Here is a 60,948-nt window from a genome sequence, read left to right on the forward strand (position 1 = left end):
GGCTCAGGAGCCTTCTAACCTTGACCTTCTGGTGGACGGTCATGAAACGGGGGGTGGGGGGCTCCATCCTGCTCCATGCACCGGGTCCAGGCGGGGGTGCCTGGATCATACTCCCACCTCCTGAGGACACGGGATGTTTTCTGGCACGAGTGTGGGAGATGCTTTCTCACTCGTTTCTGAGTGCTCACCCTTGTAAAGATTTGCCAGTTTCAGATGAATATTTGAGGAACTCAGAAATTAAGATCAACATCCAAGCTCTAAGGACTCTCCTGGCAGGGATTTGGTCAAGCAGGACGGGAGACTCTGGGATTCAGGTTCACTCGGGGGTGAAAGTGAGTCCCGTGAGCTCTTTGGCTCAGGTGACCGGCAACCTCTATGACCTTTAACCTCCTCACATGGCATGGGCACAGGCTTTTACAGGATACAACACGCTACCATACTTATTCTCTCCCTTTGGTTCCAGAGAACAGTTCTGGAAAGTGGGCCGGGCAGGTGGTAACATCTTCACTTTGCTGAGAAGGAAATAGCTCAAAAAGGCTCCAGGCAAATGGCATTATTTTGTTCTTTTTTTATGGCTGAGTAATACTCCAGTGTATATTTGTACTGTATCTTTATCCATTCCTCTGCTGATGGACATTTAGGTTGCTTCCATGTCCTGGCTATTGTAAGTAGTGCTGCAATGAACATTGGGGTGAATATATGCTTTCAAATTATGACTTTCTCCAGATATACGCCCAAGAGTGGGATTTCTGGGTCATATGGTAGTTCTACTGTTAGTTTTTAAGGAACCTCCATACTATTCTCCATCAGTTCATTTCAGTTGCTCAGTCGTGTCCAGCTCTTTGCGACCCCATGGACTGCAGCACAGCAGGCCTCGCTGTCCATCACCAATTTCTGGAGTTTACTCAAACTCATGTCCAGTGAGTCAGTGATGCCATCCAACCATCTCATCCTCTGCCGTCCCCTTCTCCTCCCACCTTCAATCTTTCCCAGCATCAGGGTCTTTTTCAACGAGTCAGCTCTTCAGATGAAGAGGTGAAAGTACTGGAGTTTCAGCTTTAGCATCATTCCTTCCAATGAACACCCAGGACTGATCTCCTTTAGGATGGACTGGCTGGATCTCCTTGCAGTCCAAGGGACTGTCAAGAGTCTTCTCCAACACCACAGTTCAAAAGCATCAATTCTTTGGTGCTCAGCTTTCTTCACAGTCCAACTCTCACATCCATACATGACCACTGGAAAAAGCCTTGACTAGACAGACCTTTGTTGGCGAAGTAGTATCTCTGCTTTTTAATAAGCTGTCTAGGTCGGTCATAACTTTTATTCCAAAGAACAACTGTCTTTTAATTTCATGGCTGCAGTCACCATGTGCAGTGATTTTGGAGCCCCCCAAAAATCTGTATGCAGGTCAAAAAGCAACAGTTAGAACTCTTCTCCATAGTGGCTGTCCTAATTTACACTCCCACCAGCAGTGAAGGAGGGTTCTTTTCCCCACACCCTTTCCAGAATTTAGTTTGCAGATTTTTTTATGATGGCCATTTGCAGCAACATGGATGAATCTGAGATTGTCATACTGAGTGAAGTAAGCCAGACACAGGAAGACAAACATCATGTATCACTTACGTGTGTGTGTGCTCGGTCACTCAGTCGTATCAGACTGTTTGTGATCCCGTGGACTGCAACCCACCAGGCTCTCTGTCCATAGGGATTCTCCTGGCAAGAATCCTGGAGTGGGTTGCCATGCCCTCCTCCAGGGGATCTTCCCAACCCAGGATGGAAGCCAGGCATCCTGCATTGCAGGCAGTTTCTTCACCATCTGAGCCACCAGGGAAGCCCAAGAATACTGGATGGGTAGCTTATTCCTTCTCCAGGGGAACTTCCTGACCCAGGAATTGAACTGGGGTCTCTTGCTTTGCAGGTAGATTCTTTACCAACTGCACTACCTGGGAAGCCCTATATTGCTTATATGTGGAATCTAAAAAAAGGGGATACAAATGAACTTATTTACAAAACAGAAGTAGAGTCACAGCTGTAGAAAACAACCTTATGGTTACCAGGGAACAAGGGAGAGGGAGGAATAAATTGGGATTGGCATATACACAGGACTACATATAAAACAGAGAACTAATAAGAGCCTGCTGTGTAGCTCAGGGAACTCTACTCAGTACTCTCTACTGGCCCATATGCGAAAAGAATCTGTTCCTTAAAAAGTGAACATACGTACATGTGTAACTGATTCAGCTTGCTGCACACTTGGAACCAACACCACATTGTAAATCAATGATCTGCTGTCGATGTTGTTCTGTCACTCAGGCATGGACTGCAGCCTACCAGGCTCCTCTGTCCATGGAATGGTCCAGGCAAGAATACTGGAGTGGGTGGCTGTTTCCTTCTCCAGAGGATCTTCCTGGATCAGGAATCGAACTTGTGTCTCCTGCATTGGCAGGCAGATTCTTTACCACTGAGCCACCAGAGAAGCCCCCCTTTTCTTAAAAAAAAAAAAAGGCTCTATGTGACAGTCAAGCCTGGAGGTGTGGGGTCTCCTGCTGAGGCTGGAGTCTTTGCATCACCCCGTAGCGTGTGGGGTATCTCCTGATAGCCCAGGTCAGTTCAGCAGTGGGACTCACGAAAGCGTATGTCTGCGGTCTCTTCCCACCTTATTCGGGGAAATTCTTTAGGTTTATTAGTAACTCAGGGGGGCCGTCCCGGCACATTCCTCGATAGGCCAGGGCCACAGAACCCTGATGGGCATTTTTCCAGGCAGTTCCCTGCTCTGCTTCAATAAGACCAGAGCGAAACCAGATCTCCTGAGCATCCCAGGTTTCCCAGGGAAGCGATGGTTGCCATTTGCTAGGAGCTTCGGAGGCTCTGCTCCCTGGTCCCCACTCTGCTGCAGTGACGCCCTGAGGCTGTTTTCCTCTCTGCCATGCTCTGGCTTCTGACTTACGAGGAAGTGTTGCCCAAATCCCAAGACCTTCCCCTTCTCCCCTTCTCAGGCGTGGCTCAAGACAGCTCTCTGGCAAATGGCCCTAGTGAGGCTCGGACTTTCTGCTGGCCTTTTCATAGAAGAACAAAGAACTGTCATCTTCAATTTAGCAACACAAATCTCCACCCCTGAAAAGCACCTGTCAACAGCTAATCCTGCAGCCTTCCTTCAAATGGTGCAGGAGGAAATTTGCCAATATGGTTGTCTGGAATCCTGATCCTGGTTCACTTTGCCAGCTGAGCTGTCTTCCTGAGAGAATCACACTGGAATCCTGCTTGGACTCATCTCTGAGCAGCTGGACCAGCTGTAGCTCACACACTGCTCCATGCAGTAAACTCTCCGATGAGACCGTTCACCCCCTAGCCCCTCTCTAGGGCCTTGTTACAGAGGGGTGAGATTGTTAGGGGCGAAGAAATTCAATGTGTGCCTGTAGGAATCTAATGTCTTTTTAAAACCATGAATTGAGAAGTGTCACTAATGAGCACACTGGAAAAGCCACAGACCACCTCATTAAAGCTCAGAGCCGCGGCCCAGGTCGGGCAGAAATTCTCAGGGAAAGGCTACCTCATCCATTAATGAAGAACTTAAAAGGAAAAGTGTGATAGGTTTTCAGCAGACATTTTGATAGACAGAAAGCGTTCACCAGGGGCCTTAAAAATAACCCCAATTTCCGGTGGGATGTGGAGAGGATGAGAGAGGTGAGAAGGATGGAAGAGGCTTCTGATGATGGACCCCGGGCATCAGAGAGCTGCTAGTTTGGGATTTCTGGATTCAGATGATTCCAAACTGTTTCCCGTTTCTCGGCAAGGACCCTCCTGTCATGCTGGCGTTCGCTGACTCTTCTGGAGCCACCCCTCTGGAGTCGTCGTGAGGTTGAAAGAGAGACTTTGCACAAAGGTGGCACCCGAGAGTCTGGCACGCTGCCAGTGACTAGGCTGTTTGTTGCCTGGGAGATTCATGACATCCTCATTTAGGGAGGCGACGTGTCCCTTTCTGTGAATTAGGGAAGGAGCGGAGGGGCCAGGGAAGGGGGCTGCCCATGGCTCCCGCAGAAGGTCCCAGCCGCCTCAGCCTGGTGTGTCGGGGGCCAGGCCGACTGCAGCGACGGTGTGGACAAAGCCCAGCCCGCCGGCAGGTGGGCTGCCCACGGGGTCTGTTTCACGGCAGCCCGGCCCTCCTCCAAGCACCCCGGGGGTCCGGGTTGCGCTCAGGAAGCACTGCTGGCCCACCTGCATGGCTAATAGAACAGAGCCCCCGCCATCCTCTGTAAGGGGCCTCGTCAACCGCCAAGTGCCGGGAGCGAGCCTCCTCTACGCAGCAACAGCCTTAGCTCAGGCCCTCCAAGCGGGCCTCCCCATCTCACCCTCCTCCACCCTTCACACAGCCACCAAGAGGCCTGTTTAGAATCAGCTTCTGATTTGAGTCATGATACACTCTTCTTTGATGCGAAGAGCTGACTCATTTGAAAAGACCCTGGTGCTGGGAAAGATTGAGGGCAGGAGGAGAAGGGGACGACAGAGGATGAGATGGTTGGATGGCATCACCAACGCGATGGACATGAGTTTGAGTGAACTCCGGGAGTTGGTGATGGACAGGGAGGCCTGGCGTGCTGCGGTTCATGGGATCGCAGAGAGTCGGACACGACTGAACGACTGAATTGAACTGAACTGAACACTCCTCTTTGGGGCTTCCTTGGCGGCTCAGCAGTAAAGAATCCGGCTGCAATGCAGAAGACGAGTTTAGATCCCTGAGTCAGGGAGGCCCCCTGGAGGAGAGCACAGCAACCTCCTCTAGAATTCTCGCTTGCAGAATCCCATGGACGGAGGAGCCTGGCGGGCTGCGGTCCATGGGGTCACACAGAGTCAGACACGACTGAAGCGACTAAGCATGCACACACGCATGCTCCTCTTTGAAAATCTCTGCAGGCTCCCCTTTGACCTCCAAGGGTCAAGTGCACAGTCCTTAGCATGGCTGTCAGGGCCCCTTGACAATCACCCCACATAACACCCCCCCAGAAAGACACAGCCCTGGTCCTCTGCACTCATCATTCACGCAGGGCAGGCCCTTCCTGGCTCCAAAGTCATCCCGCTGCCTGGCAGGCTGTCCCCTACCCACCCTTCTCTGCCTGGAACTTCCTGTTTCATCACTTAAAACTCAGCTACAAGGTGAGCCCCATCTACGTGGCCTCCTCTGACGTTCTCAAGCAGAAGTTCGCGCGCTCCTTGGCCACCAGGAGCCTCCTGCCTGGTGAAGGCCAAGATGTTTCCTGTTATTCAAGGGCCAGCCCCTGCCCCCCAACCCCCAATTTCTGTGCGGGGCTTGGGTATCTCTGAATGGTGCAGCCTGGCCTTGAGAAACGTCACACACTTTCCATTTCAGCCTCCTTAGGAGACTTAGGGTAAACATTTACTCCAGAAATTGTCCTAGGCGTGGGAATTGTGTAACGGAAGATTAGAGGATATTAAATGCCATTAAAAGGTCTCCTCGTTTCTGAGATAACGACGCAGAGAATCACTGGGACCTAGAACCGCAATGTGCTCTGAGCTGTGGTGGCTTCCTGGGTGGTTAAAGAGTGGTTGAAGAACCTGCCTGCCAATGCAGGAAACATAAGAGACGTGGGTTCGATCCCTGGGTTGGGAAGATCCCCGGAGGAGGAAATGGCAACCCACTCCTGTAGTCTTGCCTGGGAAATCCTGTAAACAGAGGGTCTTGGCAGGCTACAGTCCATGGGGTCACACAGAGTTGGCATGACTGAGCACACACACACCCACACACACACACCCACACACTGAACTCTGGCAGGAGTTCTCAACTGGAGGCGGGAGTGGAAGCATCCTGGGCTTTGCTGACACAGACTGGATGCTGAATCCGATCCTCCCCCCGCTTTACCTGCTATGACCTGCCGTAGTCACTGAATATCAGTCACCCGAGTGCTGGGCAGTCACACTTCCTTTCTGAATCTCCACTTCCCCATCTGTGAAACGGAGCAGATGATGCTGGCCTCAGAGAAATTCCCTGAAGATCAAATGAGAATCTGCCTAAGAGGTTCTTGTGTTGTGCTTAGTCACTCAGTCGTGTTGGGGTCTCTTGAGACCCCAACTGTAGCCTGCCAGGCTCCTCTGTTCATGGGGATCCTCCAGGCAAGAATACTGGAGTGGGTTGCCATTCCCGGCTCCAGGGGATCTTCCTGACCCAGGGATTGAACCCAGGTCTCCCGAATTACAGGCAGATTCCCATCTGAGCCACCAGAGAAGCCCAAGAATACTGGAGGGGTAGCCTATCCCTTCTCCAGGGGATCTTCCGGACCCAGGAATCCAACCGGGGTCTCCTGCATTGCAGGCAGATTCTTTACCAGCTGAGCTACCAGGGTTCTTAGCACACACTGAAAACAAGTGAGCCCCACTCTCCTGCCACTTCCTCGAGTCAGCTAGAAATTCTCCCTGGGTCCCACAGGTGCCCATGGGAGGGAGTCCTCAGCTGTGGCACAGAGACTCTGAGGCCCGAGGGTGGGACGCCCTGGGGCAAAACGCAGCCCCTTCTCCTCTTCTTTCTACAGCTTAGGGAGAAGCTCAGACGCTGCATGGCAGGGGGTTCTGTAGCTCTCACTCACGTCTGTGACCGGGGGTTAGGGGCGGAGGTGGCCCTGGTGTGCCCGCTGACTTCATCGTGGGGTGCACACCGGTCTGGGATGGGATGAGGCGCTCTTCCAGGAAGTACACCAGGTGGCGCTGTGGAGTAACCAGAGGGCCGAGAAGGGCCGCGCAAGCCCAAACAGGCCGAGATTCTGGGGAGGGCGGGCGGGGGAGGGGAGGCGGACAGACAGCCCTTGGAGGCTCACCTGCCATCGGGAACAGGCGCCCCGCTCAGGAACACCCCTCCGACTCATCTGAGCACCAGCCAGAGCAGCTCTATCTATGTTCCTTGCAGGGTTGTTGACAAGATGGTTGACAGTGTGCCACGTTCAATTCTAGGTGCTTTGTGTGAACGTGTGTGTTCGTCGTTCAGTCGTGGTCTGACTCTGCGACCCCATGGACTGTAGCCCGCCAGCCTCCTCTGCCCATGGGATTCTCCAGGCAGGAATACTGGAGTGGGTGGCCATGCCCTCCCCCAGGGGATCTTCCCGACCCAGGGATCCAGTCCAGGTCTCCTGCATTACCGGCGGACTCTTTACCATCTGCACCACCAGGGCAGCTTCATGTGTGTTACCTGGTACTTCTCACAACCCTGGAGCTAGGCACACAAACCACCCCAACGAGGAACACTGCAGCTGAAGCGCAGAGAGGTGAGACGTTGCCCCAGGAGGCCTGGCCACAGGTGGGAGGCAGAGAGTGGAGCCCGGGTGGCCTGGCCTCCTTACACAAAGAGCTGACTTTGCTCTGACAGCTTAGATACCTTTCAAGTTACCTCCAGTGGCTTGAGGGTAAAGCAGCAGCCCTGGCCTGGAGAAGATACCTCAGGAGGCTGATGATTCCACTTCCTCGTGGATGACGGACCTTTAGGTTGCCATTTTCAAGAAGCCCAAACCCAGTGTGCCTGGCATGTGCTCTTGGCCTGTGGGGCTTGTGTTCACTTCTTCCCAAAATGTTTACCAGCCAGGCAGCTGGTGCCAGGGTTACAGACAGGCAAGTTCCCAGTCCTTGTGAACTTTATACTGGGGTTGGAAAAACAGCTAACAAGCAAATCCATAAATAAGAAAATTTCAGAAAGTAAAAGGAAAAAAAAAAGAAAAGAAAAGCAGGTTGGGATCTTCCTGGTGGCCCAGATGGTAAAGAATCTGCCTGCAATGCAGGAGACCCAAGTTCAATCATTTTGCCAACAAAGGTCTGTATAGTCAAAGCTATGGTTTTTCCACTACTCATGTACAGATATGAGAGTTGGACCATAAGGAAGGCTGAGTGCCAAAGAATTGATGCTTTCAGGTTGTGGTGCTGGAGGAGACTTTTGAGAATCCCTTGGACACCAAAGAGATCAAACCTGTCAATCTTAAAGGAAATCAACCCTGAATATTCATTGGAAGGACTGATGCTGAAGCTGAAGCTCCAACACTTTGGCCACCTGATGCGAATAGCTGACTCCTTGGAGAGACCGTGATGCTGGGAAAAATTGAGGGCAGGAGGAGAAGGGGACGACAGAGGATGAGGTGGTTGGATGGCAATGGACATGAAAGTGTGTTAGTTGCTCAGTCGTGTCGAACTCTTTGTGACCCCATGGACTGTAGCCCGCCAGGCTCCTCTGTCCATGGGATTTCCCAGGCAAGAATACTGGAGTGGGTTGCCATTTCCTGCACCAGGGGATCTCCTCAACCCAGGGATCGAACCCAGGTCTCCTGCACTGCAGGCGAATTCTTTACTCTGGGACATGAATTTGAGCACACTCCAGGAGTTGGTGATGGACAGGGAAGCCTGGAGTGCTGCAGTCCATGCGGTCGCAAAGAGTCAGACACAACCGAGCGACTGAACAACAGCAACAACAACACAGCAGGTTAGTGGGATAGAGATTGAACAGTGGCCGGAGGAGGGGGAGGGGAAACAGAGTGATCAGGTCAGTGCAGTAAGATCGCTCTGCGTGCAGTCTGCACCGCACATTTCCAAGTTCTGTGATCTCCTTCTGGAGAAGGAAAGGTCATCCGACTTGGACAGCACCCTTGTATAACCACCTCTCCTCTCATAACATCAGTTTAGGCACAGGTTAAACAAGGGAAGGCTTGTTTTCCAAGTGCCAGGGGTTCTGGAGCTCGGGCAGGCCATCTGCGCACCTCAATTGCTCACCTGGCCCCAGGTGTAAATGGCACAGAAACGCAGCCCCATTTGGGTTGGGGAGTTGGCCGGGTCAGAGGGCTCTGTGGTAGTTGTTGAAGTTGAACCTCAGTTTTGAGCGTTTTGCAGGAAGGAGCCTGTTCATGCTTACAGCTTGGCAGGAGTTCTCACTCTCAGCCAAATTTCCAGCTATGAGCAATAAAGATCCAGCCCCTGTGGGCTGCAGAACCAAAGAACTGAAGGACTATTGAGAGACTGCCCAGCCTCTGCCTTCAGACAGGAAGGGGTAAACCCTCCTGGTCCCAAGGCACTATTTCTCTTCTTGAATGTATCTAAGGGCAGAGGTCATAGAGGGACCCCAGATGCAATCACCCCCTGGCCCCAGTGTCCTTAGGATTACACTCCATCTCTGGTTACAGTGTTTTCATTCAGAAATGTGCTCTCCAAAAGGAACCTGAGCAAAGGTCATTAAAGTATTGGATTCCTTATCTGATATCCAGCGGCTATCTCGCCTGCAGACTGAGCTTCTGTTCTTGTGAAAATGGGAAGCATTTTGAGAACAGGAACCTCCCTGTCTTCACCGCTAAAAATGTATTATCTTGATTAAGGTAGTGAAGGACGTGCTCTGAAATACGTGGATGCGGACCAGAGCAGATGGACGGAATTAATCTGTGTTTGCCAGCTCTAGCCAGCGCACCGCAGGGACTTTGCAGGCCATGCCAAGCTCCTTGGGAATGGCACAATGGAGATGTGTCACTGGGAACAGGCTGAAGGGCTTGGGTGACCCAAATGACCCGAGCCAGTTCTGTGCCTTTGATGCTGAATACGTGTTTTGTTTTGCTTCGAAGGCAGGATCTTTTAAGGCGGTTTCATTTCCGAGATGTTGACAGCTACCATGGGCAGCTCCACTGCTAAGCACACAGAGGAACACAGGACGAATGAGTGGCGGGCCAGTTTTCTTTTTAACATACTTTTTTGTATCGGGGTATAGCCGATTAACAATGTTGTGATGGTTTCAGTTGAATAGCAAGAGGGCTGAGCCGTACATATCCATGTATCCACTCTTCCCCAAACTCCCATCCAGGCTGCCACATAACAGAGTTGCCTGTGCTATAGAGTAGGACCTTGTTGGTTATCCGTTTTAAATATAGCAGTGTGTACACGTCCACCAGTCATGGGCCAGTTTCGAAGTCAGAGAGCCCAGCTGTGCACTGGTTCTGGAACATTGCTTCTCCCTTGGCTGGTTCTCTCCTTACCGGGCCCTCGGAGCCTCCAGAAGCTTCCCCCACCCTCCATCTGTGAATCCATTGTATCCTTCAGTGCATTCACTAACGCCCACAAGTGCTTACCGAGGGCCTACTGTGTGCCAGGCGCTGCTTAGATGGCCATGCTAATCCAGGGATACGACAGTCTTTTGTGCATTGATTGGCTTCCTCAGTGCAGGGCTGGGGGGTTGGGTGGGCGGCTTCCTCAGGACTGTGAGCACATCTTCATTCCTGCGTCCCCGTCCCTGGAACGAAGCCGCTGCTCCGTAAACATCTGTGGAGCAAATGAGGAGAGAAATGGCAACAGTAAGAGGGGAGGTCCTAAAACAGAAATGAGCATTTATCTCTATTTTTGCGGGTGTCAGAACATTCTTAATAAACGCTGCTTCATCTGAGTCTTCACCACAGCCCCTCGAGATGCACTTGTCTTCAGGAGCAGCGGGAAGGCGGAGGCTCGGGAGGACCGTGAGCGTCTCAGCAGGAGGGGACTTTAGGTGTCAGATCCTGTGCTCTTTCTACCCCTCACGGGAGTGCTGGGGGGAGGGGAATATGGAGAGATCACTCCCCACGGAGAACTGCAGAGAAGGCTGGGCCCAAGGCTGCAGGGGCAGGGAGGAGGAAGCCCCCTGCCAAGGTTCGGCAGCTAGTCACTGAGTCCTTGGTCTGCCCTGCGGAGCTGGCGCTGAAGAGAATCAGAGACCACAGGTTTGGGAGGCACCTTGGAATGACCCAGCCAAGCAGCTCACAGCCTGGGAACCCTTACCATTCCCTGGGGCTGCTTCTAAAAGTGTCCTTCCCAGGCTCCATCCCCAGAAGATCTGGGGTGAATCTCTGTAAAACCCTTCCAGAGCCTTTGGGATGCTGGGACCCCCTTTAAGAGCCCAGTCTTCAGTTGTTTGCCTACTGGACACAGCCGTCGAGCTCAAAGCTGCTTGGGAGGCGACATGGCCGTGCTGAGTCAAAGGCTGGTTGGGGGTGGTCTGAACCGTGCCCAGAGCTCGCAGCCTCACCCCTGTCTCCCAGCTGCACGCCCCCACCCTTGGACACACCGGTCCCCTCTCCTCTGCCTGGACACCCAGGGGCAGGTTGCCTCTGAGTCTGTATGTTGATTCAGTCTCTCTTGAGCACCAAGCTCACCTCTGAACCTCCTGGAGGCGGAACTGAGGAATCTAGATGGGTTGGTACCGGATCCGTGGCTGGTGGGGCATTGGCGGGGGAGGATGCTGGCCCATCGTGCCCAGTCAGGACCGCATCCGGGAGCATTTCCAGCTAGTTCCCGGACTGTCCCCTCCACGGCCCCCCTCCAGACAGACGGCATTGGGGGCAAATGGGAGCTGGTTTCCTGCGCTCCCACACTGGCCTTTGCTGCCTCCACCCTCTTTCTAAAACCCAAATTAAAAAGGAGTTAGAAGACTGTGGCGGGGTGGTCACTCATGGCTTTGACCAGGCTCCTGGGCAGCTGAACAGGGAGACCTCCTTCCAAGACTACTCGTTGCAGATCAATAGGCATGTTTTCTGCCACTCTGGTGCCTAGGTGGTTTCAGACGACAGTCAAAGGAGACAAATGACAGGTATGACACTTACCACACGTGGTTTTTAAAAATCTACATGCCTCTTCCCACTAGGCTGAAAATTCTCTAAGAGCAAAGACCCGCCTGATCCACCTTTGCGCTCCGTGTCTGCTGCATCTACATGTCCAGTCTGTTGGCTCAATGAGAAGACACGCATTCAACCAAGATTTGAGTCATAAAAACCCAACACAAAGGTAGTTTAGGTCGGGACTCTCTCTCCATATAGAGAAAACTACAATGTTTCTGTCACCAAAAATGCATGTATCAACAAATATGAATATTAAGAATAAATTCTCTCTCAGACCTCCGCCATCAGTCCCCAGTTTCCTTGGCTGGAAGGAAGTACTGGAATAGTGGAACAGTGTCCCAGACTATGACAACAAATTAACTGCACCTTGAATTTTAATTTTAATATTAAAAATATTTTGAAAGACATGTAAAAGGTGTTAAGACTAATGAAAGACATGAAACATATGTTTAAAAAACTTTTAGGTTCTATTTTCAACAAAAGTAAATTTGAAAAAACAGCAACTTCCAAACAAAAGAAGCCGCAGTGAAACTGTTAGGTCCTTGTTATATAACCCTTCAAAAAGCAAAGCAGAAAAATGAAGGGTTTTTTTGTGTATATATAACTGCACCAACCTATCCTATTCATATCAGAGTGGCAGAAGTCTATCAGGGCTTCCCTGACAGCTCAGTTGGTAAAGAATCTGCCTGTAATGCCGGAGACCCCAGTTCGATTCCTGGGTCGGGAAGATCTGCTGGAGAAGGGAAAGGCTACCCACTCGATTATTCTTGCACTTTCCTGGTGGCTCAGCTGGTAAAGAATCAGCAGGTAAAGAATCCGCCTGCAATGCTGGAGACCCGGGTTTGATTCCTGGGTTGGGAAGATCCCCTGGAGAAGGGAATAGCTACCCACTCCAGTATTCTGGCCTGGAGAATTCCATGGGCTGTGTAGTCCATGGGGTCTCAAAGAGTCAGACACAACTGAGCAACTTTCACTTTCACATCCTATTCCTGCAAATCTGTCCTAAATAAATAATTCAAAAGCTGCAAAAAGCTACACAAAAGAAGATTCCAGCCTTGACTTCTGAATCAAAACCAAAAAAATCTGGCAAAGTGCAAATGTTTCCCCAAAAGGAAATACTTAATAATTTACAGTAGATCAACACGTTGAAATCTTATTCAATCTTATAATAATTATGAAGACTATAGAAATCTGGAAAAGGAATATAGTTCTGCTGGTTTTACTGGGTTTACAAATGTTAAAAATATGCCTGTGTGCCTATTGGCAAGAACATAATGTGCAAAATAATGTAATCTTTGAGAATCAGATAACATATACCAAAATATTAACAATGGTTATCTCTGACTGAAAGGATTATGGGTGATTTTCAGTTTTTCCCTTCAATCTTCTCTGTATTTTTCAAGTTTCCCATGTGCTTTGTTTTGGAGGGAGAGTATAATGGATTCTGGAGCCATTTCACTTTTCAGCCTGGAAAAGTCATTTATGATGATGATACACACCGAGGGTTAGCATTTACTTTACTACTATCTCTACAATAAAATCAAGTATCACTTCTTTAAAAGGTAAAGGGATTAGATACCCAGAAGCTGATTGCTTCTCACGACATCTGTGGCCACCTCTCTGGTCTCCAACGCGCGCCTGGATTGTGGATGTAACAGCTTCCACTTGATTTCCCGTCTTTCGCTCTCGTCTGGTCTCAGCGCAGTAGCCGGAGCGCTGATCTGAGTGTACACGTCAGGTCGACCCTCTCACGGCGCCCTGCAGGGGCTCCCGTTGTACCTGGAGGTACAGCACCTTAAAGGTCCCGGGGGCTCTGGCTCCCCACTCCTATCTCTGAAAGCTCTACCCACCCTTCCCTCTGGCCACACTGACTGCCCTTCCCTCCAGCAGGCTAGAAATGTTCCCTCCTTGGGACCTGGGCATCCCCTCTGCCCGGAGCAGGCTCCCGGTCCCTGGCGTCCTCACCCCCAACCCCCCTGCTCCCAGGAGCATGGTTGATTCATTTCAAGTTTTCTGCTGCTCAGGCATTGCTTTCTCTATGAGCTCTGCCTGGACCAACCACCTCCCTGTGTAAGATCGCATCCTCTACAACCTCCGTGCTCTCCAGATCCCCCTCACCCTGCTCTGCTTTTCTATTCTCCATCACCTGTATCCTTATCTATCATACTACTCGATATATTTTTTATTATATATATTGTTTCTTTTCTGTCTCAGGCATTAGAATGCAACCTCCCTCAAGGAAGGAAACTTGGGTTTGCTCTGTTTCCCTCATAGATTTAATACATGCCTGTCTTATCAGATCAGATCAGATCAGTCGCTCAGTCGTGTCCGACTCTTTGCGACCCCATGAATCGCAGCACGCCAGGCCTCCCTGTCCATCACTAACTCCCACAGTTCACTGAGACTCACATCCATTGAATCAGTGATGCCATCCAGCCATCTCATCCTCTGTTGTCCCCTTCTCCTCTTGCTCCCAATCCCTCCCAGCATCAGAGTCTTTTCCAATGAGTCAACTCTTCGCATGAGGTGGCCAAAGTACTGCAGTTTCAGCTTTAGCATCATTCCTTCCAAAGAAATCCCAGGGCTGTTCTACTTCAGAATGGACTGGTTGGATCTCCTTGCAGTTCAAGGGACTCTCAAGAGTCTTCTCCAACGCCACAGTTCAAAAGCATCAATTCTTTGGCACTCAGCCTTCCTCACAGTCCAACTCTCACATCCATACATGACCACAGGAAAAACCATAGCCTTGACTAGACGAACCTTTGTAGGTGCCTATAAATATATTTTGAACTACAGCTAGTTTAAATAAGATGAGTTCCTGTTAGGAACTTCATTAAGAAGGAAAAAAGCAGACTTTCCTAGTGGGACAGCATGTAAGAGTCTGCCTGCCAATGCAGGGGACGCAAGTTTTACACCTGGTCCAGGAAGATTCCACATGCCACAGAGCAGCTAAGCCCCTGGGCTACAACTACCCAAGCCTGCGTGCCTGGGGCCTGTGCTGGCAACAAGAGAAGCCGCTGCAGTGAGGAGCCTGCGCACTGCAGGGGAAGAGTGGCCCCCGCTCACTGCAACTGGAGAAGGGCCACGTGGTGACAAACACCCAGGGCAACCGGAAATAAACAATTAAAAAAAAAAAAGATGGACAAAATCGAGCTGAGGTCCAGGCCTGAGTTGGAGAGGCTAACAAAGTTCTACAGGGTCTGGATCCAGAGTCTTCGGGACATGGCCTATGGAAGCCGAGTCTGGGTTGACCCTGTGGTATCCCTGGGCTGGAGAAAAACCCTGACCAGAAGCCAACGTGCATAGGAAGGAAATGCATGAAGTTTTTCGGATAAAGTGTATAGAGAACTCAAAGCTATTAATTGTGTTAATTAAGAGATGCAACTAAAATGTTTGCTTCACTTAATGTACAGTTTAACTCAATTACCATCTAACTCTAGGGGTGTGATTACCAGCCAAGGTTAGTCTATAAGAAATCCTTGTTTCAGTAAAATAATACATTGTTTATCTAAACCTCTTCTGTGCCTCTCTCCCCTGCCTCTGTTCATTCCATTCATCCAAATTCAACATCCAATTTGGGGTGCATTTCCTCTCAAGAGGGCAGATAAAACCACTGTCTTTGGTGCAATTAACAAAGCTCCTTGTTTCATAATTTCCATGCCCACCTGTTCTTCTGTTCTTTGCAATGAGGAGATCTGTGCTGTAGGGCCTTGGGCCAGCTGATAGCTGCCCCTCTCTGACATCCACCCTCTAGCAGAGAGGTGGAACCGTGTATCTGCTCTGGCTGGTGGGTACCACCAACAGACGTCCTGGGTCTGCTCCGGCCCCAGCCCACTGTTAACAGGCGTGCCCAGCCAGCTGCAGGCAGACCATTAAAAAAATGAGCATCATGGCATCTGGTCCCATCATGTCATGGAACTAGATGGGGAAACAATGGAAACAGTGACAGACTTTGCTTTCTTGGGCTCCAAAATCACTGCAGATGGTGACTGCAGCCATGAAATTAAAAGACACTTGCTCCTTGAAAGAAAAGCTATGACCAACCTAGACAGCATATTAAAAAGCAGAGACATTACTTTGCCAACACTAGTCAAAGCTATGGTTTTTCCAGTAATCATGTACGGATGTGAGACTTGGACCATAAGAAGGCTGAGTACTGAGGAATTGATGCTTTTGAACCGTGGTGTTGGAGAAGACTCTTGAGAGTTCCTTGGACTGCAAGGAGATCCAACCAGTCCATCCTAAAGGAGATCAGTCCTGAATGTTCATTGGAAGGACTGATACTGAAATTCCAATACTTTGGCCACCTGATGCGAAGAGCCAACTTATTAGAAATGACCCTGATGTTGGGAAAGACTGAGGGCAGGAGGAGATGGGGGTGACAGAGGATGAGATGGTTAGATGGCAACACTGACTCAATGGACATGAGTTTGAGCAAGCTCTGGGAGTTGGTGAAGGACAGGAAACCCTGGTGTGCTGAAGTCCATGGGGTTGCAAAGAATCGGACACAACTGAGCAACTGAACAATAACAAAGTCCACTCAGGTAAATCACAACTTGTCAAACTATCTTGTCTTTTAAGAAAATGGATCATGTATCCAGAATCCGTCTATGACTACCACCCTGGCCCAAGCTACCACCATCTCGTCCTTGATTACTAACAACGCCCAGGAGTTGGTCTCTCACCTTCCACCCCGACCCCTACAGTCTGCTCAGCTCCATAGGACCGTGGGACTGAGGCTCACTTCACTGAACCTATCGGAAGCTGTCATATCAGCTGTTCACCTTCTTGAGATGAGATCTAAGTGTGTCCCAAAATACTTCCAGAGACCCGGGCTTGTGCATCAGCCGATCAGGGTGGCTGCTGTTTCCTTAAGCGTTTGAAGACAGGGGCACACAGAGGGGTGTCAGCCAGGGCTGCTGGAAACTGCCCTCATCAGGAAAGGAAAACGTCGCGTCGCCAGTGTGGACACAAAATAAAACACCCAGCTTCACGTTTGTAATGCGAGTGACTGTCCTGTGTGCTGATGAGTGAGTCACCAAGTCTGCTCCTCTTGGACAGCTAACTCCTCCGCAGCGGCCCCCCGCCCTCTCTGCTTCTCTGGTGGAGTTTGGTCGGTTCCGGTTTCAGGGCGAGGGTAAACATGCTCAAAGTCTTAACTTTATCGTGGGGTGTTGTCTTGATGGGACTGAGAAAACAGATATGCCTGTTGTTATTCTCAGAATGATTTCCAAACTAACGCTGAAGCAAAGTGATCTAGTTTTCTTTGCAATTCTGTTTAAGAGTCCTAAAAGTAGACCCACCGACTACATAAAAGGCTCATCTTAAGTATACCCTGAACCACAAAAGGGAATGTGGTTCCATAAAAGGGAATCGTGCACCCTTTTATCTCAACTTATGATGAAACCTTAGTTAAAAAATGTGTAAAGAGAAACTTTTTTTGCATCTTGGGGCAAGGTGGCTTTCTTTGCCATCAGACAAATGGTTGTAGGGTGTGAACAAAAGCAAAGTCTCGTGTGTGGGAGGCCTTGCTTTTGTCATTCCTGGTAGTGAGAGTGATCTAGTCTTGGAAGTTTTGCACTGGAATCAAGCCTTGTTGTATTTTCTTTTTATGGGGTGCTCAGGGGTGGCTGCTGGTCCATGGTCACGCTTACCTCGCCTCTTCAGCAAGACTGCCCTGGATTTGCGGCTGGGGGCTGGGTCCCTGGGTACTTTCAGGGCAGGGACTGTTGTGTCAGAACCACCTGCCATCTGTTGGCGAAAACTTTTTGGATTCTACGGGCTGAGTCACTTCTTTCTCCTGCTGTTCCTTCTGCTGCCAGGATGAATTTACCTACTGGACTTTATCAGGGGATGCGCTGGAGTGGCTTGGCATGCAATACTTTATCCTGTGCAAACTTCAGGTCCCTGATGAGTGATCATCCCAGGGCCAGTGCTAGAAGAGGTGGGGAGGAGGCTCCCCTGAGTTTCAACAAGACAGAGAGAAGACCAGACGCCATCCAGCCTGGCCCTTACTCCAGGGCCCTCCCAGATACCACAACAGCTGTCGCCTTCACCTGCCTGGAGTCCACTGTCTAAGGTGGTTCCACATTTTCTTGCCAATGCTGTCATGCTAGGGTGCCATCGTTGGCCAGCAAGCACGGCACAGGGCGAGCCTTGGGTGATTGTTGGTTAAATGAGTCACTCAAGTCTACCGCAGAAGGGGCCAACTTCAGACCTACCAGGGCCACCAAGAGTTGGGTCCTGGGCTCAGCTCAGCCCACGGGGCCAGGGCATCTGATGGGCAGTACCACCTACAGAGCCAAGAACTCTAAAATTCTGATACAGTCTGTTCTTGACAACCTCAAGAGGAGAGTGAGTACTGGAATGATCTGGGGGAGAAATTCAGAAGTCTCTTTCCATACAAACAAGCTTAATGCTTTGATAGGCTTCCCTGCTGGCGTAGTTGGTAAAGAATCTGCCTGCAATGCAAGAGACCCCCTGCAATGCAGGAGATCAGATTTGATCCCTGGGTTGGGAAGAGCCCCTGTGGAGAAGGAAATGGCAACCAACTCCATTATTCTTGCCTGGGAAATCCCATGGACAGAGGTGCTGCAGGCTACAGTTCATGGGGTTGCAAAGAGTTGGACACGACTTAGTGACTAAACCACCACAGTGCTCTGCTATGAGCTGAGATCAGCAGCTTTGGGAAGGGGAGACATCTGGAGTGCCTGGGAAAGAAGACGTGGAACTCATAGCAGAGCCAAGTGCTTTGCCAAGGAGAAAACTGCAGACCGCGTCCATGCAGCTGTCTGTCCACGAGCCAAGTGTGGTGGCTGAAGTCTTGGGCTGAACTAAGAAGACGCACTTCTCTGCCAACTCATTTTCATGTACATTGACTTTTATTGTTAGCACTGTCCTGTCTTGTCCCCTCTCACACACACACACAAAAAGCCTATTAAGGAGTTTCAAATCTAGCTTTATTAACAGATCCCCAAAAATACTAAAATATTTCTATGCTTTATGCTTTCCAATTTTTTCCCACCACCCCAAAATTCTAAGCTAGTAGCAGCAGCAAATCCCCAAGTGCACAACATTCTAACTCCTTCAAGCATGCTCCATTTCACTGCAGTTTTCTAAAGATTTCCTGCCTGGAGAAATTACCAAGTCCCAGGTGGGTGGGATTTTATTCTTACCACAGAGTAGGTGTCATTTCGTGGGAGGCTCTTCCTCTAGCCTCCGAAATCAGAGGCAGAGTTCTGTGCTCCAGTCCTGGGTGGGAGGCGAAACTCCTGGACTGTGAGTACCAGGCGTGAGTTACCTGGCCCCTGGCCCCTCTGCATGGTCAGTGGCCGGAGGATGTGGCCAGTGGCGGGGGCCTGACCAAGGCACTGCCCGCCCTGGCTGACCTTTGCAATCAGAGGAGTGGCTAACCAAAATGGCATTAAGAAATGTTGCAAAACATTCCAAAATAGCCTATTCTAGAATGATCTGGGTGGTGTGGGATGCAGTTTGGGACAAGGCAAGCCTTATTCAGAGAAATGATGCTGGTGTTAATCTCCAGGGCTGCGTTATCGCTTTGCTGGAAGTAACATTTCCAACTGCAGGCCTTATCTATGCATAAGATGCACCTGGTTTTGGTTTGTTTTGCTTTTTTGGCAGCACGTGGAATCTCAGTCCCCTGACCAGGGATTGAACCCACGCTCCCTGCATTGGAAGCCTGGAGTCTTATCTGCTGGACCACCAGAGAAGTCCTGACATGCACTTGCTGCTGTGCTTCTGGAAGTCCTGCCTTCTCTGTGTACCTAGCAAGTAGGGGTGCTTATCAGTACTCAGGGCTTCCTGACAGCAGGGCTCTGGGAGGACAAGTGTTCCCCGCTCTGAATGGTGATTTGGCCATAAAGGGGATCCAGATGCGACATGGGAGCCTTGCTGAGCTCACCACACGAGGAAGCTTTGGCAGATTTCCACGTCAGCACTTCAGAGCTGGAAAAACAAGGCTCGGGGGCCTGCCACACAGCTGCAGGCGTCATGCTGATCGACCAGACACTTACTTGGGCACGTGGTCTCAGCACAGGTGCGGCAAAGCGACGCCAAACCCAGGCGCCCTCTCCCTCCAGGGGATTCTAATTCGGAGAACGGGGCACCTGTGTTATCTCCAGGGCGTTTCTGTGCCTGAAGTTGGGAGACCCTGAAACTGGGGGATAAAACAGAATATCCACACCCAGATCAGCCAAGGGGGCCTTTCCTACAAACTTGTGCAGACTTGTGGGTTTTTGTGTCGTTTAAAAACAAACAATACCACCACTGACAAATGCCAAGGATGTCAGATGCTGCTGGCTTTTCTCAGTCTGGGGGAAGTTTTGTGCACAGAGAGCAGCTACCCAAAATTGTAAACCTGGTCAGACTCTGTTAAAAATATTAAGTGGCTCCTGGCTACTCGCTGCTTATGGAAGGGATTTATTTTCCAGCTCTTGGGCTCTCTCGGAAATGTTGATGTGCTGGGGGATCTGTATTAGCAAAAGACCTATTCTTTCCCCTGAAACCACCTCATACGAACGGTAATCCCCAAGAACCCAAGCCACCCAAGCCTGGCAGAGGGGCTGCTCCCCAAACAAGGTCAACTGCCTGCTTCTTAAAGATGCCTGCAAGAAACGCAAATGCCAGTGCAGTACTTCCTCAACCCTGGTTATTTAACAGACCAGAATCCTCTCTGGGAAGTGTTTAATCCTGCATCAAATACAGAAAGGCGAACCACTGGCTTCAAGCGAGTGCAAGTTCATTGTAAAGGCAACCAGGTGCTCCAGGAAGGACCTGAGCAGCAAAGGAGGCCTGGGCACAGCTCTTCAGGGAACAGCCTTGGTCACTTGCCAGTTCACTCCAGCGATGGAGAGAACTGAACAACAGGAAGAGAATCTTCTTAACGCATTTGCTGCGTGTGTAGATTTCATGGCTCCGAAGAAGATGCTTGGAGGGCGGGCATCCCAGGAGCCGAAGGTGCACCAGGTCCATATGGCACTTGGAAGCAAGCTGCTGGGGAGGCTGTGGCACCCATGCACGCGCCTCGCTGAGACACCCAGGACCCCGGTTCGATGGCTGCGGACTCAGGACCAACCTTCCCCCTCTTCCTGGGAGATGCCCAGCACCGACTTGTTGGGGATTCCACAGTCCTGCAGAGACTTGCTGAGGTCAGAGAAACGTCTCCTGGGCACGCCCATCGTTTCAATGCTGCAGTGTCGGTAGGCAGCCTTGTTCTTGTGTTCGGCCACGGCCACGACGGTCTGCAAGGCATCAGCTGGCCGGAAGTGGCGGACGAACCTTCGGCCTGAGGGTGAGCGGATGGCGAGCAGCAGTCTTGGCTCTTGATCTGATGGCTCTTCCAGGTCTCCGACCCTGGAGGAGGTCTGTCTCTCGGTCCGCACGAGGACTCTCCTCTCTGGGGAACAGGTTTGAGCCTGGGGATCTTTTTCACCCATCTTCATGGTGCAGGCCTCCTCCTGGGAAAGAGCCTGGGCGCTGCTGAGCTGCAGGGAGCCGGCCTTCTTAGCGACAGTCTCCAGGGCGCCCTCCTCCAGGGTCCTCCTGTTGATGGAAGGGAGGACTGGGTATTTATTGAGGGAAGAGGACACCCCAAAGGGCGCCTGCTGCAGCAGCTCCGGGATCTCGCCGGGGGCTCCCTGATCTGGGGATCCGGGGGTGCAGGCTCCGGGTTTATGGCTGCTCGGCGACTCGCAGGGAATTGCTGGAGGTAGAGAAGCTGGGGCACGGCCAGAACACCCCTCCATGCCCAGGCGCTTGTGCAGTCTTGGCCGAGTACGTCCCTTGGCAGACTTGGGCCTCGTGACATGCATGTTTAGTGAGTCTGGCTGCCAAGGGAAGCTGTCGGTCGCCGTGCTGCCAACAGGGCTACATTCAGGGGGGGCTATATTCACAGGGGCTTCTGTGGCCATGGCTTCTCAACAGCCCTAAGGAAGCAGGAGAAAAGAGGAGGCCATGGGTTAAATGTTCTGGGACTCTGGACCTGAGCCGTCCCACTCCCCAGGGGCCAGAATAACGACCAGCCACAGTGGGGGCAGGGGGAGGGGTGGTACAGAGCAGCTTCTCTCTAGAAGCTGCAATTCATTCATTCATTCATTCACTCCAGGCATTGGAAGGTATCAGCGAACCCAAGTCCCTGCAACTCAAAATATTACAGTGAGAAGAGACTGGTGGTAACCCCACAGCAAATAGATCTTTTGAAAGAGCAACAACTGCTATGACAAAAATAAAAGTACTGCACCAGAGAGAGCCTGGGCTTCCCTGGTAGCTCAGTGGTGAAGAATCCGCTCGGGATGCAGGAGACTGCCTACGACGCAGGAGCGCTTAGCTGCTCAGTCATGTCTGACTCTCCAACCCCATGGACTGTAGCTGGCCAGGCTCCTCTGTCCATGGGATTCTCCAGGCAAGAATACTGGAGTGGGTTGCCATGCCCTCCTCCAGGGGATCTTTCCAACCCAGGGATAGAACCCAGGTCTCCCACATTGCAGGTGGATTCTTGACTAGAAGTCTGAGCCACCAGGGGTTCCCTTTGTTCCAAAGAGGGCAAGGAATCCTGTTCGGTTGCCCAGCCAGGAAACCACGCTCAGCTTCACTTAAGACTTGAAAGCTAGACCCACAAGCGGTGTGCACTCCTTACAGAGGAGGGGCCCAGTCCTCACTGGGGAAGAGCCCCTCTCTGCCACCCCGGTTTTCCCTCCATCCTTTCCTCCCTCTTTTCCCATCTCCTCAGAGCTTCTTTTCATTCAACCTTGTGTGGCTCGGTGCACGTCACTTCATGCAATGACCCTCTGCTGCCCCCAGTCACCAGGCTAGGGGAGGAGAGGAGACCCCATTGCTGGTCCACTCACTGGCCAGAACTCAGGGAGGATTCGGCTTCCAGACCGGGGTCGGCAGTCCCTTTCCATAAATGGCTGGAGAGTAAATATTTTTGGCTCTGTGGGCCACAGTCTGTCGCAGCTACTCATCTCTGCCTGTGTAGTGTGAAAGCCACCATCGACAGTGTGGAAATGAACGGGTGTGGCTTTGCTCCAAGAGAACTGCCTTTATGGACACTGGCATTTGAATTTCGTATCGTTTTCATGTGGCACGGAAGAGTCTTCTCTTTTTCTCAACCATTAAACACGGTTGTTAGCTCGTGCTTAGCTGCTCAGTCGTGTCCGACTCTGTGCAACCCCATGGACTGCAGGCTCGTCGTGCTCCTCTGTCCATGGGGATTCTCCAGGTGAGAGTACTGGAGTAGGCTGCCATGCCCTCCTCCAGGGGATCTTCTCGACCCAGAATAAACTCAGGTCTCCCGTGTTGCAGGCAGATTTTTTACTGTCTGAGCCACCAGGGAAGCCCTGTTAGCTCATGAGCCACACAAAGTGTGGGGACTCTCTCTGGTGGTCCAGTGATTACGAATCCACCTTGCAACGCAGGGGACGTGGGTTTCATCCCTGCTTGGGGACCTAAGATTCCACATGCCATGGAGCAACTAAGCCTGCATGCTGCAACCAGAGTCTGTGCACCGCATCAAAGATCCCACATGATGCAACCGAGACCAGACACAGCTAGATAAGTAAACAAACAAACAAAACAGAAAGGAAGAGTGAAGCCCCAAGGCCATCAAGCCAGCCTGAGAAACAGAACCCAGGTCCGTAATACCCAGTTCTCAAGGACCAAGCTTGGCCTCTCCCCCACCACCGATCACGTTCTGTTTCTTTGGTAGCTGTTGACATTTCTGGTACATTGCTTTCTTCATCTATAGGAGTAGCTGCGTGACCTTGAAAACATTATGTAACTAGCTCTAAACCTTAGTCTCTTTGTCTGCAACAGGAGGACGGTAATATGAGGCAGAGTAGGCAAGGCTGTAAAAACCAGACTTGTAAAGGCTTCGGCTTTCTGCTTTTGGTTTCCTGTTTGTTTAGTGCTTTCAATTATTTAAGGTCTCAAAGTCTTACCAGCTGCCTCAGAGTTCTTCTCCAGGAGGTCCTGCGGTGGGTCCCCTCCCAGTCACCTCTCACTAGCTGGGTGACTCACGGGACGCATGTCTACCCCCTCACTGCTCAGAAATGCCAAAAGGTGGACTCCAACGAGCTACTGCATATGCAACTGTCTCCAAAAAAGTGTTCTCATGTGTCCCTTCTTCTCCCACATTTTATTTATTTATTTGTGGCCACACCACAAGGTGTGTGGGATCCTAGTTCTCTGAGCACAGATCGAACCTGGGCCCTCAGCAGTGAAAGCACATGTCCTAACCGCTGGACCACCAGGGAGTCCTCCCAGTCCCACACTTTAATCATATACTTACTTCTCGCTGACTTACTCCAAGCTGCCTTCATCACACAACCCTGAGTGATTCAACTCAAGCCTCTTAGTTCTGCACCCCAGTATTCCCATTCTGTGCATATTACTATCACTGCCTAATTTGAGGGTGTCTGGCCTTCCTCGCTACTAAAACCACAGCTAAAACAAACACGCAACATTCCTATGTATTCCTGAAGTCCTACTCAGCTCAAAGTCTGCTCTGTCTTAACTCCAAGGCCCTTGTGTGTACTCCACTCTGCTCACAGCCTGAGCCTTTCCACACTCCCAAGTTCCCACTTCGTCTTTCACACTCAATCTGGCTGCTGGGGAGTTTGGGAGCCTTCTCGGCATTAAAAAAAAGAAAAAAAAATGCCTGCCCAACTCCTTGTTAATTTAATCTATTTTCTGATCAACTGTGAAGAATGTGGGGTTTTTTCCCCTTCAATTTTAAAGCCTTTCGCTTGTAATTAAGCAGCTCTGCAGCTGAACTCAGGGCGGCACAGGAAGGTCAGAACTGCCCAACTGTTCTGCCAAAGAGAAGCTCAACTGGGAAGCTGACTCCCCCTCTCTGCCCACCCTCCCCCACTCAAGGAAGGGCTATTAATTCGCCACAGCTTCTACAGAATTATCACAGACTTGGCTTCTAACTCCCACACATGCCTGGGGAAGGTTTAACTGTCAGTAAGTTTGGTAACTTAGAAACCTCTTCCTTAACAACTTTGATGGGGAAAGTCATGTGTTCTCGCAGGCTCTCTGCTGGATTATTTTTAACAGTAAAACTTGACTGTGTGCATGCACTTTCTATACCTTTTGGTGCTATATAATTATCCATGTTCAGGGGGTGTCATAGTCAAGACACCCTGGTCATAAGATAACATGACTTTGAGCTATCTCAGAGGGAAAAAAATCCTCAATTATGACTAATTCCTCTAAGCCCACTCATGGTTATTTAGAGATTAACACCTCCTTCAGGTAAAAGCGTTCCATCGAACCTGCTTTCATAACCCTCTGCCTCCTCGCGAGTGCAGGGACCATCTGCTACGTGGAGGGAACACCAGCTCTCCCCAGCTTCCCCCGCAGGGAGAGGGGAGGTGGGGGAGACAGGTGTCTGGGGACCTGGGCCAGCGGTGCCTTTAGAGTCTCACCTTGGGTCTCACACTCTACCTGGGAGGCTTCTGCCACAGCCGTCGTCAACCCTGCTCAGCTCAGCTCACCACCTCTGGGCCTGGCACATTCTCAACCACAAAGTGATTTTTGACAGGATCTAGGCGTAGGCTTCCGTCAAGCTGCCAGCTGAATAGGCAAGTGGCCTGTTTACTTAAAACATAATAGCTGTACCCAGAGGCCTGCTAGGAGTCAGAAAACAAACGTTGATAACTGTTCCCAAGGAACCGCCAAAGGACAGGTGCCCATTTCTTAGGATTAATTACCAAATCAGCTGGAAAGAAGGAGAATTTTGACTGGAGAAGCTAAAGTCATATTCCTGCTTCCCAAAGGTTCCGACCTCCCCCTAGCAGGTCAAACCACCCTATATCACTCACAACCCAAATCTAAGCCTACGATAAATGCAATAAAATAATAAGCACCCACATACCATCTGCTGGTATATACCAAGAATACATACATTTGTTTTGAATTGGTCTTCTAAAAATGTTTATCAGTTAATACTCTCCCCTGCCAATTCCCACCCCTCCTTGTGAAGATTTCAGGATGAAAACACTCAGAAGAATCAGGAGAGGACAGTTGGCCTGAAAATGAGAACACTTTGGTACCATTCCCAGTTCTGCCCGGGACTAATGATTAGAATACACTGTCCTGTGCAGAGAGCCACGTTCAAAAGGGGGGAGTGGAGAAACAGGACCACAGGGCCACCAAGTGATCAAAGGTTTGGAAAAGGAATTGGGGATGATTCCAACAGCAGTGAGGAGCAGGGATCAGGGGTTGGTGGAGCGGAAGAGCTCAACTCTTTCCCAAGTACAGGCAGCTCCAGAAGGAAGCTAGCTTGGGCAGCAGGAGCAATGTGGGAGGAGGGGCAAGAAAGAGCCTCTAGAAAGTGCCAGTTGACTTGGGTGAAAGAGCACTGGTCTGGGGGAGGCTCAGAGCGGGTTCCGGCCTCTGCCCGTGTCACAGGACGTCCGCCTGTCCCTCAGTCTGCGTCCGGTCTGTACTGCCCAGCCAGGAGGACATGGCCCAACGGTTTCCAAGGCCCCTCGGCTTCAGCAGAGCCCGGGAACCGTCCCATTCCGGCAACGGTGAGCTCTGGCCAGCTGAGCTGGCTTTGCCCCTGGGGAGTAGCCCCTTCCCTCCTGGAACCCCAGCCTGTCTCCCGGGATTCGCCCCTGGGCCCTGCTCTGGGGAGGCCTTCCCCGGGGTCGGGGGATGGACGAGCCCTCCGGGGCTCGAGTCTGGCCCCTCCAGGCCCCCGGGGAGGCAGAAGACAGCCCCCGGGGCCCGCCCAGCGGCCCAGCCGGCCGCGCTCACCTCCCCGCGCGGCTCCATCTGCTGTAGGCGGCAGGGCCCAGCCCACGGGTAAACAGCCCGGGTCTCCCGGGCAACCACGCGGCTGGGCGGCCACGTGCTTCCGGTCTGACCGGCCAGAGCGGGTGGGGAGGGGCTGGGTGCGGTAGCGGTAGCGGTGAGGGGGTTGGGACCCGTGCCTGGCCTCCCCTGTCTCCTCTCCTCACGTGGCTTGCCTGGCTGCTCATCTCCTAGGGGGAGAGGGCACCAGGGGAGAGGAGCCCTGGCCTGGGGCTGGGAGCGGCCTCCTGCCTGCCTCAAACCCTTTTTGTGAGAAGTGGCTCAGGCCTTGACCCACCTCAGTGTCCCGGGTTTTCAGATGAAGCTGCTGAACTGGCTGATTCTTGGGAACCCGCGAATCCCAGCCGCTGTTGTAAGGGCATCTGTTTGGGTCTGGTACCCCTTGTCCGCCTGATGTATGTGCCTTATCTCAGTGTCGCCCTGCCAACACCTGCCTCTTGACCTCCTTTCCCCATCAGCCTGCCACTCCCAGGCCACATCCAAAACCCTCCTGTAACTACATCTGCAGCCGGCTGACCCTCCTGACCACTCCTTCAGCTTTGGTTAACTCCAGCCACTTCTACCATGCTTGTCTTCCAAGGCCTTCCAGAGGCCTGTTGATGGCCTTTTCTGCTTTCTCCCCATCACCCTGCGTCTTCCCTACCCTGTCGAATCCCAGCTCCGTTGCCTCAGCTGTTCCCTCGCCAGAGTCCGTGCCCCGTCCTGTGGTCTTTCCATCACTCCCACCAGATGAAATCCCAGCCAGTCCACCCACACCAAGGTCCTGAAGAAATCCTGACAGGCGGTGATGTCATGGACATTTGCGGTCTCCAACCTCAACTGGACCCTCAGCCTTAACACAGAAATCCTTCCAGCTCAGTTTTGACTCCTTTCTTCCCACGGGCTGTTTCAAACCTTGTCCTCTCTCCTGGAATCTCTCACCTCTCCCCATTCCTCCGCCTGCTCAGAAGGTAACCTTTCTCCCTCTTCAGAGAGAAAATAGAAGCCGTCAGATGGAAGCTTCCTCAGCTCTCTGCCCTCAGAGCCGCAGACTCGCCTACTTCTGTCTCCTTGCTTTTCTCTCTCCCTCTGGTTCCAGTGAGAGGGGACCCGTCCTCTGATTCTAAGACCAACGGCTGCTCCAGGGCTGCCCTGAAGCCTGCCCCCTGTCCGCGGGTCCCCACCGGTCCGCAGCTTCGCCACACTCCAGCCCTTCGCTTCTGCTGTATCCTTTGCCTGGAACGTTCTTCGCCACTCTCCACAACCCTTCATCCCCTTCCTTTGCCTCATGCCCACCTAGCCTTCAAATCCCAACTTAATAGATGAAAGTGTTCTTCCAAGATGGAACTAAGGGAGCCTCAGAAGGAATCCTCCCTGGACTCTTTAGTCTGCCAGGCCCTGTTCTAGACTCTTGAAATTCCAAAGGAATGACTAGCAACTGTATCATCCGAGGACTTGGTAGCTCAGACAGTAAAGAATCTGTTCGCAATGCAGGTGACCTGGGTTCGATCCCAGAGTTGGGAAGATCCCCTGGAGGAGGGCGTGGCAACCCACTCCAGTATTCTTGCCTGGGGAATTCCATGGACAGAAGAATGTGGTGGGTTACAAGCCACGGGGTCACAAGGAGTCGGATACAACTGAGCAACTAACACTTTCACACAGATTATTAGAAGATATTATTAGGAGACATTCAAGAGCCGTATATCATCAGAAGGAGGAGTTCAGATTCACTGTGCAGCCTGATGGCGATACATTTGCTGCTGTGGCTAGCTCGGATATGTGGACCCAGGACTCTAATGGAGCACGGCCCCGACCCTCCAGCAAGATGTTCACACTTGGCTGAGAAGACAAGTCGCACAGCCATAAGGAGTTACAAATCAGATCCTTCTCAGCACAGTCTGAGTCAAGGCTGGAAGAGCAGTGCAGGCCGGACGTGATTATGAGCCAAGTGACTGGCAGGGACCGGAAGTTCTCTGGGAGCCTGGGGAAGGTGGGGGGTTGTTTCAGTAGAGGTGTCTCGTCCCATCTCAGAAAAGAAGCACCTGATCTGTGGGAGCAGCTGGAGAGGGGCCTGGGCTGGGTAGGCTTCCTGTGCGGGTCACCCCCTCACCCGCCCTGCACACGCAGGGAGGCATCTAAGGACCCACGAGGGTGCAGAAGGTGGAGGTTTCTGGAGCCGATGGTTCTGCAGCTCTGTGCTGCTGGCTTGCTTCTTGTAAATGATTCTGTCAGAAAATATCTAAGCCAGGCTCTTCAGCCCTTCAACGCCCACCCCAAAAAAGATGAAAGTGGATTCTTCATCAGCTATTTTAATATCACCTAAGGATTATGCAATCCTTTGGAAAATCAAATTGGCTTCTCACCCTGTTTGTGTGTGTGTGAGTGAGTGTGTTTGTGGGTGTGGATGTGTCCCCGTGTGGGCGCACAGGGAAACCGTGCTTATGCCCGGGGTCTGTTTCATCTTTAGCGGCCTGTGCCTTTTGCTCGCAGGGGCCGTGGAATGCACAGCTCTGGTGGGGGAGGCTGCAGGGAAGGGAAGCAGGGGAGGCCGGCCAACCAGTTGCTGTGTCTGCCTGCTTTTTAAAGAGAAGGCTGACTCTGTGCTTTTGTCTCACCTCCTTCTTTGAAGAGGATGTCTTTAAAGGATGAACCCTGCAATGCCGGGTCTCTGGCACACATAACAAAGTGGATTCTCAGTAAACATGGCCACGGATCACTGCCCGGTGGGTTTGCATGTGGACTCACCTCCTTTACAGCCCTGGGTCTCTCTGCTCCCCAGCCCTCTTCCTGGGCTCCAGCCAGCTTGTTCCCCAAATGCACCCTCAGCTTTTTCATCTTCAGGGTCTTCATGCTTGCCTGCCCTGACCCTGGTCCCTTCCTTGAAGTTAATCCAAATTCACTGACCCTTCGAGACTCTTCTTAAAAATCACCACTTTCTTAAAGCCTTTCCTGACCATACCTGCCCCCCCACGCCATCCTGTGCTTTCTCTAATCCCTTTCAGTCCAGTGGAACATGCCAAAGATGGCACCGTGGACTTTACTAGGTCAGCTCCTCTGATCTTCATCACTCTCCTCCTTACCAATGTAGTTGCAAAAAACAATTGAGCCTCAGAGCCCCCCAAGTTAACGATTGGCAGAGCAGTGTTGAACCCCAGTTTGGCTGATTCTGAAGCCCATTGTGTACCCTGCAGCCTCATCTCCCCCCCTGGCATTCCCACCTGGCACTTGCCCTGTACCCGCCTCTTGTGCTGGAAGAGAGGTGGCAGGCGTGACCTCTGGGATCAAGGCTTGAGTCTGAATTCCAGCTCCACCACTTGACTCTGAATTCCAGCCACCAGCTAGGTGGCTAGCTGGCCACCTTGGGTAAATGCTTTAACTTCTCTGGACCTCAGTTTCACATCCTAGAGTGGAGATGATAAGAATAGGATTGCTGTGAGGCTGAAATGAGATAATGCATGTAAAGGTCTTAGCACAGTGCACAGTGTGTGGCAAGCAGTAAATGCTCGGTGAGGGTTAAGTCCATTGCCCTGTGGTTCTCGTCTCACAGGGCACCTCCCCTTCAGTCGGTTATGAGCTCCCTGTGGGCAGGAAGTTGCCTGTGTCTGTGTCCCCTGCTTTGTGGTAGGTGTGTAGCAAATGGGAATTAGAGTAACGGCAGTGGTCATGTTGATTGCACAAACTGACTTTTCTATGAGAGATCCTGCAAGTTGCCCATTGGTACCCCCACTGAGGGTATGTGGCTTGAAGTGGGAATAGCCTCTCCCAGGGCTGGGCTGAAGGCAGGAGCTTCGGTTCCTTAGCAGCTTGTTCCCAGAGACCAATTGGCCTTTTCGTTTGTTTGTTTTTCAAGTAGAGACTTGTGGATTTTGGTGTCTGTGCCCCCATGTCCCACTCTGTCTGTCCTCAATCTCATTAGACATGTCTATTGAGATCACAGATAGCCTTGAAGCAGAAGGTCCACTGGGTGGGTCTTCTGGTAAAGAGGCCAAGAGACTGGCACAGTCAGTCGTGCCTCCCGATGAATCAGCTTCCTGAGGGCACTGCAAGAGAAGTTTCTAGAGAATGAAATTTGCCCCTTGAAGCACTGCTGCTGTTTTTTTTTTAATATTATTTCTGCCATATGGTTGGAAAATATCCAAAAATATATCGCCTGCTTCTCAGTGTCCTTCAGCAAAGCATACCAGACATGGTAACTCACCTTGGCTACTGTTGACCAAGTGCTTTTACCATCGGGAGCTTGCTGAGTCTTGCCGGCAGTCCATGGGGGGCCAGATTATTGTCTCCGCCCCACAGATGAAGACGCCAAGGCTCGGGGAGCTTCAGTGGCTCTGCCAAGAAGTGGCCGACTCTGCACAATGCAACGTCTTCCTGGGGCTTGGAAGACATTAACTACACCCCAGGTGAGACACTGTTGACGTGACTGCAGCCATCTGCCCCGCGCTCACAGCCCCAGGTTCACGGGCTCGGTCAGTTATCCTTTTAATCACTCCTCTCTCTCCCTTGCCTCCTGCTAAGAGCAGCCACTGCTTGTCATGCCTGTCCTACTTCTGGGTCTGAGAAAAAGAGGCTGATTCTCTTGCTAGAATTTTGTCTGCCGTAAGAGCCTTGTGCCGTGTGCTTGGATGCTCAGGGTTGTCAGTTTTGTTTTCTCAGCTGTGTTTTGGATACTTAGAGGGCTTGGCTCAGTGACCCACGGGTGAGCAAGAGAACTGCTAAGGGGGTTCGGGGTGCTGAGATTGGAGTCAGACACACCTGGGGACTTCCCTGATGGTCAGATGCAGGGGCCATGGGGTCGATCCCTGGCTGGGGAACTAAGAGCCCATGAGCCTCGTGATGTGGCAAACAAAACCAAAACAAAGTAGACTCAGACACACCTGGATTAAGCCCTGGCTCTGTCAGTTTGCAGGGCAACACACCTAACCTCTGCCAGTCTCCATCCCATTGTCCGTGAACTGCGGTTGATCATGTGTGCCAGGCTTGGCCTCATTCTGGTCCTCCATGGTTGTAGCTTTGCTTTTATTTATGAGACTTGAAGCATGGTAGGACTCAGACCATTCATTCATTCGATCCAATATTGATTACTGCACATCTCTCCACGTCTAGTTTTCTTTATCAGAAAAACAAAGAGAATGACAGTACTTATCTAGCTGAGGACTAGATACGAGTACTTAATGTTTAAATACATGTGAAGTGCTCAGAATTGTGCCACGTAGAAAGTAAACGTGATACACGTGAGCCGTATTTTTAGTGCTAGTCAGTGCCCGGCACAGGGCTAGCTGGACTCCAGGTGAACAGCATAATGGTGACCCTTACGGACCTTGCAGGTTCCTTCCTCCTTCTGTTCTCCATGGGGAGAAAAAACCGAGCAATGTTTTATCACTGCCCACGGAAGATGAATTGATGGGTTTGAGAGAGTCGCTCTTAGGGACCCGCCTACTTGCTCTGTCTCCCCCTTCATCAAGTCTCTGTGCCTCTGATCCTGTGCCCTTGGCTTTGGTTCAAATCCCCCGTAAATGATTAGTCAAAGGGAGAGGACCACGTCTGTCTTGCCTAAGTTGTAGCTGTGGAGGTCAGTGTCTGTGGAAAAGCTCTGTAGCCTCCAGAAGGCCTCACGGACAAGAGGTCTAGGCAGGGGTGCCAAGCGAGGGGGAAGGAACATGGATTTGGAGTTGGGACCATGGGCTTGTCCTGCACGCCACCCCCACCCCCAACTTGGTAAGCCACATGGATCTGTTTCAGGTCATGTCTCCTCTCTGAGTTGGTTTCTCAACTCTCAAGTGAAGAAATGATAGGTCCTACCTGGAAGGGTTGCAGTGAGGAGTAAATAGATGCAGAAAACAAATTTGAGGTCATTCACTTCAGTTCAGTTCAGTCACTCAGTCGTGTCCGACTCTTTGCGACCCCATGAATCACAGCACGCCAGGCCTCCCTGTCCATCACCAACTCCCAGAGTTCACTCAGACTCACATCCATCGAGTCAGTGATGCCATCCAACCATCTCATCCTCTGTTGTCCCCTTCTCCTCCTGACCCCAATCCCTCCCAGCATCAGAGTCTTTTCCAACGAGTCAACTCTTCACATGAGGTGGCCAAAGTACTGGAGTTTCAGCTTCAGCATCATTCCTTCCAAAGAAATCTCAGGGCTGATCTCCTTCAGAATGGACTGGTTGGATCTCCTTGCAGTCCAAGGGACTCTCAAGAGTCTTCTCCAACACCACAGTTCAAAAGCATCAATTCTTCGGTGCTCAGCCTTCCTCACAGTCCAACTCTCACATCCATACATGACCACAGGAAAAACCATAGCCTTGACTAGATGAACCTTTATTGGCAAAGTAATGTCTCTGCTTTTCAATATGCTATCTAGGTTGGTCATAACTTTCCTTCCAAGGAGTAAGCGTCTTTTAATTTCATAGCTGCAGTCACCACCTGTAGTGATTTTGGAGCCCAGAAAAATAAAGTCTGACACTATTTCCACTGTTTCCCCATCTATTTCCCATGAAGTGATGGGACCAGATGCCATGATCTTCGTTTTCTGAATGTTGAGCTTTAAGCCAACTTTTTCACTCTCCTCTTTCACTTTCATCAAGAGGCTTTTTAGTTCCTCTTCACTTTCTGCCATAAGGTGTCATCTGCATATCTGAGGTTATTGATACTTCTCCCGGCAATGTTGATTCCAGCTTGTGTTTCTTCCAGTCCAGCGTTTCTCATGATGTACTCTGCATATAAGTTAAATAAACAGGGTGACAATATACAGCCTTGATGAACTCCTTTTCCTATTTGGAACCAGTCTGTTGTTCCATGTCCAGTTCTAACTGTTGCTTCCTGACCTGCATACAAATTTCTCAAGAGGCAGATCAGGTGGTCTGGTATTCTCATCTCTTTCAGAATTTTCCACAGTTTATTGTGATCCACACAGTCAAAGTCTTTGGCATAGTCAATAAAGCATAAATAGATGTTTTTCTGGAACTCTCTTGCTTTTTCCATGATCCAGCGGATGTTGGCAATTTGATCTCTGGTTCCTCTGCCTTTTCTAAAACCAGCTTGAACATCAGGAAGTTCACGGTTCACATATTGCTAAAGCCTGGCTTGGAGAATTTTGAGCCTTACTTTACTAGCGTGTGAGATGAGTGCAACTGTGCGGTAGTTTGAGTGTTCTTTGGCATTGCCTTTCTTTGGGATCAGAATGAAAACTGACCTTTTCCAGTCCTGTGGCCACTGCTGAGTTTTCCAAATTTGCTGGCATGTTGAGTGCAGCACTTTCACAGCATCATCTTTCAGGATTTGGAATAGCTCAACTGGAACATTCAAGGCCCCCCTAAATGCCTCCTTCCTTTTGGAGTTGAGTCCAGGGCTCCTTTCTCTGAGGTCAAAGGCATTTATTTACTCAGCCACTAGAGGGCACACACATCACTCTCCTAGACTGGCCTCCCTGGACCCAGGCTCAGGCGGAGGGGTGCAGCCCCGGGAGGCTCCTGGAGACAACACCTGTGCAAAAGTGGATGCCGCAGAGTTGGGGAGCAGGAGAAGCTGACACCTGGAGGCAGCTGCTGAGGCCACAGGTGGTCCCCCAGGGCGCTCAGGGCCTGGGCTGTCCTTTGGAGATGTCCGGAAGGAGACAATAGGGCCGCCCTTTATTTATTTTTTTATTGAAGTATAGTTGACATACAGTATCATGTTAATTTCAGGAGTATACCGTAGTGGCTGATGAAACACGCTGTGCAATGGTGACCATGATAAGTCTGTTAACCATCTGTCACCACACAAAATTATCACAGTAGTATTAACTATAGTCCTTATGCTGTGTATTACATCCCCGTGACATTTGATAACTGGAAATCCATGTCTCTTAATGCCCTCACCTCTTCGCCCAACCCTCCACCTCCCTTCCCTGTGGAAACCACCTGTTTGTTCTCTGTATCTGTGACTCTGTTTCTGTTTTATTTGCTCATTTGTTTTGTTTTTCAGATACCACATTTGGTGGAATCATATGGTATTTGTCTTCGTCTGTATGACATTTCCCTTGGCCTAATGTCCTCTAGGCCCATCCATGTTGTTGCAAATGGCAAACAATTTAGTTCATTCTGGAGAAGGAAATGGCACCCCACTCCAGTATTCTCTCTTGGAAAACCCTATGGACAGAGGAGCCTGGAGGGCCTCAGTCCATAGGGTTGCAAAGAGTTGGACGTGACTTAGCAACTGAACAACAATATTTCATTACATATACATGTTAAGGAATGCTTAGGTTGCTTCATATCTTGGCTATAGTGAATAATGCTGCACTGATTATAAAGGTCATATGTGTTTCTGTTTTCTTTGGATAACTACGCAGAAGTGGAATAGTTGGATTGTATGGTAGTGATGCAAGGAAACCCAACCAGTCTATCCTAGAGGAAATCAGTCCTGAATATTGATTGGAAGGACTGATGCTGAAGCTGTAACTCCAGTACTTTGGCCACCTGATGTGAAGAACTGACTCATTGGAAAAGACCCTGATGGTGGGAAAGATTGAAGGCGGGAGGAAAAGGGGACGACAGAGGATGAGATGGTTGGATGGCATCAGCGACTCAATGGACATGAGTTTGAGTAAACTCCGGGAGTCCGTGATGGACAGGGAAGCTTGGCGTGCTGCAGTCCATAGGTTCACAAAGAGTCAGACACGACTGAGACTGAATCTCATTTGAGATTCAGATTGAGATTGATTGAGATTGAGAAACGACTGAACTGACCTGAACTGATGATGGTAGTTCTGTTTTTAACATTCTGAGAAACCTCCGCATGGCTAGGCTACACCGATTTACATTCCCACAAGCAGTGCCCAAGAATCCCCTTTTCTCCACATCCTGGGGACTTGGCCCTTTAAATCATCTCCTCCAGGGGCTACTCCTCCCATCATGGTCGGGCAGGGTCACAACCTTGGAGCAGACAGAGGCAATTCCCAGTGAGTGAGTGAGAGCGTCAGGAGCAGCTGATAGCCCATCCCTAAAGAGGGGGCCTGCCAGAGACTGTGCCAAGCATTCCGGAAGCAATGGAGAGCCAAGCAGACTCTCTTCCCGTGGGGTGCTTTTGATCCAGATATGGTCTGTATTTACCTATTTGGTCTCCAACCAGCTTGGAGGCCCTCCTGGGGCCACAATCTTGTCTCCTTAGAAGAAGGCATGTGTGTGCTAAGTTGCTTCAGTCATGTCCGACTCTTTGAGACCCCATGGACTGTAGCCCTCCAGGCTCCTCTGTCCATGGGGCTCTCCAGGCAAGAATACTGGAGTGGGTTGCCATTTCCTCCTCCAGGGGATCTTCCTGACCCCGGGATCAAAACCAGGCCTCCTACATTGTGGCTCTTTACCGCTGAGCCACCAGGGAATAGTTGATGCTTATTAAGAGCCTGTACTATCTCATTACCAGAAATGTACCCAGGTCCCTTTCTTCTTCTCACCAAAGTGTCATCACTCGCTCTTTTGAAACATATGAGTCGCTTCATCATGGGCTAAACCATCACACAGTTATTTTTTTTTCACACTCAAAAGAAACGAAGTCAGCCTGTAAGATGGAACCTAATTTAAAAACATCCCTTGCAGCATCTGAGATGAAGGCTGGCTGGGACCAGGCCCGGTCAGGGCCCAGCCTCTCAACATCTACCCGAATCTTGCCAGTAAGGGCAAAAGTAACAAATTCTCCAAGGATGCTCGAGCAGGACGCTTGTTTGAAATTTTCTGGGAAACTTTGCCACAGGACTCTATGTGAGGACATGGGACCTTGGGCCCACATTCTTCTCTGCCATCCTGGGAGAAGTGTGCCAGCTATGGCTACCATTACCGTTGCTAATGACCTTCCCAGGCGGCTCAGAGGTGAAGAATCTGCCTGCCAATGCACGAGATGCAGGTTCGATCCCGAAGTCTGGGAGACCCCCCCTGGGAGCGGGGATGGCAACCCACTCTGGTATTCTAACCAGGAAAATCCCGTGGACAGAGGAGACTGGCAGGCTACAGTCCATGCAGTTGCTAAGAGTCACGCATGACTGAGCAGGTACGCATGCACCATTGCTAATGGTAACAAGAGGGTGTGGTCACCTGGAACAGCATTTTATGGTGCCAATCTGTTTCACTTGCCTTCTTTAGTTGATCTCCACAAGTCTGTGCAGTAGGGGGCTGTGTGAGCAGGAGGAAGTTGTCCAAACTCACTGGGCCTCAGTTTCTCCATCTCGAAACTGATAATGGAGTCTCTCAGGTTATTGCGAGGATTAAATGATGGAACACACGTGAAGCCCTTAAGGAAGATAGCACCTGGCATCTACTAATTTCTTTTTATTTCTTCTTTACAAAGAATTTACTGTATTAGGAATAATAGATGTGACAGTGATCTGCTGAGTGTTTTCTCGTTTTCATTGAACTGTAATTCATTACAGTGCTGCCTCAGTTCCAGGTGACAGCAGAGTGACTCGTGTATGTGTCGGTCGCTCAGGCATGTACGGCTCTGTGCGACCCCGTGGACTGCAGCCCTCCAGGCTCCTCTGTCCATGGGATTCTCCAGGCAAGAATCCTGGAGTGGATAGCCATTCCCTTCTCTGGGGCATCTTCCCGACCCAGGGATCGAACCTGGGTCTCCTGCACTGCAGGCAGACGCTTTACCGTCTGAGCCGCCAGGGAAGCCCCGTCTAGTTATGCATATATCTATTCGTTTTCAGCTTCTTCCCCCACGTAGGTCATTACAGTGCTGAGTAGAGCGCCCTGTGCCGTGTAGAAGGTCCTTGTTGGTTGTCTGTTTTATTTACAATAGTGTGCGTCTGTTAATCCCAAGCTCCTGATTCATCCATCCACCCCGCACTTCCCTCTTTGGCAGTCATTACTGTGTTTCCTATGACTGTGAGGCTATTTCTGTTTTGCAAATAAGTTCATTTGTATACTTTTTTAAGATTCCAACTAATTTCTTCATAAATGTTTGAAATGACTGATAGGCAATTTTAGTCTCTTTAGGAGAGGAAACTGGGATTCAGAGGGGCTACGTTTATTGGATAAGTTTCCTGGTCATCAAGGAAGGAAAACCCAGGAGGACTGCCCTGTAAATGGGGCCAGACTTTCCCACACTGGATTTCCATCACGAGCCGTATGGCATTGCTTGTCAACTTGGCACCTCAGGAAATATTGACTCTTCAAAAGAAAACTGAAAAAGGATGAAGGCTTAGTGTTGCCAAAGAAAGAAATTAAAAAAAAAAAAAAAAACTTGGACTTTTCAAACAACTGAACCATTCTTATCTTTATACTTAGGTCTAAATACCCAAAGGGGTATCGTATTCAGAGGTGATTAGGTTTGGAAAAGTCTGTCTGCTCGGAGCCCCCACTGAGGGTCTTTGAGGACCTGCACCGGACTTGTGGGTTTCACCACCACGTGGCACCCTGCATTTTGGTCATTTTCTCCCCAAATAGGACTTCATCGGGCAGAGCCCTCGGCAACAGAGGAAGGTGTGGTCGTGGCGCCTCGGGCCGCCTGAGCTCCTCGGGAATGAAGGTCTTCGGGGTTCTCGTGGTCTTTGCCTCCTGCCGTAAGTAGTCGCAGCGGGGCGAGCTCCCAGGTGTCACCCACTGTCTGTCTGTGTCTGTGTCTGGGGCGACCCCTTCTCAGGTGGCGTCAGGTGAGTGGAGTCAAGCGTCGCCCAAAGGGGAATCTGGAGTGAAGTGGGCCCCCACCGAAGTCCTCCTGCTTCTGCGTCTCCTGCAAAAAGCATTCAGCCCAGTGCTGGGATCTCACAGAACATTTAGAAAATCAAAGGTTTTGCTAAGAAAGAGGGCATCTGAGCACTGTTGTACCACACACATACCTTTCAGGAGTCTTTGGATGCTAGTTGCCTTTATGTACTTGTTTTTAAATTAACTTTTATTGGCGTAGAGTTGATTTACAGTGCTGTGTTAGTTTCCCTGCAGAGCACAGTTACACGTGTGTACACAGGTCCCCTCTTGTATAGATTCTTTTCCCATACGGGTCGTTACTGAGTATTGAGTAGAGTGCTGTATGGTAGGTTCTTATTAGTTATGTGTTTTATATGCAGTCGTATGTATGTGTTAGTTCCAGTCTCCCAATTTACCCCTCTCCTCTTGCCTCCTTGGTAACCCTAGTTTGTTTTCTGCATCTTAAGTTGCCTTCATTTAAAGTCCTATGGATTCCAGAACAAAAGCGTGGATATACATCTAGCTAGTTTCAGTTCAGTTCAGTCACTCAGTCGTGTCCAACTCTTTGCGACCCCGTGAATCGCAGCACACCAGGCCTCCCTGTCCATCACCAACTCCCGGAGTTCACTCAGACTCACATCCATCGAGTCAGTGATGCCATCCAGCCATCACATCCTCTGTCGTCCCCTTCTCCTCTTGCCCCCAAATCCCTCCCAGCATCAGAGTCTTTTCCAATGAGTCAACTCTTCACATGAGGTGGCCAAAGTACTGGAGTTTCAGCTTTAGCATCATTCCTTCCAAAGAACACCCAGGGCTGATCTTTAGAATGGACTGGTTGGATCTCCTTGCAGTCCAAGGGACTCTCAAGAGTCTTCTCCAACACCATAGGAATGATTAATTCTCCTCAGAAAGGCATTCTTATGGTGACTTATGGAATAATGGGTAATTATAAGTCATTGCTTTCAGGAGATTGGATTACAGATCTCTGCAAAGTGAAAGAGAACTTACTGGGAAGCAGTGTTGGGTTTGCTGGAAAACCCTCTGACTTGTTGCTTTGATTAGATGAGTGGAGATTTGCCCAAATCCATTTCTCTATCCGTTTCAGCTGTGAAACAATCACTTTTGGGTTCCCAAGTCAAAATGTCAAAAACGGGGTCCCTGGTTCACTTAGTCAGTGGTGGAAGTCAGTTTTCAAGATCATGATGTTAGAGGCAGGGGGTCTGTGTGCAGGCAGGACCACTGCTGCACACCGCCCCCTGCCCCCCGCTCCGTGTACCCCAAGAGCGGAGTCTCAGTATGGTCCTACCCTCTCTCCAGGTACTGCTCCGGCAGCAGAGACCGCCCCCGGGCTTGGGCCCCCTCCGCAGTGTGTGGGACCACAAGGCATCCAAAGTCACAGGAAGAGATGGGAGGGCTCCTGGGAAAATCTCCCTAAACCTCCCATTTTGGGTTTTCTTCTTCATGTTTTTATTTTATTTTTATTGTAAAACTAAGATTCACTCGTAATTAAAATGTAAAGTACATTAGGGTGGAGTAACAAGATAAAATCCCTTCTCATCTTTCACAGACCCTTATGCGTTTCAATGTGAACAGTCTTCAGAGTTTGATAAACATCCTTTCAGGCCCTGGGCTTCCCGGGTCGTGCAGTGGTAAAGAGTCCACCTGCCAGTGAAGGAAACGAAAGAGGCAAAGCTTTGATCCCTGAGTCTGGAAAATCCCCTGGAGTGGGAGACGTGGGTTTGATCTCTGGGTCAGGAAGATCCCCTGGAGGAGGAAATGGCAACCCACTCCAGTATTCGTACCTGGAGATCCCATGGACAGAGGAGCCTGGCGGGCTACAGTCCATGGGGTCACAAAGAGTCAGACACGACTGAGAGACTGACATACACTCAGGCCTTTGCATACATATGTTGCCAACATTTCAATAGAAAAGTAATACAGGCTTGTTGTTAAAAAAATATATATATATATATATATCAATCAGGCAGCATAAAAGTAGTTAAGATAAATGTTGCCTGTTTTTTTCTCCACCTACTTCCGAGTCCCACTGCCTAGTGATATTGCTATTAAAAGTAGCATGTTTTCAAGACATCATTTAGTTATTATCTCCCTGTCAGTAGGCATGTGGGTAGTCTCCAATTTTTTGATATCACAAATAATGCTGCAGCAAACATTCCTCTCTGTCTGTCTCTCTCTCTCTCTCTCTATATATATATATGTGTATATATACTCCTCATTTTCTTAAGCACTTTGTAGAAGTAAAAATTACTGAGTTTGTGTGTGTGTGTGTGTGTGTGTGTTTATGCTCATTCACGTCCGACTCTTTGTGATCCCATGGACTGTGGGCCACCAGGCTCTTCTGCCCGTGGAATTTTCCAGGCAAGAATACTGCAGTGGGTTGCCATTTCCTCCTCCAGGGGATCTTCTCTACCCGAGGATCAAACCTGCATCTCTTGCACCTCCTGCACTGGCAGGGGGATTCTTTACTACTGGGCCACCTGTATTTGCTGGCATTTCTGGCTTTGAACCTTTCTTGTTAATGATTAACATTATTCTGCACGGGATGGTGGTCTTTCACTGTGGGAAGAAGACTGTAGTTGACAGCATTGTCCTGAACATCCTGGAAACTGGCTTCTCCTCCTGGGTTAGCAAGAAACTAGCTGTGTGATGTGGCCGACTGACCCTCTCTCGTCCCCATTAAAGGGGCTGGTGTCCAGTTTAGGGGGCTCTGGCTAGGGGATGTGAAAGCAATCTTTCTCATCACGTCTTCCCTTCTTCCTTATTTGCTTCTTGTCAGTTATGGCCCCCACGCACAGCAGCTTCTGGCAGTTTCAAAGGATGGTCAAGCACATCACAGGGCGGAGCGCCTTCTTCTCATATTACGGATATGGCTGCTACTGCGGGCTTGGGGGCAAGGGGACCCCCGTGGATAACACTGACAGGTGGGTGCAGAGGCTCTGAGGCTTTCTGTCATTTGATTCGCATCGAAATCCTTTCTTGAAGACAGAGAGGATGTTCAGACTTGCAAATTGCAAGGAGCAAACTGATTCGGGTGAGCCTGAGCAGAAGGACAAAACTGAATGGGAGTGGGAGGGAGGTCTCGAGGAGCCCAGGGCTGGGGCTGGCTTCCTGTGGTCTGGGGCCTGCAGGAGGTTCACTGCTCTGCTGTCACCATCTTGAAATGCTGGACGGTGTTTGAATAAGGGACCCTCTCGTTTTCATGTTGCACCAGGCTTTGCAGATCGTATGGTCAGCCCTGCCCAGAGCTCTAGAAAAATGTGGGCAACCCAGAGCTCTCAGTCTTCAGGGCAAATGCCGTCTTTTCTTGGGCCCTCACGTTTTAGGATTATCAGTGCAGTAGGACTGACCCGCTGTCTCCCATCCTGATTCCATTCTGCAGGAAGGAGAGAGAATCTGAGTGGCCCAGTTTGGAGAAGTTGTCCATCTGGGTGAGGACATGTGGCACAGACCCGGCTGCCAGGCCTACTTCTCAGGATGGGGAGGGGGGGGTGTGAGTTCCCATAAAAGGTGGAGGTTGGTGTTATCTGGGGAGGGAACAGGGAAGTAGAAAACAGGACGGTCTGTGCATCTTTTTATTTAAAGAAATGAGAAGCAAAATGTTCCTGGCCATGTTCACCGTAATGTGGATGAATATAGCCCCACAGTAGGGCTTGAATATCACCCCTGGAGCTCGAGTGCTCTGGGCTGGGCTCATGAGACCACAGATTGTTCTAGCCAGGAAGACCCCAGAGCCCTGGAGGGAGTCCAACACTGATGAAATGCCCGGCACGCGCTGAGCCCTGGGACTGGTGGTCTGCACGCAGGGCCTGGTTGACTCCTCCTAGCGCATGGTCGAGGCCAGACCACCATCTCCATTTTACAGGGGACAGTGGTGAGGGGCCCACTGAACAAAGCCACAGAGCCGGAAGACCTTCAGCCCCTTGAGTGGCGGAGTCAGGATTTGCACCAGAGTTTTCTTGTTTCAACGTCCAGGCCCCTTAATGCTCTGTGCGTCCCCTTCCAAGTCCTAAGGCTGATGAGCATTCCAACACCGTTAGCCAAAGATGACAACCAGGAGCCCACGCGTAGATGCACATGGTGACGGAGGAACACTGAGCGTCCAGCCCAGCGGATCGGCCAGTCCCCGTCTCTGCGTTCCTGCCGCCCTGGCTTGGCTGGGGAGGCGGGCGGGGGCCATCCCCAGCTGTTCTCTCTCCTCTAGTGTCACCCCCGCCCCATCTACCCCATTGCCGCCGCACCGGCTCTCAGCCTCAAGTGCGCAGAGACTGAAGGATTACATCTGATGTGCTGAACTTTGTCTGCTCAGAGCCTCTCCCAGGGCTGGGCACGTAGTTGGTGCTCAGTCACTAATTGAAGGCAAAAGGAGAAAAGAACGGCAGAGGGTAAGATGGGTGGATGGCATCACCGACTCAATGGACGTGAACTTGGGCAAACTCTGGGAGTTGGTGATGGACAGGGAAGTCTGGCGTGCTGCAGTCCACGGGGTCGAAAAGAGTCGGACACGACGTAGGGACTGAATAGCGACGGCAAGTCATTAAATGAATGAATACATCACGGGAGCCTAGATTTGGGGGAAATTCACCTCTGAACATCGTTTCCTCCCGCACAGAATGGGGACAAGGACTGCGCCTCCTAGGGTCACTATGAGGAGCTCATGAGCCAGCAGTAAGTAGAGAAGGGCTCTTTCTATGACTTTTAACACCACCAGGAAGTCACCTCCCTGCCTTCCGTACATTGTCATCTGGGAAGGAGGTGGATGAGTCCTTTCCCGCCTTCTCCCAGGGCCGTCCTCAGGAAAGCCGCCGTCTCCCTCTGTCTGGCCCGCAGGTGCTGCCTGGCCCATGACTGCTGCTACGAGAGGGTGAAGCACCTTGGCTGCCAGCCCGTGTTGAACGGCTACCAGTTCCGTGTGGTCAACGGGACCGTGATCTGTGAGTAGTCCTCTCTGCACAGAATGTCCTTGAATCTGGGCCTTTCTCAAAGTTCAGCCTCGTGGACCCAGAGAACTTTGGGAAAAGGAGATTTTTTTTTCCCAAGTGCTTTGGGAGGGAGAGTGGCAATTCTGAGCATCTGTGCTTCCTGAGAGTCCAGCCCGGGTCCCCCCCCCGCCGCCCCGGTTCCCCCTGCCCCGGGTCCCTGCTCACAGCTGTGTCCCCAGCTCCCTCCCCTGGAGTGCGGGTTTCAGCCCACAGTCCCCGCTGCCCACCCGGGCTCCTTCCTGGGCTCGATAAGTAGTTGTTGACTGAAGATTACACTGAATTTTGCGGCTGCGCTTGGCAGCTGTTGCTATTGAGAAGCTTCTTCCCGATGTCTGTTGTGTGTTAACAAAGCGGCTCGGCTGTCTTTCAGTTGAACAAATATTTGTGAAGGGGGTTGCGTGCCAAGCTCTGGGGTAGGGTAGGGAGCCCACCTGGCATCGAGGCCGTTCAGGGAGGAGGACAAAGGACAGGGTGGGCCAGCGCTGAGTGTCCAGCGTGCGGGGAGGGGCTCCAACCTCTCAGAGTGTGATCCGGGGCAGGTGGGGTTGGGTAGGGCAGGCTGGATCTAAAGCGCAAGCTCACTTGCAGGCAGCAGGCCACAGACTTGTCTCAGACGCTGTTCAGCTCGGCAGGACGGGTGGTCTGAACGCCCCTTTGCGTGTGTGACTCACCTTCCGCTCAGCCCTGTGGAGTCGCGGGAACCACTGTCCTCCCTTGCGTGTTTACTCAGAGCTGTGAGTGTGTCTTGGAGATCACCTGTCCCCTCCAAAGGTGGGGAGAACACCTCCCTTGCCTTCATCTTCCAGCTCCCCCCACCCAGAGCTCAGGCTCCGGACTCACGGAGTCAGGTTGGCTTGATCTGCCCGGTGCCAGTAGCAGGAAGCTGGAAGTGTGTGGGAGGCCCAGCTTCAGCCAAGTCTCCTGTTCCGCTCTCCCCTCTTCGGGCGACTGCCGACGGGGAAGGGACCCCGTTTTTCCCATGTGAGCGTGAGAAGCCTTCCTGACCACCCTCCAGCCTAAAGCAAAGTGTCTCCACTGTGAGGCCCCTACGCCACATCCAGGACACAGGGCGGGATCATGGTCTGGGGGATGGGGGGCGAGGGGGGACTGGAGGAGGATGATCTCAGAGATGGCTTGCTTCCGCAAGTGGTGGCACCGAGTTTCTCGTCCCTCCCGACCCCACATGTTGGGGGTGGGGGTGGGAAACGGGGTGAGCCCGGCTGTCGCTTGGTTGGGGAGGGGCACGCAGAAAAGCTGCCCCGACTCCTCTCCGTCTGGCTGGTGGTCTTGCCTTCACGTGGTTTCTTCTCATCTCTTTTCACCTTGACCTTGACCTTGACCTCTGTCATGTCAGGTGTCACCTTAGAGTGGTTGAAAAGGCATCCTTTGGAGAGAAGATACGCTCTAAGAGCTCTTTCCCCCATGCCCCGTAAAGCACAGGGACTGAGGAGGGAGGGGAACAGAGCTCTGAAGAGGGAAGCAGGTTTTCAGTAGGTGCCAAGGCTCTTCCTGCACTGTGGTCCCATGCCCCAGACCAAGCCCTCTGCTCCTGTGGGTGGGCCGTACTCAGAGTGCCTGTGGGCCTGGGTCCTCTGCACCTGGAGCAGCTTCTTTAGCAACCCGCTTCACCTTCTGCCGTGGGGACCGGAGCCACAGCCAGGGACCCCGGGAGATGGAGGAAGGTGACCCGGGAGCAGAGGCCGGAGCCCCAGTAGGTGGCACAGGAAGTGTTGCCTGCTTGGCACATCACTCTGGTGGCGGGAGGTGCAGGCAGGGTCTCGGAGCTGGACTGGAATGTTCGTGGTGGCCAGTTCTTGAAGCTTGGCCAGGGATCCCGGAGTCCAGCGCCTGTCTAAGAGAGTTAGCGAAGAGGGATGTTTCCCCATCCTCACCAGGGCACTAGCAACCCCTTCTGCAGCTGCGCTATCCAGTGAGTACCAGGCTGAGCCCTGTTGTTCCCAGCCCCACCTTTGTTCAGTCGCTCAGTCACGTCCATCTTTTTGCGACCCCATGGACTGCAGCATGCCAAGCCTCCCTGTCCTTCACAAACTCCCAGAGTTTACTCAAACTCATGTCCATTGAGTCGGTGATGCCATCCAACCATCTCGTCCTCTGTTGTCCCCTTCTCCTCCCGTCTGCAATCTTTTCCAGTGAGTCAGCTCTTCGCATCAGGTGGCCAGAGTATTGGAGCTTCAGCTTGCCAAGTCCCTATTTCCAGGAACAGGGCTGGGAGCTGGGCGGCCCGGCTCCTAATCCTGGGTCTGTTGCTGGTGTGCTGAGACCCCGAGTGAACCCCAAGCACATCTATTCCCTTGCCTAGTATCAACTGAGTACCCCCAGGGTACCCAAGCAGGGCCAGCACTGTGCCAGGGCCAGGGGCACAGAGAGAGGCAGCCCGGGGCCCTGCTGCCAGTGCTCTTGGAGACCAGCCCAGTCAACCCCTCGCTGCAGTGATGGGGAGCCTGAGGCCCAGAGGCGGGGAAGGGCTGACCCAGGCTCCATGCAGACTCAGTCTCATGTGTCTTGAGACTGTCCAGTGCTCGGGAACACACTGCTGGCCGGAGTCTTCTGGGCCTGTTTCTGCATCTGTAAAGCAGGTGCACTCGCCGTAGCTGAAGTCCATCGGCAGCTGAAGTGGGCTTGGCACTCAGCTCTACGAGTCCACAGTAAGCCTCTGAGGTGGGCGCTGTCCTCCCCGTTGTCGAGGAGGACCCTGAGGCTCAGAGAGTGAGGTGAGATGACCAAGGCCACACAGCCGGTGAAAGGACTGCTGGGACTCAGACCAGGTCGTCCAACCCCAGCTGGTGCTCCTGCCTCCCACCGCCCTCCCCGCTGGCGTGAGACTGCTGGGAGGGGCTGGACTGGGGGGCTCACACAAATGCAAGTCTTGTTATCTAAAGCACGCAGGTCAGAATGTTCGGCTCCGGCCCAGGGGGCAAAGGAAAGCTGAAGGAGCTTGTCGCCCTGCAGTGCCCCAGATCTTCCTGTTCCAGCTCCGTGTACTTCGCTGAAAGGCCCAGAGACAGCAAATGCTTTGAAGTCAGGCAGAGCCGGGCCTGAATCCCAGCTTCACCTTTTCCAGCTGGATTAATTGCATGACCACCCTGGGCCTTAGTCTCCTTCTCTGTAAAGTACTAATCAGTACTTCCGAAGGTCTCTAAGGTCTCTAAGGTCACTGGAGAAGGAAATGGCAACCCACTCCAGTAATCTTGCCTGGAAAATCCCATGGATGTAGGAGCCTGGCAGGTGCAGTCCATGGGGTTGCAAAGAGTTGGACACAGCTAAGCGACGCCACCAAGGTCACTAAGGAATCGACTGAGGTAACCCAACGCAGGGGCCTCCCAGACGGCACCAGTGGGAAGACCTGCCTGCCAGGGCAGGAGATGCAGGAGACTTCCCCTCCCTGGGTCTGGAAGATCCCCTGCAGAAGGGAATGGCAACCTGCTCCAGTATTCCTGCCTGGAAAATTCTATGGGCAGAGGAACCTGGCAGGCTACAGTCCATGGGGTTGCAAAAGACTGAGCACTCCCCAAAACTCCCCAACTCAGAGGTCTGACCCAGAGCGGGTGCGTAATTAATACCTTTCCTTTCAGAAGTTGAGATTTCTTTTTATTTTTTTAACCCTAGTTTCCTTTTCCCCTTTACATCGTAGTTAAGCACTGGGATTTTCTTTATTACCGTTGAGATTTCTGCATTGGTCTCCCCTTGAACTAATGTCATTAACCCCTTATAGGATGAAAGCTCTCCCCCTGCCCCCACCACAATCCTCAGTTACACTGCAGTTCAAAGAACTGCCCTGCAAGGGTTAATCACCTCCCAAGCCTCCCAGTTCTGAAATCTGGCACCCAAGCCTAGTTCCAGGTTGCCTAGCAACCAGCGGCTGCTCCTGGATGTGGTTGGTGTGAGCAGCGAAGGGAAAGGAGAAAAACAGCCTGGTCTGTCCATGTCTCGAAATGTCAGTGGGAGAGCAGTGCAGAGAAAGGCCTGGAACCCAAGCCCTGGGGCCAACTTGCGGAGTGGTGACGGCTGCCCTCAGGCAATCGGGGAGGCCGTTAGTCCTGTCTTGAGTGGGCTTGCATAAGCACTTGGAATTCGCGAGGGATTTTAAGTGGTGATGCCCCCTCCACCCATGTGTGCCCGCATCTGTTGGGCAGAGAGGGGCCCGGCCGTGGGTGGCAGAGCCAGAGTTCCAGCCCGAGGCCCCTCTGTCACCTCCATCTCTGAGCCTGTGATTCTGCCCTCTGCCCAAGGCAGAGGGTGAACCAGGTAACCACTGGAGTTTTTAGTTTGCAAAGATCTTTCTCTTTTGCTGAGTTTACTGCTCACAACAACACCTCCACTCACTGACGCATCATCCTTTTCCTTTCCTAGAATCTGGCTCAACCTGCCACCATCTCATCTTGCTCAGTTATTTGTTTACTTATGGATCAACTCTCCCCTCAATTGGAGTTTGAGCTCCAGGAGATTGGGGAGCACTTATTGGGGGTGGGGGTGGGGTGCATGCATGCTCGGTCGTGTCTGACTCTTTTGCGACGCCATGGACTGTAGCCAGCCCGCCTCCAGGCTCCTCTGTCCCTTGAATTCCCCAGGCAAGAATACTGAAGTGAGTTGCCATTTCCTCCTCCAGGGGATCTTCTAGACCCAGGGATCAAACCCATGTCTCCTGCACTGGGGGAGATACATGGCTTTACCGCTGAACCCTCTGGGGAGCCCCGGGGAGGGGGTGGGTGCTCACTCTCATAAAGCCACAGAGAATGATGCCCGAAGCCATGCAATTGTGGGGTCCACTCACTCAGACCTGTCCCCCTGCTTCCTGGACAAAGGCCGGGCATATGTTAGAAACTCAATATCTGTTTGATGATGGAATGAGTGCAGAAATTCATGAAATAGTCTGTACATGAACCTGTACCCTCATTTGAAAGCCTAGGGAAGAGATTCAGAGAGGAACAACTTCCCTGAGATGCCAGAGCTTGCAAGCGGCAGATCTGGATCCAGAACCTGACTCCCTGTTGCTTGGGATGGGGGCTCTGTTCACTGCCCAGCGGTCTGTGTCTAAGCCCAGCCAGCGAGGTGGCAGCATACGGTGATGGAGCCCTTACCGCGTGTTTGGCACCGAAGATCTGCAAGAAAGAGACAAACTCCGTGGCCGAAAGGAGCTTGTGTGCAGGCAGGGAGACAGTCCATGAAATATTCAGAAAGAAAGATACACTCGGGTAGCGACAGTGCTGTGACACCTCTAAAATAAGGCCACACGCTACGGAATGAGGGCGGCAGTGGGGGGTGGATGGCTCCTTCAGGTGTGGAGGAAGGCCTCTCGAGGGAGGTGGCATCTAGCCGGAGGAGGTGGGGGGGTGCCTGTCCCATGAGAAACGAGTCTGGCAAGGCCTGGCCGTGGGGTGAGGGGCTCCCCTGCTCCTTCAGTTGCAGGGGGAAGCCTTCAAGCAGACAGTGATCAGCTCAAATTTTCCTTTAGAAAGAAGACTCTGGCCCCTGCCCAGAGAAGTTGGGGAGCAAGGGAAGAAAGAGGGGCAGCCACTAGTGGGCTGTTTCCGTTGCACTGGGGAGAAGTGACCATTGTGTGGCTCGGTAGCTGGGGCGGAGTGTCAGACGCTGGGCGCACTTGGGAGGGGAACCGACAGAACCTGCTGTCGGGGTCGGTGTGAGGCTTGGAGGCGAGGGAGGCTGACTCTGACATCGTGGGTCTGAGCATCCGTGAGTAACCGTGGGTCTACCAGCTCGTGCGCATAGCGGAGCACAGACTCTGCAATCACAGCAAGAGCCTAGATGAGCCGTGCTGGGTTTGAGATGCACATCGGACGCTCGGGGGTGGGGGGTGGGGAGGGGGGTCACGTGAACACACGCGTACTGGTGTCTGGAGCTCAAAGGGCTGCAGGGAGAACTGGGGAGTCTCTGCGGGGAGAAGTGAGGAGTGGGTAGTGCTCAGGCGGTATTTAAAGCCCTGGGCTTTAAAACAGGGGCACCCAAGGAGAGAGGTTAGAGACCAGGGCAGAGGTGCAAACAGGGAGTGGCCTGGCAGGCAGCCTAGGTTAGCCCACTCAGGAGCACAGACCTTCCCATCTCATTGGTGGAAGTGTGTGCTTGTGTGTGTGCTAAGTCGCTTCAGTCATGTCCGACTCTTTGCAACCCATGGGCTGTAGCCCCCCGGGCTCCTCTGTCCATGGGATTCTCCAGGCAAGAATACTGGAGTGGGTTGCCATGCCCTCCATCAGGGCATCTTCCCAACTCAGGGATGGAACCCGTGTCTCTGATGTCTCCTGCATTGGCACACGGGTTCTTTACCACTAGCGCCGCCTAGGAAGCCCAGCTGGAAGTATTTCAGTCTGTTTCATGGAATGAGAAAGCATTATCAGTTCCGTTCTTCATGTCTCAGTTTCTTCATCAACAAACTGAAGGATGCTGGGTCTGGATTTGGGCTTGTTGTTAAAAGATGACTTCCCGGCATGGCATTTCTTGGCCCAGGGCTGCCTCTTCTAGACAGTGGCAGGCCTGACCCTACTACGGCTGTGGGATGCCCACAGCAATAGACTGCGGCTCCCTGTCAGTCCCCAAGGCCTGGGGACCGGGCCAGTCATTAGACGTAGAGCTGATCATCAGGAGAGAATTTACGCTTCATGCTTTGGAAAGGACCAGAAGACAAAGCAAGAAAGGGACGTGGTGAGAAAGGAAGAGGGAGGCTTGCTGAAAGGAGATGGAAGAAAGAAGAGATGGGAAAGAAAAGGAGACCAAGAGAGGAACAGAAAGAGAGAAGGGGGAGAAAGAGGAAAGTGTGGGAAACGTGACTCCCTTCTGGTTTCCAGAGAGGCAGCACCCGGGTGATGGACAGCTCGAGGCACCAGACACCTTCCTTTGGGAGGAAAGAGAGGTTGGATGGGCTGGAGCCCTGCACCCAAGTAGCCCCACTGCGTGCAGCAGCCACATGACCCGGCAGCCCCTACCCGGCGGCTGCCTGGGGAGGGAATCCAGCGGGCAGCTGTGCGCGGCACAGGTGAGAGACCTGGACACGGATGGGACGGGGGCTCTCGGGGAGCCCCAGGGGAGCTGGGGCCCCGTGGGTGTCGTAGAATTGTCACACATGTGCGAGGGCAGAGGTGATCCAGGCACCAGGAGCAGTGGGAACAGCAGGAACCATTCCTGGTGCATTTTCTGAGGGTGAGTGGAGAGCTACTGAGGCGTGAGGTGGGTGTCAACATGTCTTGAGAAGCCCAGGCTCCATCGAGCTGGAGGAGGACAGCTTCCTGCAGGAATTGTGGACTTCTGAGAGGGAGGAGGAAAGAAAGCAGACTGTAGCCAGCACTGGCCCAGCTTCAGAGGGGCCTTCCTCTTCCAACATGTGCAGCATCGTCATAGTAACAGCGTAATAGCAGCCTCTGTGTTCCAGGCGTATCCAGACCTCTCCATCTGTAACAACAATGAAGGTCCTCATGATGCCTGAAGTAGACGGCATTGTTTATTTTTGATGCTGTTGTTTTTATCACCGTTTTATAAATGATACTGAAACTAACTTGCCCAAGGCCAACACATCAGGGGATCTGGCTGCCTCACTTCCTCACCCCAAACCCTCAAAAGAGAATGGAGTTATCCAGAAGGAGGCTGCCTTAGATATCCCTTATGCCAGGGGTCCCCCACCTCCAGGATCTAATAATGCCTGGTGATCTGAGGTGGAGCTGATGTAATAGAAATGGAAATAAAGTGCACAATAAGTGTGATGCCCTCGCATCATCTTGATACCATCTCTTCCTCCCCCACCCCCAGTCCGTGGAAAAATTGTCTTCCATAAAACTGGGCTCTGGTGCCAAAGAGATTGGGAATTATAGTCATGTATGGATGTGAGAGTTGGAATATAAAGAAAGCTGAGCACAGAAGAATTGATGCTTTTGAACTGTGGTGTTGGAGAAGACTCTCGAGAGTCCCTTGGACTTCAAGGAGATCCAACGAGTCCCTCCTAAAGGAAATCAGTCCTGAATATTCATTGGAAGGACTGATGCTGAAGCTGAAACTCCAGTCCTTTGGCCATCTGATAAACTGACTCATTTGAAAAGACCCTGATGCTGGGAAAGACTGAAGGTGGGAGGAGAAGGGGACGACAGAGGATGAGATGGTTGGATGGAATCACCAACGTGATGGACATGAGTTTGAGTAAGCTCTGGGGGTTGATGATGGACAGGGAGGCCTGGCATGCTGCAGTCCTTGGGGTCACAGAGAGTCAGACATCATTGAGCGACTGAACTGAACACCACACACACACACACACACACACACACGCACGCACACACAGCACCACAGCTCGGACAACTCTGACTGCTAAATAAAAGATCCCCACCTAGTGGTCATTTGGCCGCAGTGCAGACACTCCATCCCAAAGGCCCATTAACGTTTCCTTCATTCACTGAAGGACTGTTAGTTGAGCACATACTGTGGGCCAGCATTTGTTCTGCACCCTGGGGACACTGGGAGGGACGAGACAGAAAAAGCCTCAGTCTCACGTAGCTTACATTTAGTCCAGGAGAGACAGACACAACCAGGTAAACAAATCAGAGGAGTGAGAGATGTGAAAAGTACGGGGTATCAAACAAACGGGGATGCGAGGGAGAGAGGCTGGAGAAGTTTAGCTGGAGTGGTCAGGGAGATCCTCTCTGAAGAGAGGAAATTTGACCAAGACCCAAAGGTGGGATGCCTCCAGCCACTTGAAGATCCTGGAGAGAAGTGTGTCAGACAAAGAAACTAGCAAGTACAAGTGCAGAGGCCCTGGGTCAAGACCAACCAAAGCATGTGACCAACCCAGAGGCCAGTGTTCCCGGAGCAGAGGGAAGGTGAGCGTGAGGGCTGTGAGGGTGGAGAGGCGGGCAGGGGCCCCGTTACGGCAAGCCTGCTTCAGAGTCCGTGGCAAGGATTTGGGATGTCTTGGTTCAAACAGTAGGAAACCACAGCAGGGCTTTCAGCAAGAGAGTGAACCTTATTCATTCCAAGACAGTCCCTGTTTATTTCCTTCCATTAGGGCGGGAGAGCTGGTGATGGCAGGGAGGGGGTCATGGCCAAGAAGACGGGGAGAAGAGGGCACAGCGTGAAATATTTTAAACGTAGAGACATCCATGGAACTTTGGGTGGATGGAATGTGGAAGTGAAAGGAAGGCAGGAATCGAGGTTGGCTGCTTGTTTTCTGGCTTGAGTTGGAGGTGGTACTGATTCTTAAGCTGAGAGTGTGGGTGGAGGGCCAGATCAGTGGGTAGGGCAGGGGCACTTACATCAAGAGCTTCCTTTGGGGCATCTTATACTGGAGATGCTAGTGATTTCCACGTGAGATGCCAGGTAAGCTGCTGGAAATAGGAGCTGAGTTCTGAGAAGATGGGTTCTGTGTCCTTGCCCTGGGAGCTGCTTGGGGACGCTGACTCAGTGCTCCCCCCCTCACGTGCAGCCCACACCTGCCCCATCTCCTGTTTCTTTCCAGGTATCTCTTCAGGGCATGTCCAGCTGTGATGGTGGAAGGGCTTGAAATGCAGGAGAAGGACTCCCAGTTCCTTTTTCCTTTCAATTTTCAACCCTTGACCCCTTGCCGCCAGCTCCCAGTTCTCCCCAACCTTAGAACCAACCCCGGGGGTGGCTGGAAGCCCCCGTGACCCTCTGTCTCCCTGCAGGTGAGTGTGCCCTTGGTCCCGGCGTCAGCTGCCTCTGTGGGCTGCGGGCCTGCGAGTGTGACACTCAGTCTGCCTACTGCTTCAGAGAGAACCTGCCCACCTACGAGAAGAACTTCAAGCAGTTGTCCAGCCGGCCCCACTGCGGCAAGCACAGGCCCCAGTGCTAGCGAGGCCACAGGGCCCCTGGTCAGGCCCGGGTACTCCTTTGTCACTCGGCATCAGAGGGCTGGAGATCAAAAGTGCAAAAGACGGAATCTGGGCCTTCGATGGAGGGAGACAGACCATAAATATAAATAAATGACATGTTCCAACCACAGTAAGGGCTAAGAAGCTACAAAACAAAGTGACAAGGTAGAGAGATGGCCCCTACCCCCACCCCAGGAAGATTCCAAAAGGGGAGAAGGCCCCAGGATCTGCCTTAAGCACTCCCTTCATCCCCACCCCAAGATCGGGATGCTGGGCAGACTTGGGTACCAGACCCACATCCCAGATCCAGCTGGAGCCAAGGTCTTGGGCACATGCCAAGGCCCTGAGAGGTGCACCTGGACTCTTTTCTCGTTTGCTGGAGTCCCGCCTTCTGAAAACCCCAAGGTAGGAAAACGTCAGTGCCATTCTCAGCTCTCAGGACACGTAGCCTGGGAACATCCATGCCCACGGCTGCCACCGGATGTCACGGCCAGGAAGACGCTGAAGTGATGGAGAGAGAGTTGGGGCGGGCGAGGCAGGGGGATCCAAGGTTGCTGGTCACGTTTAGAAGCCCCTGGTCACAAGACATAAATTCTAATAAATATTAAAGCGAGCCAGTCTGGGTGGACTCTGATCATTCTGACGCCCAGCTTGTAGGGGAGATTGCAAAAATGACCACAGCTGGACATTTCCCCGGGGTCCAGTGGTTAAGACTCTGCCACCCAGTGCGGGGGATGTGGGTTCGACCCTGGTCAGGGAACTAAGATCTCCAAAGCCACAGGGTAATTAAGCCCATGTGCCGCAACTAAGACCTGAGGGAGCCAAATCATTAAAAAAAATAATGAAGACTCTTTGGTTAAAAACAAAAAAAGCCACCATTGTTCTTACCTCTCTGTATCCTCACCTCTCAGTCTGTTGTTCAGTCGCTCAGTTACGTCCGACTCTTTGCGACCCCATGGGGTGCAGCACGCCAGGCTTCCTTGTCCTAAATGCTCAGCTTTTCCCATCAAGAGGTAGAGTCTGCTTCCCCACCAACTGTGAATCTGAACTCTGAGCTGGCCTTGTGACTTAGTATGGTCCATAAAACACGATGAGAGCGGTGGTCCGCCAGTTCCCCAGCGAGGACTCAGGAGGCCCGGGGCACACCCCCTTTCAGAACACTGCCACCGCCAAGAGAAAAAGCCCAGGGAGGCCTGCAGGAGGATGGGAGACCGCCAGGGTCAGGGTCATCCGCCCAGCTGTCTGGGCTGAGACCTCAGACCTGTGAGAGTGCTCGTCAAGGATCTGCAAAGCCAGCTCACAGATGACCACAGACAGAGAACCTCAGTGAGGCCAAAACAACCACCCAGCTGAGCCCTGGCGAAGCCACCACCTTGTGGAAGTGCAAGCTAAATAAGGCCCTGTTTACATTAAGTTTTGGTGTGGTTTGTCGTGCGGTCTAACTCACTGATGCACTTGGTCCTCACTCCCGCGGCTCAGCACTGTGACACGCCTGGAGGCACCAGGAACAGCGTGGCGTGCCCTTGCCTTACCTTAGGGCTTGGGAGGAGAAGGGCAGGTGCTGACTGATGGGGAAACAGTGACAGACTTTATCTTCAGGGGCTCCAAAGTCACTGCAGATGGTGACTGCAGCCATGAAATTAAAAGACACTTGCTCCTTGGAAGAAAAGTTATGACCAACCTAGATAGCATATTAGAAAGTGGAGACATTACTTTGCCAACAAAGGTCCGTCTCGTCAAGGCTATGGTTTTTCCAGTGGTCATGTATGGATGTGAGAGTTGGACTGTGAAGAAAGCTGTGCACTGAAGAATTGATGTTTTTGAACTGTGGTGTTGGAGAAGACTCTTGAGAGTCCCTTGGACTGCAAGGAGATCCAACCAGTCCATTCTGAAGATCAGCCCTAGGATTTCTTTGGAAGGACTGATGCTAAAGCTGAAGCTCCAATACTTTGGCCACCTAATGCGAAGAGTTGTCTCATTGGAAAAGACTCTGATGCTGGGAGGGATTGAGGGCAGGAGGAGAAGGGGATGACAGAGGATGAGATGGCTGGATGGCATCACTGACTTGATGGATGTGAGTCTGAGTGAACTCCGGGAGTTGGTGATGGGCAGGGAGGCCTGGCGTGCTGTGATTCATGGGGTCACAGAGAGTCGGACACAACTGAGCGACTGAACTGAATGAACTGACCCTTTCTGAAGCCCCTTTTCACCTGTCCTCATGTTGTTGGTCAGCAGCAGGATCTCAGGACATATTCATTCCCATTTCACAGATGGAGGCAGAGGGTCTGAGCCAGCACGTGGGGCTGAAATGGGAACCCGTGTCTTCTTTCTTGTTTCCCATCCCCTTTCTCACAATGAGGGGGTTGTCAATGGGCTACTCTCTGAGGCTAAGGTTCTGGAGTTGGAATTCAAACCCTGCTTCTGTTGCATGACCTTGAGTAACTAACTTGGCTTCTCTGGGCCTGTTTCCTCCTAGAAACAGCTACGAATGGCCCCCACCTCATAGGGTTGCGAGGAGGGTTAGCTGAGTTGGCACACACAGAGCTCTGAGCCCAGTGCCGGCTGCAGTAAGTGCTTAATACACTTTGCTCTGCTCCCTGGGCCCCAACATCCTGAGACCCCAAACTGCCAGCAGGGTTCCAGGCTCGTGCACACACCCCTGCCTCCCCATGCGCAGCTTTGCTGGTTGTCACAGCTGGCGGCATCAGCTGCTCTTTAGAAGCCATAGCCAGGGAAGCTGACAGCAGTGTTGCTGTGCCAGCCTCCGGGGAGGACAGGGCCACCTCCCTGCGTTCACGGCCGGCCCCGAGCATGGAGAGCTGGGCAGACTGGGTCAGGTCAGAGACGGGCAGGCGTCGGGCGCCTGGCCATGGATCTAGGGCACCAAGCTGCCTCCTTCTTTTTCCTGCCGCCTCTCCCTCATCCTTCCCCTGCCTGGTCCCCCAGCCTCTCCCTCATCATTCCCCTCCCTGACCCCCAGCAGTCTTGTGCAGAGAGCCAGATTTTCTGGCTAAACCACAGCTTTGTTCTGCCAGGTTTCCATTTGCCAGAGAAGGTCACAGGCCATCCATCCCCATCAGCATCTTCCTTCCTTCCACCTGCCGCCCTTTGCTGAGCTGGCCATCAGGACCTCTGTCCCAACACGCAGCCCAGGGCCCCAGTCTCCAGCACTGATTTTCCAGTCTCGACACCAGGCCTTGTGCTGGGAGCATTCACCTCCATGGCCTCGTGTGGTTCTCAGACCCCACGATGCTCGTCATTATTGCCCGCATTTTACAGGAAGGGGAGATGGAGACTGGGAGGGGTGGGGTGACTAGCCCACGGCCAAGTGGCCCTTGAACCGCAGAGCCCGTGTTGAGCCCCGTCTGCTCCTTGTGAGATGTGGTGTTGATGGCGGTGATAAGGTGCAGGGACAGTAATGATTTCCTAGTGCTCTCTTGGGAATTGCCAGCCTGGGCAGCGTGTCTCACTTTGGGTTCAGACCCAGAGGGGCAACGGGTGTGGAGCAAAGCCTAGGAGGTAACTGATCATGATCCGTTGTCTTCCCTGGTGGCTCAGACGGTAAAGAATTCAGCTGCAAGGCAGGAAACCCAGGTTCAGAGCCTGGGTATCAGGAAGATCCCCTGGAGAAGGGAATGGCTACCTACGCCAGTATTCTTGCCTGGAGAATTCCGTGGACAGAGGAACCTGGCGGGTAACATGGGGTTGTAGTCTGACCCAACTGAGCTACAAACAGCATCATCATCTATCATGACCACTAGGTGTCACCCAAGTTCTAGAAAAGGCTTGACAGCCACTCCCGGGAAGGGTCTGAAGAACAGGAGTGAAAATGGAAGCTGATCAAGCTCTGGGCAGAGATGATGTAGAAAATCGGACAAAAGTTAAGGTGGTGAGAGTAGATTTTGTTAACTACTGCAACAGGGGGAAACGGACAGTATAGAACTGGACTCAGGGCTTCTTCTTCTTTTTCCATTTATTTGGCTGCACCAGGCCTTAGGTGTCGCATGCAGGAGCTTCGGTCCCAGTTGTGCACATGGGCGTCTTCAGCTGTGGCGTGTGGGATCTAGTTCTCCATCCAGGGGTCGGACCCTGGCCCCCTGCGTTGGGACCGTGAAGTCTTAGCCCCTGGGCCACCAGTGAAGGTCCCTGGGCTCAGTTATTAACAGAACAGAGAAAAGTGGGGATTTCTAACTAAGGAGAAGGGTGGGGGGAATCAGTGGATAGAAACTTGCTAAGAGAGTAGGGGGTTTTTACTAAACTGACGTAACAGGATTCTTCCTAAAGAGAGGTCATGGTGATCAGATATCACCTGTGAGCTGGGTAGGGGGGCAGGGGAGGTGGGGTGAGAAATTTGATCAGATATTGAGGAAAGGTGGGAATCTTCACTAAACTGATATACCACGATTCTTGCCTGGAGAATCCCTTAGACAGAGGAGCCTGGTGGGCTATGGTCCATAGGGTCGCACAGAGTTGGACACGACTGAAGAGACTTACCTTGCATGCATTGCTAAGACCCAGGAATGATGCAGAGATGAATGCAGAAGCCCACAGGTGGCGGGTGAGTTGATAAAAGGTCTCAGAGGAGCCTGACTGAAGTTTGGTCGAAGAGAGAGTCTTTGCCATTCCTTCCTCTCGTTCAGGGAAGGAGGAGATTGTGTTTCTCCTGAACCCTATGAGTTCTGAGAAATGGAATATTTCCTGCCAGATCAGTAGACAAAGGATGTCACAGTCCTCAGTGATTGCAGCCCCTAAGGATGGTGAGCTGCTGAGCCCTACGGGAACTCCGAAGGAAAGAATGCCTGCCACCTAGCAGCCATCAGACCGCAGCCATCAGACCGCAGCCACTCCCTGCGGTGAGCCCTGGGGAGACTCAGGGTGTGAAAACACAAGATGCTAGACCCAGATAGGTGACGTGCCCATCGAAGGAGTGATTTCAGTGTGCCAGACTCTTGCATCTCTCCATACATAGAAAAGCACTAAATTCCTTAACTTGGGATACCTGGTTTTAGTTCATTTACAATAAAATTTTGATGTTTCTCACTACCTGCCCTTTGTTGCAAAACTCCGATACAGACCTAGCTCTCTCCTTGCCTTCTCAAAGCAGATTCTCAAAGCTAGATGAAACACTAAGGCTCAGACTGCAGTTCTCATTTTGCCCCAAATAAAACTTAACTTGCAACTCTCACATTGTGCAAACTTTTTTCAGTTCAGTTCAGTTCAGTCGCTCAGTCATGTCCAACACTTTGTGACCCCATGAACCACAGCACGCTAGGCCTCCCTGTCCATCACCAACTCCCAGAGACTACTCAAACTCATGTCCATTCTCTTGGTGATGCCATCCAACCATCTCATCCTCTGTCGTCCCCTTCTCCTCCTGCCCTCAATCTATCCCAGCATCAGGGTCTTTTCAAATGAGTCAGCTCTTTGCATCCGGTGGCCAAAGTATTGCAGTTTCAGCTTCAACATCAGTCCCTCCAATGAACACCCAGGACTGATCTCCTTTAGGATGGACTGCTTGTATCTCCTTGCAGTCCAAGGGACTCTCAAGAGTCTTCTCCAACACCACAGTTCAAAAGCATCAATCTTTGGTGCTCAGCTTTCTTTATAGTCCAACTCTCACATCCATACATGGCTACTGGAAAAATCATAGCCTTGACTAGATAGACCTTTGTTGACAAAGTAATGTCTCTGCTTTTTAATATGCTGTCTAGGTTGGTCATAACTTTCCTTCCAAGGAGTAAGCATCTTTTAATTTCATGGTTGCAATCACCATCTGCAGTGATTTGGAGCCCAGAAAAATAAAGTCAGCCACTGTTTCCACTGTTTCCCCATCTATTTCCCATGAAGTGATGGGACCAGATGCCATGATCTTCGTTTTCTGAATGTTGAGCTTTAAGCCCACTTTTTCACTCTCCTCTTTCACTTTCATCAAGAGGCTCTTTAGTTCTTCTTCACTTTCTGCCATAAGGGTGGTGTCATCTACATATCTGAGGTTATTGATATTTCTCCCGGCAATCTTGATTCCAGCTTGTGCTTCTTCCAGCCCAGTGTTTCTCATGATGTACTCTGCATAGAAGTTAAATAAGCAGGGTGACAATATACAGACTTGACGTACTCCTTTTCCTATTTGGAACCAGTCTGTTGTTCCATGTCCAGTTCAAATTGTTGCTTCCTGACCTGCATACAAATTTCTCAAGAGGCAGATCAGGTGGTCTGGTATTCCCATCTCTTTCAGAATTTTCCACAGTTTATTGTGATCTACACAGTCAAAGGCTTTGGCATAGTCAATAAAGCAGAAATAGATGTTTTTCTGGAACTCTTTTGCTTTTTCGATGATCCATTGGATGTTGGCAATTTGATCTCTGGTTCCTCTGCCTTTCTAAAACCAGCTTGAACATCTGGAAGATCAGGGTTCACGTATTGCTGAAGCCTGGCTGGGAGAATTTTGAGCATTACTTTACTAGAGTGTGAGATGAATGCAATTGTGCAGTAGTTTGAGCATTCTTTAGCATTGCTTTTCTTTGGGATTGGAATGAAAACTGACCTTTTCCATTCCTGTGGCCACTGCTGAGTTTTCCAAATTTGCTGGCATATTGAGTGCAACACTTTCACAGCATCATGTTTCAGGATTTGAAATAGCTCAACTGGAATTCCATCACCTCCACTAGCTTTCTTTGTAGTGATGCTTCCTAAGGCCCACTTGACTTCACATTCCAGGATGTGTGGCTCTAGGTGAGTGATCACACCATTGTGATTATCTGGGTCATGAAGATCTTTTTTATACAGTTCTTCTGTGTATTCTTGCCACCTCTTCTTAATATCTTCTGCTTCTGTTAGGTCCCTACCACTTTTGTCGTTTATTGAGCCCATCTTTGCATGAAGTGTTCCCTTGGTATCTCTAATTTTCTTGAAGAGATCTCTAGTCTTTCCCATTCTATTGTTTTCCTCTATTTCTTTGCATTGATCACTGAGGAAGACTTTCTCATCTCTCCTTGCTGTTCTTTGGAACCCTGCATTCAAATGGGTATATCTTTCCTTTTCTCCTTTGCTTTGTGCTTCCCTTCTTTTCACAGGTATTTGTAAGGCCTCCTCGGACAGCCATTTTGCTTTTTTACATTTCTTTTTTTGGGGATGGTCTTGATTCCTGTCTTCTGTACAATGTCATGAACCTCCGTCCATAGTTCATCAGGCACTCTGTGTAACAGATCTAGTCCCTTAAATCTATTTGTCACTTCCACTGTATAGTCATAAGGGATTTGATTTAGTGGTTTTCCCCACTTTCTTCAATTTAAGTCTGAATTTGGCAATAAGGAGTTCATGATCTGAGCCACAGTCAGCTCCTGGTCTTGTTTCTGCTGACTGTATAGAGCTTCTCCATCTTTGGCTGCAAAGAATGGAACCAATGTGATTTTGGTGTCGACCATCTGGTGATGTCCATGTGTAGAGTCTTCTCTTGTGTTGTTATTGAAGAGGGTGTTTGCTATGACCAGTGCATTCTCTTGGCACTGCGCAGTGGCTGCGACAGTGCAGAAGTGTGGCCGAGAAGAGCTACCCCATGTCCAAGGTCAGGGGTGGCGACTGCTTTGCTGGAGCAGCCGTAAAGAGATACCCCACGTCCAAGGTAAGAGAAACCCAAGTGAGACAGTAGGCGCTGAGAGAGGGCATCAGAGGGCAAACGGACTGAAGCCACAATCACAGACAACAGGCCAATCTGACCACATGGACCACAGCCTTGTCTAACTCAATGAAACTAAGCCAGGCCATGTGGGGCCACCCAAGATGGGTGGGTCATGGTGGAGAGGTCTGACAGAATGTGGTCCACTGGAGAAGGGAATGGCAAACCACTTCAATATTCTTGCTTTGAGAACCCCATGAACAGTATGAAAACACAAAAAGATAGGACACTGAAAGATGAACTCCCCAGGTCGGTGGAGATTAGTGAAGAAGTAACTCCAGAAAGAATGAAGGGATGGAGGCAAAGCAAAAACAACACCCAGTTGTGGATGGGACTGGTGATAGAAGCAAGG

General features: G+C 51.4%; 2 protein-coding genes across 8 annotated transcripts; one reads left to right on the top strand and one right to left on the bottom strand.

Annotated features, from left to right (window-relative positions):
- Window positions 1–18,465: 18,465 nt before the first annotated feature.
- UBXN10 (UBX domain protein 10) lies at window positions 18,466–26,483 on the bottom strand. 5 transcript variants are annotated; one of them, XM_059879959.1, is made up of 3 exons: window positions 26,391–26,483; window positions 25,055–25,202; window positions 18,466–21,550 (listed from the first exon to the last, which is right to left on the bottom strand). In XM_059879959.1, the coding sequence occupies exon 3, from the start codon at window positions 21,533–21,535 to the stop codon at window positions 20,690–20,692; it is 846 nt and encodes a 281-aa protein (XP_059735942.1). In that variant the 5' UTR covers window positions 21,536–21,550; window positions 25,055–25,202; window positions 26,391–26,483; the 3' UTR covers window positions 18,466–20,689. The 5 variants fall into 5 exon arrangements, with proteins under 5 accessions (XP_059735942.1, XP_059735939.1, XP_059735937.1 ...); XM_059879956.1 differs by having other exon boundaries at window positions 25,055–25,255; window positions 26,391–26,463; XM_059879954.1 differs by having other exon boundaries at window positions 25,055–25,258; window positions 26,391–26,459.
- On the top strand, window positions 26,078–57,523 carry PLA2G2C (phospholipase A2 group IIC). Of its 3 annotated transcripts, none has more exons than XM_002685790.7 (5): window positions 26,078–26,161; window positions 37,843–37,958; window positions 40,880–41,024; window positions 42,931–43,034; window positions 52,736–57,523. In XM_002685790.7, exons 2-5 carry the CDS (start codon window positions 37,919–37,921, stop codon window positions 52,900–52,902), a joined length of 456 nt encoding a protein of 151 aa, XP_002685836.2. In that variant the 5' UTR covers window positions 26,078–26,161; window positions 37,843–37,918; the 3' UTR covers window positions 52,903–57,523. The 3 variants fall into 3 exon arrangements, with proteins under 3 accessions (XP_002685836.2, XP_015316383.1, XP_015316388.1); XM_015460897.3 differs by lacking the exon at window positions 26,078–26,161 and adding an exon at window positions 26,544–30,892; XM_015460902.3 differs by lacking the exon at window positions 26,078–26,161 and adding an exon at window positions 26,544–30,826.
- Window positions 57,524–60,948: the final 3,425 nt, after the last annotated feature.

This window comes from Bos taurus, chromosome 2 (genome assembly GCF_002263795.3).
Source record: "Bos taurus isolate L1 Dominette 01449 registration number 42190680 breed Hereford chromosome 2, ARS-UCD2.0, whole genome shotgun sequence".
NCBI classification, from domain to species: Eukaryota; Metazoa; Chordata; class Mammalia; order Artiodactyla; family Bovidae; genus Bos; species Bos taurus.

What these genes read in the sequence shown, in the direction of transcription:
- PLA2G2C (XM_002685790.7), top strand. Translation starts at nt 37,919, where the DNA reads ATGAAGGTCTTCGGGGTTCTCGTGGTCTTTGCCTCCTGCC. An exon ending in CGTGGTCTTTGCCTCCTGCC is followed by an intron (nt 37,959 to 40,879) that starts GTAAGTAGTCGC and finishes GCTTCTTGTCAG; the next exon opens with TTATGGCCCCCACGCACAGC. An exon ending in CCCGTGGATAACACTGACAG is followed by an intron (nt 41,025 to 42,930) that starts GTGGGTGCAGAG and finishes TCTGGCCCGCAG; the next exon opens with GTGCTGCCTGGCCCATGACT.
- UBXN10 (XM_059879959.1), bottom strand. Translation starts at nt 21,535, where the DNA reads ATGGCCACAGAAGCCCCTGTGAATATAGCCCCCCCTGAATGTAGCCCT.